We start from the raw sequence: 72,089 nt of genomic DNA, 5'->3' as shown, positions 1-72,089 counted from the left end.
CTGTTGTCCCACCACGAGTCCCTGGGCTCTGAGCCTTCCTCTCTTGGTGGTTCCTCAGCTGGTTCCTCCCACCCACCCCTCTGCGTCCAACCAGTCAGAAACACCTAGCAACCAATATATCTTGCAATAAGGAAAGGGGCCCAAACTGTTATGCTTAGCAGCCCTGAAATTGGAAGGATGATTGTGGGCATACAGAGGCGAGTAACAATCAGCTCTTGCCCAGCTACAGTCCATCTATATTTGTGTAAATGTTCCCATCATTTGTGGTCAGTTTGTTCATAATTAACAATAGCCGTCTATAACTGCGTTATGTCCCCTCCCCAATCTCATAGGCTGCCTGTCCTGCATGTCAAAAGCTGTGTTGTGTCAATCAGTCAGCACGGTTTGTGTTATGCAAATTGCTACTCATTAGGGACCAAGCCAATACCATTAAACAATTACCATTGGTGACCTGACCAGATTCTGCTTCAATTCTCTGGGGATGCAAGGCCAATTAATCCAGATCATCACTATTAGAACATCTGTTGGTTTGGGTGGGTAGTTGGGGGGGGGGGAACAGGAACACGAAAAAAGCAACAAGGCTTATAATGGAGCGATTCAGAGGGAGGTTAAAGGATGAAATAAATTACAGCTTTGTGTAAGTAAATATAGCCTACATATGTCAAGAGGCAGGAGGGTGAAGCGCTCCTACGCAAAACGGCAGAGAGAAGGGAGGAAGTTGGCCGTAAGCGAATGAGGGCCCTGTTTGATTTCATCGACTCTTAGATCACAAACTATCAGCTCCAGAAGGCAACAGCAACTGAGTCAGGATAGATGAAACATCAGCCTGCCCTTTGTCTGCATGTCAGATGAAGGATGCTCAGGGGTGGGATGGCATTGCTATAGTGGTCACATTCCGCACCCCCCCGCCACCAAAAAAAGTGGAATAGCATCACCAAAACAGGGCACAGGTCCGCAAATAATTTCTCAAAGATGTGCCCCCTCAAGCCCACATTCCCAGCATGTTTGCACTCCTGTCTTGGCGACATCTACGCTACCTTGGTCGTGTCCACAGAATGGAAGATGGCAGAATTGCCTACGGAGATGCTCTATGGAGAGCTGGCTTCAGGCAACAGGCCCGCTGGCAGACCAACTCTGCACCACAAAGATGTCTGTAAACGGGGGTGGAAGTTTGGCAAGGCCAATTCCACCATTGCAGACAACCACAGTGCCTGGAGACGGGCAGTCAGGCCATGCATCCATAGCAGTGACCAGAGGAGGAAATAATAATAATAATAATAATAGGAGCGCAGGGAGACGAAATGCAACGGGGCATCTGCCACAGCACAACTAGAGGCCTTCATCTGTCCCAAATGCTCCCGTATGGGTCTCTACAGCTAAAGCAGGAGCTATAACCTTCCAACAATTTGCCTTCACACTCCTCCATTGTCTCCCAAGACAGACGGACTCCAACTCAACTCTATTTTATAGGTGCAAATTTAGAAAGAATTACTACAATTAAAATAGAAATTAATTGAGGTTGAATCCCGACAAGACAGAAGCACTGTTTTTGGGGGAGAGGAGGCGGGCAGGTGTGGAGGACTTCCTGGTTCTGAATGGGGTAACTGTGCCCCTGAAGGACCAGCTGTCCATGGAGGCACAGGTCAATTCTGTGTCCAGGGCAGCTGTCTGCCAGTTCCATCTGGTACACAGGCTGAGACCCTACCTGCCTGCAGACTGTCTTGCCAGAGTGGTGCATGCTCTAGTTATCTCCCGCTTGGACTACTGCAATGCGCTCTACGTGGGGCTACCTTTGAAGGTGACCTGGAAACTACAACTAATCCAGAATGCGGCAGATAGAGTGGTGACTGGGAGCGGCCACCAAGACCACATAACACTGGTCTTGAAAGACCTACATTGGCTCCCAATACGTTTCCAAGCACATTTCAAAGTGTTGGTGCTGACCTTTGAAGCCCTCAACGTCCTCGGTCCAGTATATCTGAAGGAGCATCTCCACCCCCATCGTTCTGCCTGGACACTGAGGTCCAGCGCCGAGGGCCTTCTGGCGGTTCCCTCACTGCGAGAAGCGAAGTTGCAGGGAACCAGGCAGAGGGCCTTCTCAGTAGTGGCGCCCTCCCTGTGGAACGCCCTCCCACCAGATGTCAAAGGAAAAAACAACTACCAGACTTTTAGTAGACTTCTGAAGGCAACCCTGTTTAGGGAAGCTTTTAATATCTGAAGGACTATTAATAATAATAATAATAAAATTTTATTTATATCCCGCCCTCCCCAGCCGAAGCTGGGCTCAGGGCAGCTAACAACAATCAAAATAATCCAACATTCTAAAAACATTCATTATAAAATTAATTAAAATCAAATTGATGGCAACCATTAAGCAAAATTCTGTGCAGATTGCCAGAGGAGGGGGTCAGGCTGCGCCCTGACCAAAGGCCTGGTGGAACAGCTCTGTCTTGCAGACCCTGCGGAAAGATGTCAGGTCCCGCAGGGCCCTAGTCTCTTGTGACAGACCGTTCCACCAGATTGGAGCCGCGGCCGAGAAAGCCCTGGCTCTAGTTGAGGCCAGCCTAACCTCTCTGTGGCCTGGGATCTTCAGGATGTTTTTATTTGCAGACTGTAAATTTCTCTGTGGGACATACCAGGAGAGGCGGTCCCGTAGGTACAAGGGTCCTAGGCCGTATAGGGCTTTAAAGGTTAAAACCAGCACCTTAAACCTGATCCTGTACTCCACTGGGAGCCAGTGCAGCTGGTATAGTACCGGATGAATATGATCTCGCAGCGAAGACCCCATAAGGAGTCTCGCCGCGGCATTCTGCACCCGCTGAGTTTCTGGGTCAGTCTCAAGGGCAGCCCCACATAGAGTGAGTTACAATAATCCAGTCTGGAGGTGACCGTCGCGTGGATCACAGTGGCTAGGTCAGGGCGAGAGAGATAAGGAGCCAACTGCTTAGCTTGGCGGAGATGAAAAAATGCCACCTTTGTTATAGCTGTAATCTGCGCCTCCATAGAGAGGGAGGTATCGAAGATTACACCCAAACTCTTAACGGACGATGCTGGCACTAATTGCACCCCCGCAAGAGATGGGAGTTGCCCCCTCAATCCCATATCGCTCCGTCCCAGCCAGAGGACCTCTGTCTTTGAAGGATTTAACTTCAACCGGCTCCCACGTAACCATCCAGCCACAGCTTCCAGACATCTGGTCAGTGTGTCTGGGGCCGAGTCAGGATGGCCATCCATCAACAGATAGAGTTGGGTGTCATCGGCATACCGATGGCAACCCAGCCCAAAACTCCAGACAAGCTGGGCGAGGGGGCGCATAAAGATGTTAAAAATCATCGGGGAGAGAATCGCACCCTGAGGCACTCCACACACCAAGGAGTGGCGCGATGACAATTCCCCCCCAAGCGCCACCCTCTGTCCCCGACCAGAGAGAAACGAGCGCAGCCATTGGAGGACTGTGCCCTGGATCCCCACGTCGGCAAGGCGGTGGTCTAGGAGTTCGTGATCGACCATGTTGAAGGCTGCTGACAGGTCTAGAAGAATCAGCAGCCCCGACCCGCCTCGATCCAGCTGCCTGCGGAGATCATCTGTTAGGGCGACCAGAGCCGTCTCGGTCCCATGACCAGCGCGGAAGCCGAATTGGAATGGATCGAGAGCCGATGTTTCATCCAAAAACCTACCAAGCTGTTCAGCAACCGCTCTCTCAATCACCTTACCCAGGAATGGAAGATTCGAAACAAGGCGGTAATTGGATAGATCTAAGGGATCTAATGATGTTTTCTTTAAGAGCGGACACACCACTGCCTCCTTCAGTTCCCCTGGGAATATCCCGGTGCCAAGGGACAAATTGATGATATCACCCAGGGGGGCCCGCACCTCGTCTGGACACGCTCTAATCAGCCAAGACGGGCACGGGTCAAGAGGACAGGTGGTGGGCTTTCCAGCTCGGAGGAGTCTGTCCACATCGGCTGGGGATATCCGGTCAAAGTGGTCCAATACTGGACCTGAGGACAGTCGAGGGGCCTCCAGTTCCTTTATTGTATCCAAATTGGCAGGGAGGTCATGGCGGAGCAACAGGACCTTCTCCGCAAAAAAGCTCGCAAATTTTAATATTTTGTTGGAAGCCGCCCAGAGTGGCTGGGGAAACCCAGCCAGATGTGTGGGGTATAAATAATAAATTATTATTATTATTATTATTATTATTATTATTATTATTATTATGCTGCTCAACAGCAGTATAATCCTGAGTACCACTTGCTGGAGGTGGTGACAATGGGAAGGGGCCACCTCCTTCAGGCCCTGCTTGTGGGCTTCCTGGAAGCATCTGATTGGCTGCTCTTAGGAGGCAGGATGATGGACTAAACGCTCCCCTGTTTTGAGCCTGTAGGATGTTAGCCACTTATAGAAGTGAATCATCTGAAAGAGGGATAAAAGAGGAAACAGATTTCTGGGGAAATTACATATGCTCTTTTTTTTTCTCTTTTAATAAACGTATAGGTGCAAATTTAGAAATGATTGCTGAAATACAAATAGAAATAGAGTACAGCTCAGCACAGTGGGGAAGGTCATGAACAGGGGCTGAATTCAGTGTTGAGCTATTACAAATGTTCCACCTATGCAAGCAGATCACAGCTTGCCAGAAGGAACTATCTCCTTCCTCTGCCCCCTATGCTGTTCTCCTGGGCCTTCCGGGGTGGGGAGCAGCCCTTGTGCAGGACTTTCACTGACAGGGTCCATTAGGTGAATATTACCCTATGTGCCCTCTATGTGCCTGCTCAGTCTGGTATGCAGTGTTAGAATTCCTGCTCCATGATTGCAGTCATGGGACTTTTGTCTATCACATGACGGTGTATGTTTTGACTCCACAGAGTGGGAAGTGACGGAGACAGGATGTTTGTGTTCCATGAAGTGGGACTATTCTCCTTTGTTTTTACACCAGTGTGGTGTAGTGGTTAAGAGCGGTAGATTCGTAATCTGGGGAATCGGGTTCGCGTCTCCGCTTCTCCACATGCAGCTGCTGGGTGACCTTGGGCTAGTCACACTTTTCTGAAATCTCTCAGCCCCACTCACCTCACAGAGTGTTTGTTGTGGGGGAGGAAGGGAAAGCAGAATGTTAGCCGCTTTGAGACTCCTTCGGGTAGTGATAAAGCGGGATCTCAAATCCAAACTACTACTACTACTACTACTACTACTCTTCTTCTTCTTCTTCTTCTTCTTCTTCTTCTTCTTCTTCTTCTTCTTCTTCTTCTTCTTCTTCTTCTTTGCTGTCTGATGCTAGAGAGAGATGGAGTCATGTTGCAGTGCTCCGTGTGTGTTTATATGTAAATAAAGTAGATTAGCCAAAATGCTGAGTTGCTGAGGTCCTCAGCGTCTTATACTATTCTCACTTCATGCTGAAAAGTTACTAAGAACTCTAAATAGTAGCATATTTTAAATGTATTTTATAAATATTCATTATAAGGGAGAATAAAATTGGTTAGATACAGTTTGTTTCGATTTTTGGGTATATTAACTCCTAAGAACTGAAATTGTTTTGGACCAATTGGCACTTTTAATTCTTGTTTTATGATATTTTCTATTTTAGGGTGGGATGTTGTAAAACATGGTATTAAATTTACTATAATTAATTAGTAAACCAGCCACTTTGTGATACTTTCCAATTCTTGTTTTAAATGAGGAGCTGCAACTAATGAGTCAGACAGCATAATTACTATATCACCCACAAATAAATTAATTGGAAGTTCTTTCCCTTTTATAATAGGTCCTTTGATATTAATGTTACCTCTTAACACCACCGCCAAAGGTTCCAAAGCAGAGACAAATAGCAAGGTGGAGACAGCACCCCTCTTTGTACCTCTAGAAAGCCTTATAAATTTAGAATCATAACCATTTATCCTAATAAAGGAAGGCTTGTAAATAAGTTAAATGACATGAGTTATTTTTAATCCAAGACTCATATTTGAAATTACTTGCAACAGAAATTATTTTCTGTACAATCAAGGGCTTTAAAGACATTTAAAACTAAGATACTCAATTTAGATTTTCTTTTCTTGCAATAACAAATAACATCCAGGGATCTCTTGATGGGGTCTGCTATGAAACTGCACACCAGAAAACCAGACTAGTCCACATAGAGTTGCCATATCTTGAAGAGCAAAAAAGACGATACATTTGCCGACTTCTACTTTTAACTATGGATTGCTATGACGGCTCTCATTTTACATACCCATGAATAAGACGATGTGTCCTGGAAAAAGAGGACATATGGTAACCCTCCCGGGACTGACTCTCTCTCTCTCTCTCTCTCTCAATATATATATATATATAGAGAGAGAGAGAGAGGTCATGGACTGGCTGGACACAGAGGAGGACTGGGTGGAACCAGCTGGGAAATTTCCAAGAGAAGAAGGTTCAGAGCCTGGGTGGAAGTGGTAGGACAATGATGAGTGGTCAGAGGGAGAAGATTAGAAGGAGGAGCTGTCAGAAGTTGAAGAGGCAACAAGGTTTAGTGAGCAGGAAAAAGCAGAGAGCAGAGAGCAGTTCAGACTCAGAGGCTGGAGAGGAGGGGGCCCAGGAGACGCCTTCTGAAGAGTCCAGGGAGTCTTCCCCTCCTGCTGTCGCCAGTTTCCCACCCCCAGTCTCCCAGCGCAGGCAGAGAAATGAAAAGAGCAAATGAGAGATGGGTTGCCTGCAGACACTTTCTCCATGCCATGTATAATTTCATAAACTTTCATCATTATAAACTCTTACTCATCTTTTCTCTAAACTTAAAAGTCCCAAACAGAGGACTGTAAAGTAGGATATATGGACTTCAGCTCTCAACAGCCCCAGACGATATTGCTAGGATATAGTTCCGTTCCACCTTTAGAACAGGCATGTGCAGCTGTTGTATGTTACATGTCTGTTTACATTCCAGCACAGCTTGCTGGGAACTTCCGTTTGTGTATAGCTTTTGCTTATTGCCTTCCTGCTGTTTGCTTGGACATGAAGGGAAGCAGACATGTTTTTCCTTTGTCCTCCTGCTGAATAAATGCTTGTAATATAATAATAATAATAATAATAATAATAATAATAATAATAATAATTATTATTATTATTATTATTTATACCCCGCCCATCTGGCTGAGTTTCCCCAGCCACTCTGGGCGGCTCCCAGTCAAGTATTAAAAACAATACAGCATTAAATATTAAAAACTTCCCTGAACAGGGCTGCCTTCAGATGTCTTTTAAAGATAGGATAGCTACATATTTCCTTCACATCTGAAGGGAGGGTGTTGCACAGGGTGGGCGCCACTACCGAGAAAGCCCTCTGTCTGGTTCCCTGTAACCTTACTTCTTGCAATGAGGGAACCGCCAGAAGGCCCTCGGCGCTGGATCTCAGTGTCCGGGCTGAATGATGGGGGTGGAGACGCTCCTTCAGGTATACAGGACCGAGGCAGTTTAGGGCTTTAAAGGTCGGCACCAACACTTTGAATTGTGCTCGGAAATGTACTGAGAGCCAATGCAGATCTCAGCTTCTCCGAGATTTGGTGTTTAATATAAAGGACTACCAAAAAAACCGGCAGAGAGGAAATGAGAGAGACTTAAGAGCCTCGGACGTGAGGTCACCAGGCTGACAGCAGATAGACTGATGGACATCTGTTGGAGCTTGAAACCGGGAAAGGCGGGGAGTGGGGTTTTGGGTATCCAAAGGCTGTACAACTATACTTTGTTTTTATATACTTTGTTTTGTTACTTATATTAAAATGGGGAACTCGTGAAAGGGAACTGGGGTCGATCTTAGAAAAAGATATTAAGAATAAGTACTGAAGCATAAAGACTGAGGTTTATGTTAAAATTGGTTAACCAAAAGGATTTAAATATAATAAGGTAAAATTTGGGGATAAGAACTTGCTGAACTAAAAATTGAATTGGAATACAAGAAGGGGAGGTGTGGGGAAGTCAAGGAAATATGTTATTGAAAGAAAGGAATGTAATTATATGTGTTTTTTTATTTTTATTTTTTTGTTTTTTCTTTATATTTTTTGAAAATTTCAATAAATATCTTTTTTTAAAAAAGAGAGCCAATGCAGATCTCTCAGAACTGGTGTTATGTGGTCCCGGCGGCCACACCCAGTCACCAGTCTAGCTGCCGCATTCTGGATTAATTGCAGTTTCTGGGTCACCTTCAAAGGTAGCCCCACGTAGAGCGCGTTGCAGTAGTCCAACTGGGAGATAACCAGAGCATGCACCACTCTGGTGAGACAGTCCACGGGCAGGTAGGGTCTTAGCCTGCATCCAGGTGGAGCTGGTAGACAGCTGCCCTGGACACAGAATTAACCTGCGCCTCCATGGACAGCTGTGAGTCCAAAATGACTCCCAGGCTGCGCACCTGGTCCTTCAGGGGCACAGTTACCCCATTCAGGACCAGGGAATCCCCCACACCCACCCGCCCCCTGTCCCCCAAAAACAGTACTTCTGTCTTGTCAGGATTCAACCTCAATCTTGTAAATATGCTTACATATGCCTCTGTCCTCTACTTCCATTGCAAAGAGTTCTTATCTCTGCTGGCTTGCGTGCTCAGTCTCTAAAGGTCTCTGAGGCTTGAGTCGCAGTTTTTGATGCTGTTCTGAGAATCGGAGTTCACCTGGCTGCCGGCCGGTGGGCTGGAGCCAGCTGGGGGCCTGCCAATTGCCCCCGTCTCCCAGGACGCATCCCAACAGATATGTCCAATGGTCAGGAGTTGGAGTCCAATAATATCAGAAAAGCCATAGATTCCCCAACCCTGCTCAAAGTTGAGGCAAGAACAGAAGCTGAGGACAAATAAAACGGAAATCTGTTCATGCCAGTGCTGTGGTTAGCTTCCAAGTGGTCTCTTGTGGACTTCCAATGCTGGCCTAAATAGACCCCTTTGCTTTATCCCACAGAGCTTTTCCTATCTCCCTAATGGCCAGCTCTTCATCTTACCCCTTTAAAACAGATCTGCTTTGTAATTCCCAGCTGACTTGTGTTGCATTCTAGCTGAGGCTTCCCATCTACCAGTAGAAAATGCTACAAGATGCTGTTTGATACTAGGGCTAGCTGAAAGCAGAACCACAATATTTGCGCCGTGGGATTTATGACTGATGAACCACTGATCTAAAACACATGGAAACAGAAATTAGCCGATGGGAATTAGTTGCCACTAATTATGAGAGCTGGAAATATTTAGCGCTGACATTTCTTGAAAGGAAAAGAGAAGTGCAACACTAGGCCTTACACATTGTAGATAATTTGTCTGTAGCAATCAAGTGCGTTCCTTCAAGGGGATGGGGGCTAATGCAAAACAAATGCAACTCCTCTCAGGATAGTTTGCATGACAGAAATGCTTTGTTCAGGCAGCAAAAACAGCCATTGAAATGCTGGTCTGTGGTTGGGACTGTCATATCTCACCCCCTTGTTTATTTTATTTGGAGACTATGCAGTGTTGGTTCCAAATGACCCCTGGAATTCCTTTCTTTCCCTATTGAAGTGTACTTCAGTCATATTCAGTGGAAAGTGTTGGAACTTAGAAGCATACAATTGCAATAAACTAAGCACATCATGAGATACGCGGGTGGTTCTGTGGGTTAAACCCCAGAGCCTAGGACTTGCCGATCAGAAGGTGGGCGGTTCGAATCCCCGCGACAGGGTGAGCTCCCGTTGCTCGGTCCCAGCTCCTGCCAACCTAGCAGTTCGAAAGCACGTCAAAGTGCAAGTAGATAAATAGGTACCGCTCTGGCGGGAAGGTAAACAGCTTTTCCGTGCGCTGCTCTGGTTCACCAGAAGCGGCTTAGTCATGCTGGCCACATGACCCGGAAGCTGTACGCCGGCTCCCTCGGCCAATAAAGCAAGATGAGCACCATAACCCCAGAGTCGGTCACGACTGGACCTAATGGTCAGGGGTCCCTTTACCTTTTAAGCACATTATCGGGGGTGGGTAAGTACAGTGGTTTTGAAGCTCTGCCAACAGCCCTTTCAATGTTGGATCCCTGCTTGTGGAATGCTCTCCTGGCACCATCCTTATCTATTCTTAAGCTCCAGGGGAAAATTTTCCTTTTTACCTGGCTCTTCATCCTTAATTTGAAAGGTTTCACAGCACTACTTCAAGCAGTGGCTTGGCTACTCTGACCAGGCCTGTCATGGTCCTGGGAACAAGATGTTAGGATATTTCCGTTCCACCTTAAAAGGGAGCAGGATGTTTGTGTCACAGCCTGCGTATTTCCTGTTCACAGGATGCTTCTGTTGTGTCTTTGCTTTTGTTTCTCTCTCTGTGTCTGAGACACTGAAGCAGGCAGTCATGTTTTTTCTTTGTTCTGACCAACGCTGAATAAACTTGTAAATATGCTCTCCTGCGTGCATCTTTCGCTGTGCGAACTCTGCTGATAGAGCGTGCAAGATCTCTGGAATGTGGGAAGGTATTTCTGGGGCTCGTGTCGCTAATTGCTGATACTGCATTTCTACGAGAGATTGATGGGTCGTCCGGAGACGGCGTGAGGGGCATGATGGCTTTTGTCTCCCTGGCAGTATTCCAACACAAGATGCCTCTGGGAACAATTATGATCCCAGAGGTATTCATGGAGGGCATTGGGGTGGTGGTGGAGAGATGGCTGCCCCCATGGTCTGCTCTACTGCTTGCATTATTTACTGAGTCCCAGGAAATGTCAATGTGCTTTCTAACCTGCCTTTTCATACACTGTCCTGTAAGTTTCTATCCTCATAGAAAACATATTTTGTTGGCCTCACTGAGCAGGGAAACGTGATCATTCTCCACTCAATATTTCATTTCTTCATATCCATTCCTCCTCCACCTTCAGATAGTCATTTAAGGTTGGATTGCAGCCTCTCAGTGTCATGACCTCTGAATCCAGCAACAATCCAGACACGGAGTCAAAGGCTGCAAAGGAACCAGCTGAGAAGTCAGATTGAGTTCAGGGCTCTGAGCTGACTGCTTGAGATCTGGAGACCATAACACCTGAGATTGTTGGACAGGAGCCTCACCCAGAAGACCCTTGTGGGCCACCAGGTACTGTAGGGCCAGAGCTCAGACTTTCACAAGCACCTTTCCCTGAGCTTGAAGAACCAGATGCTTCCAAGTGCACGTCGCTGGTCCTGTAGGCACAGACAGCACATCAAGAAGAAGGCTTTGGGATGGAGGAGGAGTGCCTGTCTTCAGGCCAGAGGGTTGTCCCTTTAAGAGACTGAAGTTATTCACAAGAGGGTGGAGCCTGGAGGAGGTAGTCTGGAGAAAGAGGCTTAAAAGGCTTTTGTCTGCTCCCAAACTTTGTTAGTTGCTATCCATGGTCCTGCAACTTCTGACCACTCCAGCCTTTCCACTTTCTCGGAAGGATCTGGCATCAGAGCAGGACACAGCCCCACCTTGATGATGCTGAGCTAGATAGATCAATGGCCCACAGAAAGGTCCCTAAATCAAATTCAACTTGAGAAAAGTCAAATGAGATGAACCAAGCAAGTGCCTTTGCAGTGTGTGCACCAGCAATGTTGGAAGTAGGTGCAAGTTTACTTCTCAGAGAGCACATGACAAGAACTCTGCACACCTCTCTTCATAGCTCCACAAGTAAGAAGGGCTAGAGAATCAGAGTTGTAGAACTGGAAGGAACTCTGTGCTACAAAGATGCCTGCAAATGTGGCATGAAGGCTGGCAATATCAACCCCAGCATGTGAGAATCCCTTGCAGACGACCACAATGCCCAGAGACAGACAGTCAGGTCGTACATCCATAGCAGTGAAGAAGCAAAGATCACCAGTGTTGAAGCAATTATTCTTCGTTGGACTGGTCATGTTGTGCGGATGCCTGATGATCGTCTTCCAAAGCAACCACTCTGTTCCGAACTTAAAAATGGAAAGTGTAATGCTGGTGGTCAACAAAAGAGGTTTAAAGACTATCTCAAGGCAAATCTAAAAAAATGTAGTATAAACACTGACAACTGGGAAACACTGGCCTGTTAGTGCTCCAGTTGGAGAACAGCCTTTACCAAAGGTGTCATGGGCTTTGAAGACACTCAAACTCAGGACACAAGGGAGAAATGTGCTAAGAGGAAGGCACGCTTGGCAAATCCACACCGTGATCAGCTCCTACCTGGAAACCAATGTCCCCACTGTGGAAGGACGCGTGGATCCAGAATTGGCCTCCACAGTCACTTACGGACTCATTGTTAAGACCGTGTTTATGGAAGACAATCTTACTCGGCTACGAGTGATCGCCGAAGAAGAAGAAGAAGAAGGAGGAGGAGGAGGAGGAGGAGTTTGGATTTGATAGCCTGCTTTATCACTACCCGAAGGAGTCTCAAAGCGGCTAACATTCTCCTTTCCCTTCCTCCCCCACAACAAACACTCTGTGAGGTGAGTGGGGCTGAGAGACTTCAAAGAGGTGTGACTAGCCCAAGGTCACCCAGCAGACCATAGCAGTGACCAGAGAAGACTGCTGGGTGTTGTGCAGAGAGAAAAAACACCATCGTGCAGCACAACCGGATACCTTCATCTACTGTCGCTGCAACAAAGCATGTTTCTCCTGTATCGGTCTCTACAGCCACAGTAGGTGATGTAAACTTCCAGTTTGACTTCACCCCCAAAAGCACACTCCTCCATTGTCTCCTGAGAGAGACAGATGCCACCACCACCAACTAACAACAACTAGCATGTCATACTAAATTTCATTCACACCTGTGAGTGTGGTGTGACACAACAACTAATGTTTTTTTATAATATTTATTAAGGTTTTAAGGGGTACAAAAATAAAAAGCAAAAAACATCATTTTAAACAAAAAACAATACAACCCATTACAATAGGTAAAGAAAAAAGGAAAAAATACAAAGGAAAAAAAACCAGAAAAATAAAATCCATTAAACAAAAAAGAAAAAACAAAGAAAAATACAACAAATCTTCCCATTACTTATCTTTCATTAGCTTATTTCCTTGACCTCCTCACACCTCCCTTTTTTGTATTCTAGATCGATTATCTATTTCAGCAAATCCTTTCCATCTTTTCAAATTTTTGTCCTGTAATTTATCTTTGTATAATGTAGCTTTACTTTCCCTTCTTTCACCAATTAACAGTCAGTTTTTCCCAAATCCTTTATATCATTCCTGCTAAAGTCACATAACATCATTCCAACATCCTTCTAACATTCATTAATTTTACAATGTTTCTGTAAATAGTCTTTAAATTTCTTCCAATCTTCCTCCACCGACTCTTCTCCCTGGTCTCGGATTCTGCCAGTCATTTCCGCCAGTTCCATGTAGTCCATCACCTTCATCTGCCATTCTTCCTGGGTGGGTAGATCTTGTGTCTTCCAGTACTTTGCAATAAGTATTCTTGCTGCTGTTGTGGCATACATAAAGAAAGTTCCGTCCTTCTTTGGCACCAATTGGCCGACCATGCCCAGGAGAAAGGCCTCTGGTTTCTTCAGAAAGGTATATTGAAATACCTTTTTCATTTCATTATAGATCATCTCCCAGAAAGTCTTAATCCTTGGGCATGTCCACCAAAGGTGAAAGAATGTACCTTCGGACCATAACGCTGTAAAGATGGAGATGAAGTTAACAACAACCGGTACCTTCAGATGGAGGATGAATGACACCCTATTTAGAGATGAAGAAGTATACAACAAGGCCCAAAAGACTTTAAAAGACTATTTCGAACTAAACTTGCCAACAAATGTGGAAAAAAGAGTAATCTGGGATGCAAGTAAAGCCGTGATGAGAGGGTTTTTGATACAACAGAATGCATTAAAAAAGAGAAGGCAAAATGAGAAAAAAGATAAAATTTTGGAGAAAATTAAAGAAGGTGAGAAAAAATTGAGAGCCAAGCCGAAGTCACAAGCGATTCTGAGAGAAATAAAGATTTATCAAACACAATATATGGAATTGATGAAACAGGAAATAGAATGGAAAATCAAACAAATGAGACAGAAGACATTTGAATCAGCGGACAAATGTGGGAAATTAATGGCTTGGCAACTGAAAAAAAGACAAAAATTAAACATAATTACAAACCTGGAAGTAGAAGGAAAAGATATAAACAATCCAAATGAGATTAGAAACTGTTTCCAGAAGTACTTCAAGCAACTATATGCACAAGGGCCACAGAATGAAAGGGATATTGATGGATTTCTGAAAACAAATGGATTACAAAAAATTTCACAGGAAAGTAAAGTATTGTTGAACTGTAAAATAACAGATCAGGAGATAGAAGGTGCCATTTTAAATATGCAATTGGGCAAATCTCCGGGACCGGATGGACTGACTGCTAGATACTATAGATCCTTAAAGGATTGGATAGTACAACCTTTGAAGGAAGTCTGCAATGAGATTTTGGAAGGGAAAAGGGCACCAGAATCGTGGAAAGAGGCCTACATCACACTTATACCGAAAATAGAGACTGAAAAGACCCAACTTAAAAACTACCGTCCCATATCCTTATTAAATGTGGATTACAAAATTTTTGCTGACATTTTGGCCAAGAGATTGAAAAGAGTATTGACTGAAGAGATACATAAGGACCAAGCGGGCTTTCTACCGGGAAGACACATATCTGATAATTTGAGGAATGTAATTGACATTTTGGAAAAGCTAGATGTGGACATAAATACTAAAGCTGTTTTGATATTTGTGGACGCCGAGAAAGCCTTTGACAACATTTCTTGGAGTTTTATGAAAAAGAATCTACAGGGTATGGGGGTAGGCCAAGGTTTTGAAAATGGTATAGGTGCAATATATTCTGAACAAAAGGCCAAATTAATTGTAAATAATGTGGTTATGGAACAATTTATGATTGAAAAAGGGACACGACAAGGTTGCCCAATTTCCCCTTTACTTTTTATATCGGTCCTGGAGGTTTTGCTGAATATGATCAGAAGGGACCGGTTGGTTAAAGGTATACAGGTCGGAGCCAAACAGTATAAACTGAGAGCATTTGCAGATGACATAGTTTTGACGTTACAGGAGCCAGAATCTAGTACCAAAAGAGTCTTAGAATTAATTCAAGAATTTGGTCAGGTGGCAGGATTTAAATTGAATAAGACCAAAACTAAGGTTTTAGAGAAAAATATGACATTGTTCGAAAAAGAGAAATTTCAGAATGAAACAGGTCTATCTGTGGTGAGGAAGGTGAAATATCTGGGGATTAACATGACATCTAAAAATGGGAACTTATTCAAAAATAATTACGAGAAATGCTGGTTAGAAGTGAAAAAAGATCTCGAAATATGGTCAAATTTGAAGCTTTCCTTGATGGGTCGAATAGCAGCTATAAAGATGAATGTATTGCCTAAAATGTTGTTCTTGTTTCAAACATTACAAATTGTGGACAAGATGGAATGTTTTAAGAAGTGGCAGAAAGATATTTCTAAATTTGTCTGGCAGGGCAAGAAGCCTAGGATAAAATATAAGATTTTAACTGATGCAAAAGAAAGGGGTGGCTTCGCCCTGCCAGACTTCAGACTGTACTATGAGTCAGCAGCATTCTGCTGGTTGAAAGATTGGCTGCTTCTTGAAAACACGGATATTTTGGATTTAGAAGGTTTTAACAACGTTTTTGGATGGCATGCATATTTGTGGTATGACAAGGTTAAAGCTCATAAAGCATTTAAAAATCATATTGTTAGGAGATCTTTGTTTAATGTTTGGATTAGATACAAGGATTTACTGGAAAATAAGATCCCAAGGTGGTTGTCACCAATGGAAGCGAAAGCTCAGAAAAAACTCAATATGGAGGCCAGTTGGCCAAAATATTGGGAAATTTTGGAGCAAGAAGGAGATAGACTGAAACTGCAGAGCTTTGAGAAATTAAAAAACAAAGTCCGAGACTGGCTACATTATTTTCAGATAAGGGAGGCATACAATTTGGACAGGAAAATTGGCTTTCAGGTGGAAAAAATCTAGATTAGAAACAGAAGTGCTAGAACCTAAAACTAAAATCATGTCAAAAATGTATAACTTGCTGCTGAAATGGAATACACAGGATGAAACGGTTAAGTCAGCCATGATTAAGTGGGCACAAGATCTTGGACATAACATTATGTTTGCTGACTGGGAACAGTTATGGACCACAGGTATGAAATTTACGGCATGTAATGCCCTAAGAGAGAATATTACGAAAATGATATACAGGTGGTACATAATCCCAGTCAAGCTCGCAAAAATATATCACTTGCCCGATAATAAATGTTGGAAATGTAAGGATGTTGAAGGTACATTCTTTCACCTTTGGTGGACGTGCCCAAAGATTAAGGCCTTCTGGGAAATGATTTATAATGAAATGAAAAAGGTATTTAAGTATACATTCCTGAAAAAACCAGAGGCTTTTCTCTTGGGCATAGTCGGTCATTTGGTGCCAAAGAAGGACAGAACTTTTTTTATGTATGCTACAACGGCAGCAAGAATACTTATAGCAAAGCACTGGAAGACTCAAGATCTACCCACTCTGGAAGAATGGCAGATGAAGTTGATTGACTGTATGGGACTGGCAGAAATGACCGGCAGAATCCGCGACCAGGGAGAAAAGTCAGCAGAAGAAGATTGGAAGAAATTCAAGGATTATCTACAGAAATATTATAAAATTAATGAACTTTGAAAAGATGTTTGTTTGAACTTTGGTGGTCTCTAGCTGTTATGATAAAGATAATGGGGATTATAATGGTTTATGTTATTAAATTTAAAAAAGTTGAGTGGAAAATAAGGTGTTATTCTAAAAGGAATGTTAAGAGATTAGGATTTGCTGAATTAACAAGTTGAACTAGAGAACAAGAAGGGGAGGTATGAGGAAGTCAAAGAAACATGTGATTGAAAAACTGTTATTGAAACTGAATTGTTTTTAATATTTTTCTTTTTCTTTTTCTTTTTGTGTTTATATAAAATTGGAAAATCTAATAAATATTCATATAAAAAAGAAAGAAAGAATGTACCTTCGGTCTCTTTACATTTCCAACATTTTTTATCGGACAAATGATAGATTTTTGCAAGCTTGACTGGTGTCATGTACCACCTGTATATCATTTTCATTATATTCTCTCTTAAGGCATTGCATGCTGTGAACTTCATACCTGTGGTCCATAACTGTTCCCAGTCAGCCATCATAATATTATGTCCAACATCTTGTGCCCATTTAATCATAGCAGATTTCACCGTTTCATCCTGAGTATTCCATTTCAACAGCAAGTTATACATTCTTGACAAATTCTTAATTTTAGGATCTAGCAGTTCTGTTTCCAATTTTGATTTTTCCACCTGGAAGCCAATTTTTTTATCCAAGTTATATGCCTCCATTATCTGGTAATAATGAAGCCAATCTCGCACTCTATTTTTTAATTTTTCAAAACTCTGCAGTTTTAATCTGTCTCCCTCTTGTTCCAAAATTTCCCAATATTTCGGCCATTTGGCCTCCATATTGAGCTTTTTCTGAGCCTTCGCTTCCATTGGTGACAACCACCTTGGGGTTTTATTTTCAAGCAAGTCCTTATATCTTATCCAAACATTAAACAGTGCTTTTCTGACAATATGGTTTTTAAACGCTTTATGTGCTTTAACCTTATCATACCACAAATATGCATGCCACCCAAAAACATTGTTGAAGCCTTCTAAATCCAGCACGTCAGTGTTCTCAAGAAGCATCCATTCTCTCAGCCAGCAAAAAGCGGCTGATTCATAATAAAGTTTTAAGTCTGGCAGGGCAAATCCACCTCTTTCTTCAGCATCAGTTAATATCTTGAATTTTATTCGAGGCTTTTTGCCCTGCCAGACAAATCTAGAGATATCTCTCTGCCACTTCTTGAAACACTCCATTTTATCCAAAATTTGCAATGTTTGAAACAAAAACAGCATCCTTGGCAATACATTCATTTTTATCGCAGCAATTTGGCCTAGCAATGATAGCTTCAGGTTTGACCATATTTCTAAATCCTTTTTCACTGCTGTAATGGTTATAGGGGTTGCTCGTGCGTAAGTTGCCGCCACTCCTGGCTAGGTTGCCTGGTTAAACCTTTTCTGTCTGGACAGCCCTTCACTTCGTGGCTGTTTCAGTCGCTAGCAGAATCCGTCAGTGGGCGTTTCTTGAACTTCTTCCAGCAAAGAAGTTCTTTGACGCCAAGTCTACGCCTACTTTCCCTGCGCGGAAGTCTTCTGCGCAGGGTGGGTGTGGGTAGCGGAGGACCCGTGCTCTCCCCGCTGGTCTCCAGCGAGGAGTCCTGGAGCCCCCTCGCCGATTCCCCCATCTGCCCCCCTTTATCCCTGGTGTTACATTGATTTCCTTCCCCAGCCGATGAGTTGCCTCTCTCCCTGCTGGGCCCTTCTCCAGCATCGCTTGGGAGCCTTGCCTCCGCCTCTCGCTCCGATGTCAGTTCCCTGACAACTTCCATCCAACATTTTCCATAGTTATCCTTAAATAAATTCACATTCTTAACAGTCATGTTAACCCCTAGGTATTTCACTTTCTTAACCAGTGTTAATCCTGTCTCCTTCTGAAACCTTTCTCTCTCCGTCACTGTTAGATTTTTCTCTAAAACCTTAGTTTTCATCTTATTCAACTTAAATCCCGCTACTTGTCCAAATTCTTGGATCAGTTCCAGTACTCTTTTGGTACTAGATTCTGGCTCCTGTAATGTCAATACCAAATCATCAGCAAATGCTTTCAGTTTGTACTGTTTAGCTCCAACTTGTATACCTTTAACTGTTTGGTCCCTTCTAATCATGTTTAAAAGAACCTCCAGGACCGATATAAAAAGCAGTGGAGAGATTGGGCAACCTTGTCGTGTTCCTTTCTCTATCTTAAATTCTTCCGTCACTACATTGTTCACAATTAATTTAGCCTTTTGTTCTGAATAAATTGCACCTATACCGTTTTCAAAACCTTGACCAACCCCCATCCCCTGTAAATTTTTCTTCATAAAACTCCAAGAAATATTGTCAAAGGCTTTCTCCGCGTCCACAAATATCAAAACTGCCTTAGTGTTAATATTCACTTGTAACTTTTCTAAAATGTTAATTATGTTCCTCGTGTTGTCAGACAAGTGTCTGACAGCTTGGTCCTTATGAATTTCTTCTACTAATACCTTTTTTAATCTTTTAGCCAAAATGTCTGCAAAAATTTTGTAGTCCACATTAAGCAAAGATATGGGGCGGTAATTCTTAAGCTGTGTCTTCTCAGACTCTATTTTCGGTATAAGTGTAATATAAGCTTCCTTCCACGACTCTGGTGCCCTTTTCCCTTCCAATATTCCATTACAAACTTCCTTAAATGGCTGTATTATCCATTCTTTCAGGGATCTATAGTATCTTAAAGTCAAACCATCCAGTCCTGGAGATTTACCCAATTGCATATTCTGGATGGCCCCTTCTATCTCTTGCTCCGTTATTTTATAATTCAACATTAGCTTATTTTCTTGAGAGATTTTTTGTAATCCATTTGTTTTCAAGAAACGATCAATGTCCATTTGTTTCTGGGCTTCCTGTGTATATAGTTGTTTAAAATACCTCTGAAAACACTTTCTAATCTCCACTGGATTCTGTATATTTTTTCCTTCTACTTCCAAATTTGTGATAGTGTTAAGTTTTTGTCTTTTTTTCATTTGCCAAGCCAGCAGTTTTCCACATTTATTTGCCGATTCAAATGTCTTTTGTCTCGTCTGTTTAATTTTCCACTCTATTTCCTGGTTCATCATTTTCATATATTGTACTTGGTGTAGCTTTATCTCTTTCAGAATCTCCTGCGACTTTGGTTTCACTCTCAGTTTCTTCTCTCCTTCCTTTATTTTCTCCAAAATCTTATCTTTTTTCTCATTTTGGACTCTCTTTTGAATCGCATTCTGTTGTATCAAAAATCCTCTCATAACCGCTTTGTTTGCGTCCCAAATTACTCTTTTTTCTACAGTGGTGTTCATATTTATCTCAAAATAGTCTCTCAGAGTTTTTTGGGCCTTCTTAGTCACTTCTTCATTCCTAAACAATGTGTCATTCATCCTCCTCTGAAGGAACCAGTTGGTGTTAGTTTCAATTCCATCTTTACAGCATTATGGTCAGAGCAGGTTTTAGGGCATATTTCCACCTTTCTAGTCTTTGGAGCCAGCCCTCTAGTTACCCAAATTTGGTCAATTCTTGTCCATGTCATTTTGGCCTCAGAGAAGAAGGTTCCCTCTCTTCCCAGAGGGTTTTTTATTCTCCAAATGTCAACTAAATCCATATTGTCAGTCATATCAAAGAAAGTCTTTGGTAGTCTACCATCCTTAGTGACTACCTGTCTCTGTGCCTTGTCCATATTTGTAGACATCACTCCATTCATATCCCCCATCAAAATCATATTATAGTCCATATAGTCCATCAGAGTCTCATGTAACTTCTTGAAAAATTCCGATTTTCCCTCATTTGGCACGTAAATGCCTAATATCAAAAATTTCTCTCCTTGTGATTGGATTTCAATTGCCACAAATCTTCCTTGGTCATCTTTAAAAAGAAATTTCGGTGATAGGCTCTCCTTTGCGTAAAGTACTACTCCTCTTTTTTAAACTTTGTCTGATGAAATGAATTCATGTCCCAATCTTTTATTTGTCAATATTTTCCTATGTAGCCTTATCACATGTGTTTCTTGTAAACAAATCAAGTCCAATGGTTCTTTTTTTAATACATGAAAGACTCTTCGTCTTTTTTCAGGGGAGTTCATCCCATTAACATTCCAGCTTAATATTTGCAGTGCCATGATATAGTTACTTTAAATCTCCTCCAACTGCGCCCAGTGCTTGCTCTTGTTCTGTCGGTGGTGTTGGTATCCCTTTCGCTGGGCAGTCCAGTCCAAAAGATAGCTTTGCTATGTCCAGTATAGGTGATCTTCTGTCCAATACTCTTTGCTCTAGTCCTCTATCTGGTGATCTTCTGTCCGATGCTTCTGGTTCTTTTCCAAGTCCCTTCTGTAGATCCTCTTCGGGATTGCTCAGAAATTTTTCTTTGTCCTCAACAGATCTTATTTTTATTTTCCTTCCTTTAAAGCTAAAGGATAGGCCTTGGGGAAATTCCCACCTGAAAATGATTCTGTTCCTTCTCAGCAGAGCAACCAAATCTCCGTAATTGGACCTAAGGTCCAAAAGGTATTTCGGGATATCTTTAAATATTTCCACTCTTGTCTGCAGTATTTCCAAAGTCTTCTGAAAGTGCCAACCCAAAATTTTGTCTCTCTCTTCTTTAGATTGGAGGGTAATCAAACAGTCTCTTACTCTATTCTTCTTCCCTCCTCTTCCAAGCCTAAAAGCACTCACGATTTTCACTCCTTCTTGTTCCAAATCTAGATTCCAAAACTCTGCAAATTCCTGCGTAAGAAATTCTACCAAACTATCCTTCTCCAATTCAGGTACAGCTCTGATCCTCAAGTTCGTCTGTTTTTCCTTGAGCTCAATCATAGAAAGAATCAACTTATGGTCCTCAACTTGTCTCTGTATATCTGGGACTCTCTTTGTTTCCAATTGAGTTACCTTGGCTTCCACAGCAGCAACTTTTTCCTTAGTTTCCTCTGCAATCTGACGGGTTGAAGCAGATTCCTGTATCAATTTCTGTATGGCTTCTATGTTGGTATTCACCTTTTGTCCCAAACTATTTATACTTTCTGTATTTATATCAATTTTGGTATTTGCAGCGTCCACCTTCGCATTTGACGCATTCATTTTTACATTTGTCTTATCTACCTTCCTGCTAAGTTTTTCCAAAGATTCATTTATCTTACCTAATGCAATCGCTAAAGCTTCTTCTGATGACATTCCTCTTAGTTTAGGTTGTGTTGGTACAGCTGCAGGTAAGGCAGAAGGACCAGATGCTGACGCTCTTCGCTGCCAAGACTTCCCAGATCTTGTTGTTTTTTCTGGGAGTGATGAATCTACTTTTTCTCTCCCATCTGCCATAACACTCAGAAAGTCCAAGGTCAATCCCACAGTCGGGCAGTTTTATCTTTCTAGTGGAAAATTCCCCTGATCCAGCTCTTATAACAGTTTCCAAAACTTCCTCTAGGGGGAAACAGTTACAATCCGTACTTGTATTGATCCAAAATAACTCCTTTTAAAACATAAGTCAAGCAGGAAATTTAGTTTCAATTTTCAGTTACTTTTTTCTCCCTTTTAAAGTCAGAGTGGGACAGTTAAAAACAGTTAAAAACAATGTATCTCTCTTTGACAGCTAGCAGTCAGAGCGCGTTTCAGATACGGCAGCCTTATTGTCCTATTTGCAGCCCGTTCCCAGGTTCTGAGCAATGGAATTTTAGCTTCCTTCCCTCTCTCTCGCAGGTATATATAGTCCAAAACTCTCCCCCCCTCTTCTCCTGCTTCCCCGGGGGGGGGGGGGATTTACTATTTTTTGAGGTTGAAATTAATCCTTTCCAATCGGCTTTCCAAGACTCTAGCTTGCAGCCTCTTTGCTTTGTTCTATTTACAAAAGCGGAAGGCGGACTTCCTGTTTATGCCTCCCGCTACAATTCCGAATTGAATCTTTCTTCTTTTGTAAGTTTCCAATTTGTTCTACTCACGGGTAGTATCTTTCAGAGTCCAATTGTTCACAGGAAAAGGTCAGCGCTCTCCGGCAACGGCTGTGCGGCTTCACTCCGTGGAAAAAGCAGTCGATTCACAGCACCGCGCTGCTCACCCCACTTCGCTCCGGAGCCCCGAAAACGGGTTTCCCCGCGAGTAGGGGAGGCGCAAAGGGTGCCCGCCGAATCCCACATTCACAGGCTTCACCCGCCTGTGATTTCTGAAGGGTCTCCGCCTTCGCCGTGATGGCTAGACCCGATTTTCACGGAGTAAATTCCTCTTAGTCAGAGGAATTCCTCCATTACCGATGGCGCTAACCCGGAAGTCCGACACAACAACTAATGTTGCCCAGGAGGACTTCCCTGCTGAGTGCCTGAGGGCCCCAGTCCTGCCACTCTCCACCTGGCCCAGGGCGGGGCCTGACAGGCCTTATAAGAACTTTTGCTGTGGCTGCTGCCCAGCAAGGACTAGGGTACTTTGGGGAAAGTTTTGTTGGGAGTTGTTGCTGATATTAACTTTTTATATCTTTATTTTTATGCGGAAATTTTTCAGTCTGGTTATGTACTTTTTAATGTGTTTTATTTATTTTTATGACTATTTTGCTATATTTGTAATTATGTAAATCTTTTCATATTGTAAGCTTCCTTGGGCATTGCTTTAACTGTGGAAAGGTGGCACACAAACAAAAAATGATGATGTTGATGATGTTATTGGACAGTGTTGCTGCTCTCCCACCCTTTCTGCACTTCCATGCTTCTGTTCCTCCAAAGAAACATCAGGAAAGAACTGCATGCTACTATAATGCCCCAAAGCTCATCATTTTACTCCTGAAATGTTTACTCCTGAAATGTTGTGGTTTAAGGGAGATGCGAATGGATTTTATCTGGAATCAAATAACAAGCGCTAGACATGCACTATGTTCCACTAGTTTTCTGGAAGTGGCTATTATGTCATGTGTAAGCTCAAATATAGTGTGGAAATTAGAGAAATGTTGGGGAAATGGAATAAACTGCTGTGGGAATCTAGCCTAGATGGTAAGATCTGTTTAATACAGTGGAGCTCACATCTGATTAAGCATGCATAGGCTTTGTTCTGTAAATAAGTTTCTGCATATGTTGTTTATTGATATTCTCCCTGTTCTGCAACGATTCCTCGTTCTCTTAGGTCTTATCACCACAACATTTCTGGCTCCAGGCTCCTCTCTCAGAGCTTAGTAAAGGGAGATTAATATAGGACTTGGCATTTGTTTAGCAAAGAATTAAAAAATCGAACTGTGTGAGCTTCATTTGGTTCAATTTCCATTTGCTCCCTGAATGACTGCCATCAGTAATGAGTGGGTCCGACTGGGGTTCATTCCCACAACCCCATTCAAATGCATTTGCAGTGGTGGCTGGTACCCACTGGAGCTGGTATGGTGGAAGGTAGGGAGCTCAACAGTAGGTGGCGCCAGAGCCAGCGACAGGTGGAGCAAACTAGTTCTAATTTTGTCCCCAACCTCCTTTTCCTCCTTGCTGAGTTCTATATGAGCAATACTGAGCCTAAGGAAGAGGAAGCTGAGAGGCAATGTGGTCGTAAGTAAGGGAGTAAGCAAGTGACAGGAGCGAGCCAGCAGTAAATTACACAGAGCAAGTTGGAGATAATTCTTTATTAGCAAAAACAGGAGTGTCAGGCATAATGAGCACAGCAACTCATTTCCAGCAGGTCCCAGCAGTTGCTGAGACAGAAGGTCTCCGCCTTCTCGCAGTTGCCTAAGTCTCCTCTTCTCCAGGGTTTCCCCCCAAGTAATCTGAGACTTTGCCTATGTGAAGCTAACCTCTCCTCCGCTCTTGGCATGCCTCTCCTGGTTCTGGGAGACCAGGAGGGGAGCTGGCCATGGTAGGAGCAGGAAACAGTCTGGCTTCTTCACCAGCCTGACTAATCTCTGCCTCTTGGCCTCTCTCCTCTCCTGCTTCCGCTTCCGCTTCTGCCTCTGATTCTGGACTTCTCTCTGCCACAGACTCTCCCAGCTCACTAAGCCCTGTTACCTCTTCAGCTTTTGACATCTCTGCTTCCCAGCCTTCTCCCTCTGACCGCTCATTGCCCTTCCACCACCACTCCCTGGGGTCTGAGCCTTCTTCCCTTGGGGGTTCCCCAGCTGGTTCCTTCCACCATTCTTCTGCATCTAACCAGTCTATGATGGGAACTGGCTGAGGGCAGGCTCAGCTTCCCCATTTGCCCTACCAGACCAGCTTCCACTGCCCATTTGCCCCTCATTTGGTTCTGATGGGGTTTACCACATCTGGTAGCAGCAAAGGTTCTTTCAAAGGCTGCCTCTTTGTGGCTGTTGCTTTGTTTTCCCACATGTCCTGGACATTGCATTGTTCTGGGACATTCTGGGGGTGGAGGTGGGCAAGAAATGGTGGCCACTACAAAAAATGGCTGCACAGCCACCAGCAGGCACAGTGTCCTGGATGTCTGGGGAACCGAAATCTGTGCTGGCACAGACGCCAGCCCAAGAAAATGTTACAAGAGGGAAAACATCAAAAAGTAGATATGGAAATATATATGAGTAGCGAAATGAGTGTGACTTTAATGAATGCATAATGAATGGAATGTGATTTAAACAAATGGGTAAGAAGCTAATGAGGTTCTTTAACAACAAAAACAAAGGCAATTAGGAAAGAACGACACCCTTCCTCCCTTAGATTCATGTGGAGGCAAAGAATGTGTGAAGATTTTGCTAGGCTAATCCAGCTCCTCACAGCCATGCACTGCAGTTGACAGGCACAAGGGAGAGGGCCTTTTCCATGGTGGCCCCCCAGCTCTGAAATCCCTTGCTAGCCACCCTCCAGAAAAGCTACCAAACTGCAGTTCTTAAAAAGGAGAAGAAGAAGCTTAATGTCGGAAGATTCATGGCAGGTCAAACAAAAATACTTCTTCACACAACACATAGCTAGGACTGGCCCAAAATATTTCAGCACCAGAAAATGGCACCTTCCTCACCCTCCCCCCAACCAGGGAAGAAGGGGTGAATGAATCTCTGTATCAGGAACAAAGGGGGGGGAATCAACATTGGGATCTGCTGTCCCTATGGATCCCACTGCATGAGGAAGTGGCCTCATCTTGCCTCATGCGTGGTCTGGCTCTGGTGATGACCACCAACTTGGATGGTTTTAAAAGAGAATTAAGACAAATTCATGAAGGATAAGGCTATAGAAGAACATCAAAAAAGTGGCAGGCTCATTCAACTTCAGCACTTCATTCCTGATACTACAGGAACTAGGGCAGTGTATTGTGGAGCAGTATACAAAACCTGTGACGTTTCAGTAAACTACAAGGGTCGGAGTCAGTTCAGGATGCCATAGGCAACAGTTTGAGGTGACATGAGACGAGTGCCCTGGAGCCTGCTCTCATATACCTTGGCTCAGAGGCGTGCCCAGGACTTCTGAGGAGCTCATTGGTTGCACTGGTGGGTACAAGGAAGCCCATCATGAACCATCACCACCATGATGGGGCCTGCACTTATTGGTCGAAGTATTCACACCCTATTTTCCTATTGGTGGGGGACAGACCATGCCAGGGGCATGGAAATAACTAAGCACCCTGCAGACTTTAAAAAGTGAGCCTTGATGCATTGCAAATATGTTCTGATGTGCCCTGGAAACAATTGTTTGTTGTCTATAGGTTGGAATACTTTGTTCTTTTAATTTAGAGAAAAAGGTGTTTCGGATAATGAGCGAATTGAGGGGAGGAAAACTGCAGGCAACTGGAAGCAAGTTTTCCTTGCGTTTTAAAAGCCTTTGTGTGCTTAGTTTTTCTGGCAACAGAAGTGTAGGCATAGACAATACATGAATTCAAAAACATACGTCATGTGGTGTGGCTTAATTTCTAAATAAGGGGGGTAGAGTCAATGCTGTCTGAAAACTGTAACATGGAAGCTGTTCACAGAGAATAACTGAGAATTAATTTTTTATAGAGAGGATGAGACAATGGCTTCCAGAACCTACGAAATGGCACACTTTCCTAAATAAGTGCTGTACAAGACCTATTGAGGTGAGAGCAGCAAGGCTGAAAACTGCAGCCCTACAAAGTCAAAATGTTACCAGTCACTATGGATCACAAGCAGGTCCTATTCTAACCTTGGAAATTGGACGCACATCCACCAAAACACCAAGATTCAGTGTACACATGAAACATTGTCTGAAAATGACTTCAGATTGGCACCCAAGGCTGCTAACAAAACTAGACTTGAAAACAAAAATATTCAATACATCAAACAATGAGGATAATCTCACTGCATGTTTTCCCAAAAGTCTTTACTGGCCTATATATGCTTACTTGGGAGTAGGCACCTTGAATGCAGTAGGAGTTTCTTCTGGACAACTATATGCAGGCTATTCAACAATGACAACACTGCTTCTTTCCCAACCCAAATATAACTTCTTTGTCGTTGCTAAATGAGCATCTGTGCAGAGGAAAATGCCAAATCCTGGAGGCCACACTAAGTAGACCCTGTGTCTGACAGCCAACTATTTATGATAGCTTCCAAGGCAAGGCCTTTGATCAGGTGGGGAAATCTGTGGCTCTTCAGATGCTGCTGAACTCCAAGTTCTATTGACCTCAGCTAGCCGAAGAATTGATGCTTTTGAATTCTGGTGCAGGAGGAGACTCTGGAGAGTCCCATGGACTGTAATAAGATCAAACCTGTCCATTCTGAAGGAAATCAGCCCTGAGTGCTCACTGGAAGGACAGATCCTGAAGCTGAGGCTCCAATACTTTGGCCACCTCATGAGAAGAGAAGACTCCCTGGAAAAGACCCTGATGTTGGGAAAGATGGAGGGCACAAGGAGAAGAGGATGACAGAGGACGAGATGGTTGGACAGTGTTCTCGAAGCTACCAGCATGAGTTTGAGCAAACTGCGGGAGGCAGTGGAAGACAGGAGTGCCTGGCGTGCTCTAGTCCATGGGGTCACGAAGAGTCGGACACGACTAAACGACTAAACAACAACAACAAATCTAGCAGTGAAGTAGGGTGGAAACTGCTCAGCAATATCTGGAGGGCTTCAGGTTCCCCACCTCTGTCTTAGATGATGGCCTCAGGATGTTGAAAGGCTGGGGTGGGAGGTGGTGACCCACCTGCAGCTCCTAACCCACCTTTGCTGTGATGTCCCAAGAAGACTCTCCCATCAACTTTTCAGCACATTCTTCCTGTCACCGGCTGACATCTTAGCTGATGTGTTTGTAATTACAGGCCTGCTGTTTGTGTTTCCCTGGCACCAGGAGGTCTTATCTTCTCCTAGGAGCATACACTCCATCCGCACGGAAAACAGGACATCATGTTTCTAACCACCACCTTTAATTTCCTGAACCAAATGAGAGAGTTGTTATTGCCTATCACTCCGCGGCATATAAACTGCTCCCCCCATCACTCCTTCAGGAATAACCATCGGAGCCCTTTCTGCTGCAGACATCTAATGGAGCTATTTCACCAGATAATAAATGATATGCAATTTAGAACACACACAGAGAGTCTGCCCAGCCATGAGGCAGGTGAGACCGCTGCTTCAGGGGGCAGAAGTACCCTGGCGGCACACCCATGGGCCATTGACAGAGAAGCACCGCTGCCATTGGTGCCGATTTGGGGCAAGATTGAGGCCATTTTGGGCAAGATCTCACCTCAAATCAGGGCAATCTTGCACTGATGGAGGGGCCGCTTCTCTGCCAGTGGTGGATGGGGGCATGTGGCAGGAACAAGTAGGTGGGGGCAGGGCAAAGCAGCACTTCCTGTTTCACTGCCCCTGCACACACGAATATATGGTATCCTCTCCTTACAAAACATTCACTCAACACTTTTGCGTTTGGGGGGGATTTGCAAGCTAAAACAGGAGCACAAGGCTTTTCTTCTCCTCTGCCAGATCCTGAGCTGCTCTAGCAGGATCTGGCATTGGGCCTGATCTCTATGCCAGCCTGATGCCAGGGCAGGGATCAGGTCCAATATGCCTGCCCCTCCACCTTCTGCCACTGGTGCCATGAGAAACTGGGCTGCGGATTTGACAGGAGTCCTGGAAGTGCAGATGTAGCAGGATAAACAATGCCTGCTGAATCCACATTGCCTATTGGGCCATTTGTTATTAATTCTAAAGCAATAAAACATTGCTAATAACTCATCAGATTAGACATTCTGCCACCAAAACCTAGCAGAAGGCCTAGGGGTGAGGGAGTGGAGATATACTCAAAGAAGACTGAGCTATAAATTGAATTAATACAGTTTCACACACACACACAACACACACACACACACAATATATATATATATATATATATATATATATATATATATATATGACTATCTTTCCATATAAATTACTTCAGAAATGTCGAAGAAGCACAAATTGGGGCCTAAACGCAAAGATCTTACACATGGTAATGGAATCATGTCACACATGGTAGTCAGGAAGGTGATCAAAGTGTTAATACAAACCGCAAGGTCACCTTGACTCGAAGACTGTTTTGTGCATTAAAGGCTTCTCCCAGACATCCTACATTATCCTTAACTGCTGGGAATGACAGCTGATGTGGAGGGAGGGGGAAAAAAAGTCTACCCAAGCAGTTAATGTTTCTTTGGGGCTGCAGGATTTTCAGCTCAAGTCTTTTTGCCTGTTCATAGTGCTTACTTTACACTACCTAATGTGGACACGCTCAGGATGAATTCAGCCGTGCAAATGGGGTCAAGTGCGCTATTAGCGTGCCATGATAGAACATTTCAGGCGCATGGAAGGGGAGGGAGATGCGTGTGCTGTGGCTGCCCCACAGCTCTGGAACACCCTTCCCCAGGGAGATTTAATCAAAGCCCACACTAGTTTTTGAGAGAACGGGCTGTGAAGGCTTGCTTTTAGGAGGCTTGAACAAAAAAAGCTAGCACGGCTTTCTAGCAAACGATAGCGCGTGCTTTGCATTTTGTATGCATTCTTTCCCTAAAGGAACTAGTGTGGTGCAGTGGTTAGAGTGTTGGACTAAGACCTGGGAGAGCAGGGTTTACTCATCCATGATGCTCACTGGGCAACCTTGGGCCAGTTACAATCTCTTAGCCTAACCTATCTCACAGGGTTGTGATGAGAATAAAATGGGGAGGGGGAGAACTATGCACACCATAATTCTAGATTGAGGAAGGTAGCCGTGTTGGTCTAACGCAGTCGAAATAAATAAATAAAATGTCCAGTATCACCTTAGAGACCAACTAAGTTCGTTCTTAGTTGGTCTCTAAGGTGCTACTGAACATTATTTTTTTTTACCAACTAAGTTCATTCTCAGCATCTTAAAAAGCAGAAGACACCACCTTGCCAAAGGTCCATATAGTTAAAACTATGGTTTTCCCACTAGTGATGTATGGAAGTGAGAGCTGGACCATAAAGAAGGCTGATCACCGAAGAATTGATGCTTTTGAATTATGGTGCTGGAGGAGACTCTTGAGAGTCCCATGGACTGCAAGAAGAACAAACCTATCCATTCTGAAGGAAATCAGCCCTGAGTGCTCACTGGAAGGACAGATCCTGAAGCTGAGGCTCCAATCCTTTGGCCACCTCATGAGAAGACTCCCTGGAAAAGACCCCGATGCTGGGGAAGATGGAGGGCACAAGGAGAAGAGACGACAGAGGACGAGATGGTTGGACAGTGTTCTTGAAGCTTCTAATATGAATTTGACCAAACTGCGGGAGGCAGTGGAAGACAGGAGTGCCTGGCGTGCTCTGGTCCATGGGGTCACGAAGAGTCGGACATGACTAAATGACTAAACAACAACAAAGTTCGTTCTGGGTATAAGCTTTCGTGTGCATGCATCTGGCATCTGAATAAGTGTGCATGCACACAAAAGCTTATACCCAGAATGAACTTACGGTAGTTGGTCTCTAAGGTGCTACTGGACAATTTTTATTTATTTATTTGTACACCATAGCTTCTTGGAGGAAAGATGGGCTATAAATGTAACAATAAAGAATTTTTTTTAACCTGAATTTTTGAGTACTTTCAGTGCATCTCCCCCTAAACTATTCATTTCCCCATAAATGCACATTAAAAATATAGCAGTTGTCCAAAAGATCTGGAGAATACCTGGTCAAGGGAGGCAGATTTAGTCTCTTAATCATCAGTTTTCCTGCTTCAGGTGCACTGTGACTCAAGCACACTTTTTTGCAACTTACAGTTGATTTTGTGTGCCTGGGCGGATGTGAAAGAACAGTGAAAGAGCAGCTCGTGGCTGCCACGCAGTTGTGAAATCTTTCTTGCTACAGATCTGACCCAACTGATGTGAGATAAATTGGCCTTTGAAAAGCGCACACACCCTGCAGGGCACATGGCCTATGGAGCAAAAAAGTTAGTGTCAGGAGCTGGGAGTCATGAGCAGGTCAGCAAGAAAACACCCAGTGTCAGTGAAGTTAACCCTTTATTCAGAGAAACAAAACAGCTCCGTCCTAGTGGTCGCAACAACCCTTTTCAATAGGTCTGGCCCCAATGAAGCAGCTGCAAGGATGAAAGGTCCCTGCCTTCCTTCTGCTCTCTAAGGCTCCTCCCCAGGTTCCTTCCCCAGCAGCCTAAGACTTTGCTGAATCGAGAGAAGAGAGTTATTAGTTATGATATTTAAATGTAATAGTGAAAGTAAGAAATGTAAATTAAGTGAAAAGATAAAAAAAATTTCAGATGTGATTGACGGAAGTCAAAAAATTTGTATAAGATAAAGAAGTATGTTTAATAATTGTTGAAAATGATATGTTTAAAAAACTATCTATCATCTATATCTATCTATCTATCATCTATCTCTATCATCTATCTATATCTATCTATCTATCTATCTCTCTATCATCTATCTATCTCTCTATCATCTATCTATCTATCTATCTATCTATCTATATCTATCTATCTATCTATCTATCTATATCTATCTATCTATCTATCTATCTATATCTATCTATCTATCTATCTATCTATCTATCTATCTATCTATCTATCATCTATCATCTATCTATCTATCTATCTATCATCATCTATCTATCTATCTATCTATCTATCATCTATCTATCTATCTATCATCTATCTATCTATCTATCTATCTATCTATCTATCTATCTATCTATCTATCATCTATCTATCATCTATATCTATCAAGACTTTGCTGTCTTGCCTCTTGTTGCTCTGCCGTTTTCATTCCTCTTTTCGTTCTGGGAGACCCAGGGTGAGGGGAGCTGATTGCTGCAGGAGGGGAAGACTCCCTAGATTAGACCACATAACACCGGTCCTAAGAGATCTGTATTGGCTCCCAGTACGTTTCCGAGCACAATTCAAAGTGTTGGTGCTGACCTTTAAAGCCCTAAACAGCCTCAGCCCAGTATACCTGAAGGGTATTATTATTATTTCATGCACAATAAGTGTTATTTTAGTAAGTAAAGTGTGCGTTTGGTGATGGGTGTCTCTGGGCAGGGAATGAGACAGGCAATGTAAAGAAAACTTACTGGATTACAGCTGTGACTAAGTGGTCACTGCGTGGGAATAGACGGAGCTTGTTTCCTTCGTATGTTTTCCTGCATGCGCTGATACACTTGGAACAGTGGGAAAGATTTTTGCTGTTTCTGTCTGTGAACATACCGTTTACTGTGTTTTCTGTTCACATGCATGTATGGATGGCTGAGAAATTCGCTTTGGTTCTCATTTCAGAAATTCTGAGAAAATCACACTTCTATTAATTTCGCAGCGCAGCCAACAATGTGTACATTAGGGGGAAATGGGGATAATTAGGGGAAAGCGTGGATAAAATACGTGCATTAGCAAACATAGCATTTAAAAAGTCAGTTATAATTATCGTAATTATTAGCGTAAAAGGAAAAAAAATGCACACACAAAAAGTATATTGAAATAAATTTGCCCCCAAATGCTGAAAAAATTTCCATGAGGGCTGTTTTGAAACAACAACAACTGCTGTAAAAAATTCAAACCAATATGGAAATGCTGCAAATTTAGCTTAAGCCTGGAAAAATAAGAAATTGAGAGAAACAGACCCACTGCTCCTTACGTGCATCTCCTCCTTGATGAAGACCAGTCTCTTGTGAATACCAGGCCTTCAATGTCCCCTTAGATCCACAACACCATTAACATACATTCTGCCATTTCAGTCTATCAATCAATGTCACATCCAATACTTTTCAGTGTCTTTTAGGTACGTCCAGCTGTCATTAATCATCCAGAACTCTTTTCTAAAATTTTCTGGAGTAATTGTGCTGGGCAGACCATCCGATGAAAGTCACAAGGCAGGGTGGGGCATCTGCAGGGGAGGAATTATCGCTGTGGGTTAAACCACAGAGCCTAGGACTTGCCGATCAGAAGGTCGGCGGTTCGAATCCCTGCAATGGGGTGAGCTCCCGTTGCTCGGTCCCAGCTCCTGCCAACCTAGCAGTTCAAAAGCACGTCAAAGTGCAAGTAGATAAATAAGTACCCCTCCGGCAGGAAGGAGCGTCTCCACCCTCATCGTTCTACCTGGACACTGAGGTCCAGTGCCAAGGGCCTTCTGGCGGTTCCCTCACTGCGAGAAGCCAAGTTACAGGGAACCAGGCAGAGGGCCTGTCTAGGTTAGTCTGATGCACAGTGGGGTATAAATGGACAAATAAATACAATTTAAGCTCATAATGCTAGGAGAAGCTGTGCCAGAGCAGTGAGAACTTTGACTGGAGAGGATAGAGAGGAGCCGATGTCTGCAGAGGACAGAGCCCCAGGCCTAAGTGTTCCTATTGTGGGCTTGTCTCTGGTTGATCTTAGCATACTGCTATTTTTATTTGCAGGGCAAATAAAATAATAAAGAGAGGTTTTGCACCTGCATCGCAAGTGAGCTTTTCCTCTCACAGTTTCACAACCTCCTTCATGGATGCACTGGGATCAGTTAATAGAACGTCGCTGAAACGATGCCCTGAAGGGTCTGTGGGAAACATAAACCCAATAATGAATCCAGGTTTTGTTCCCCTCCCCCTCCAGTATGAAATGTCTTTGCTTCAGGGGAGGGGAAAAAATTGGCAACATCTGAAAAGTCACTGCTGTGTCCGGGTCACACAAGGGTTGCTTTCGGCCGTCCGAGAATGAAAGAATAACAATCAAACTTGGCTGGCATTATCTGGAGATTAACTAGCGTCTTGGAACATTTGCCCGGGGTAATAATTCCAGTTCCCCATTAGTTCCCCAAAGAGATATCCTGGTTGGGAAGCTATTTATAGACTGGCACAAGCATTTTTGTCGGATTAATGACTGGCTGGGAGAAGCTGATGGCCCAATGCACAGACGAAGAGGCCATTAACCCCAAACTGGTTATTAATCCTCCGGAAATGCATTGGGTGGCGGCTCTTATTGCTGCCGTAAGATAAAGATGAAAGAGGTACATGGAATTTCTATTATTATTATTAACCTGGCCTTCCTCTGGTACATTTCTGGAGAAGTAGTACTTTTTCCGCTTGCCAGCACAGGTATAATGAGTTGATTGGTGATCCTCATGCCATTGAGGAAGTGGCCAACGTAATGGGAAAATAACTATTATTATAAAGGAATGGCAGCCAGAAGTGCTTTGGAAGGAATTCCTAGTGCAGGATAGCTGCTCAACCTTCTCTGCGAAGCAGCTGGTGATAGAAAACAAGCTGGCCTCCAATGATGGCCTGGCGTTCCCTCTATTGAGGGGAAGTGTGTGGTGTTGGCTATTTGAAGTTTAGTAGCGCTGCAGAGAGCTTGCTGGGGAGACCATGCATTAAAAAGGGACTCAAAAATAACTTAAACAAGGTTTTAATAACAAAAACAAAAACTCCTTATACACTAAATACATCAACAACAAACCAGACCCAACCACCAACCCATCCCCCAGGGTAATGGGAGAGCTAGGTGCTGCTCCTTATATACTACACCCAATTGCTGACACAGCTTGATTAACAACTCAGCAGCACCTGCTATGTTTCACAGCTGTAAGACTGGGTCTCGTTATTTGCCCTGGCGCTGGCCCTTAAAGACATACACAACTTGTGAAATAATAATGAACCTTCACATTTTAAAGTGACCATTCAACATGTGGAACAGGTCTCGGTGTTTCGATTTCTGGGATTGGAGTTGAGAGATGACCTAACCTGGGGAGACCTGATGAAGAGAGCACAGCAGAGGTTATATTTTCTGAGAATCCTGCGGAAAAATGATCTCTCAAAGGACCTGTTGATGGTATTTTACCATTGTACTGTTGGGAGTGTATTAACTTATGGTCTGTGTGTGTGGTTTGGGAGCTGCACGGTCAGGGGAAAAACAATGATGTCCAGGGTTGTAAAGACTGTGGAGAGAATAATTGGGTGCACTCTCCCTACCTTGGATCAAATCTATGCTTCCAGGTGCCATAAGAAAGCTGCAGAGATAGTGCAGGATAGTGCGCACCCCAGAAATGATTTCTTTCAGCTTCTGCCTTCTGGAAGAAGGTACAGGGTTATAAAGACTAGGACTAGGACTAACCGTGCTCTGGTCCATGGGGTCACGAAGAGTTGGACATGACTAAACGACTATACAACAAAAGCCGCCTGAGAAACAGTTTCTATTCAAATGCAATTTTGGTTTTAAACGCAGTGTAAGGTAGTCTCTGGAGGGACGTGGGTGGCGCTGTGGGTTAAACCACAGAACCTAGGACTTGCCGTTCAGAAGGTCGGCGGTTCAAAACCCCTCGCGACGGGGTGAGCTCCCATTGATCGGTCCCTGCTCCTGCCAACCTAGCAGTTCGAAAGCATGTCAAAGTGCAAGTAGATAAATAGGTACCGCTCCAGCGGGAAGGTAAACGGTGTTTCCGTGTGCTGCTCTGGTTCGCCAGAAGCAGCTTAGTCATGCTGGCCACATGACCCGGAAGCTGTATGCCGGCTCCCTTGGCCAATAAAGTGAGATGAGCGCCGCAACCCCAGAGTCGGTCACGACTGGACCTAATGGTCAGGGGTCCCTTTACCTTTTTAAGGTAGTCTCTATGGGAGTATATTGTATTTAATTATGGGGTATCAGGGTTTTTAGGGGGCTAACCAGGCTGGGATAGCAGGGTTAGCAGGCTTGTTCATTTCTGAATGTCTGATGTAGATTTTCAATTTCGTTGTTCTGTATGGGACAATGACAATAAAGATTATCGTATAGAGGCCCTTTGGTGGAGCAATTGCCCTATTGCCTCTCTGGGTCTGGACCATAAATGCAGGGTTGGCTAGGTCAAAAATTGTTGACATATGGAAGAATGAGGAAATCCCAGTGAAAGAACAATGACAAGAAAAACTGATGAGCTATGTGGAGTTGGCAAAGTTAACATATAAATTACGTGAGAAGGACAACCGTGACTTGAAGGAAGAATGGGAACTTTTTATAAACTATCTAAAAAGACAACAAAAGGATTTGGACTCCTTGGCAGGTTTTGAATAAAAATCCATGAATTTATTAGTAGAATATATGATAGATAATGCAATGATATGTACAATTTCACAATATGCAGAGAATAACATGTATAAACAAATCAGAGAGGGAAGCTGAGGGAAGTCTCTAGAGGGTAGGAGAGGGAGGGAGGGGGGAAAAGCGGGGAAAATGTAATTTGTTATATTGATTTACAATTTGATTTGTTGAATTTGTACAAAAATAAATTTTAAAAAATTATTGACCTAAATGATCAAGGGACTAGAGTGAATCCCTTTGGGGAAAGGCTGCAGCATTTGGGAGTTCTTAATTTAAAGAAAAGGGGAAGAGGAGGTGACATGAAAGAAGTTCACCCAATTATGCATGGCAAGGAGAAAGTGAACAGAGAAAAATCCCCCTGAATGTTGGAAGATTCAGGACAAGCTAAGTCAAGCCAAGCTGGTGGCCGTCATTGTATCTTGAAATAGCAAATTCCCCGTTTAGCCATGCACTGTCTGAAGCCCTTCATTTAGTCCAGCGGTTCCCCAGATGTGGGTCCCCAGATGTTGTTGAACTACAACTCTCATCATCCCTGAGCTCTGGCCTTGCTAGCTAGGGGTGATGGGAGTTGTAGTCCAACAACATCTGGGGACCCACAGGTTGAGAACTGCTGATTTAGTCTGTCCTGGATCTTCTGCCATCCATTTAAGCCCCATTGAATGAACACTGGAGAAACTTTTCTCCATCCTCCTTCGCACACCCCTGTTATGCTTCCTTACTCAGCCCTTTTCTAATCTGGAAACACCCAAATGTTGTAACCTTTCCTTAGAAGGGGGAGGTCACCCCCTCTCCTCCACACACTCAAAAGCCCACTGTGAATGATGGGCATTCCCCAATTTCCCAGGTAATATGGTCTGCTTGATTCCTTAGAAAGTTAGTCACATACTTCCCCTGCTCCCCAGCCCAAGGAAGGTTGAGTTGGTTCAGTTCTTTGGAATGCATCTGCTTGTCTCTTAAAGTTACTTTTTGTGTATATGGTCTCCAGCCTAGGAACAGCGTGACCTGCACTGCAGCTCCTAGTAAAAGAAGCTTGCTTTAACATGTTTGTTCTGGTGGATTCCACAATTTGCATACTGCCACGAGAAGCACGACATCCCCATCGCTTCTCTTCCTTCCTCTGATTCATGCCAGGCTTCAGCAATAATATGGTTGAACTATTATCCATTGCTTTGCCAATAAATTTATTTGTTTTCCCCCCAGCTTTACTGGAAAACCCCGTGATTCATGGTTCCAGAACACCAGCTGCATCTGATCCCTTTTGAGTTTTGCTTTACACAACACAGTATAGTATATATTGGGTCACAGAGAAATGTTTCCTGGGTGTCGCCCTTCCTCAAATACCCCATGGGCTTGGCTGCTGTGCTTTCAAACCTTTTGCCTTCATTCTGGACAGAGAGATACAGTTCCCTGGGGAGACGGGTCGATTGTTATGCCACTCTCGGAATTGTAGATCTGGGGGTGGAGTGGAATAGGGGTCTCTGAACATCTCTCTGCTGCCTGAACAAACTATTTCTTTATTTATTAGATTTATATAAGATCTCACCTCAGAGCGGTTCACAAGATAAAAATACAAGATAAAAGCACAAATAAGTTAATAGAGGGTAGTTAACAGAAACAACAAAGCAATAACCTCGCCTCCCACATTTAAAAGGCTGCAGAATATTAATCAGCCTAGTTAAAGAGAACTATAGTTCCCATAATTCTTTAGGGGCAGCCATTGCTGTTTAAAGTACAGTGGTATCTCGGGTTACATACGCTTCAGGTTACAGACTCCGCTAACCCAGAAATAGTGTTATGTACTGAAGTTCTCACCCTGAGCCAGCAGGAGGATACAGTAGATAGTTATGCAAATAAGGGATCGAAAGTGATGTTCAGTGATTGGATAGTTTTAGAAAATTGTTACAGTTACATTGTACTGGATATCCCGCCTTTCACTCCCTTTAAGGAGTCTCAAAGCGGCTAACATTCTCCTTTCCCTTTCTCCCCCACAACAAACACTCTGTGAGGTGAGTGGGGCTGAGAGACTTCAAAGAAGTGTGACTAGCCCAAGGTCAACAGATTAAATACTTAACCCGAGGTACCACTGTAGTCTCATAACGCTTGAAATGCATGCTGTGGCCATGATCTGACATGACAACGGCAGCTTCGTGTGTTCATGGGACAGCTAATGATTTGAAACGTGAGAAAGTCTCTTTAAGTGCCGCTTGCTAATGAGAGAGCTTTACATGAAGAGAAATATTCTGATTCTGGTCATTTTAGGATGCATCACTTGCGATGCACATACCTGGGCTTTTAAAGCCTTTGCAACCTTTGTGGCGCCATAATTCTTTGCTTGCTTAGGAGTAGGGCCAGAGTTTATGCAGCGTAGCAGTTCTGTGGACTGGGAAGTGTCTGGTTTGAGTTTCGCCTCTTCCAGGAATACACTGACCCGAGGCTGCCTCGGTTTCTCTCTGCACCATTCCTCTATCTGCAAAACAGCACATAGCATAATAGTGAATCACATGGCATAATAGTGAATCAGCACATAGCATAATAGTGAATCACATGACAGTCCTGTTGTAAGGATTAACTCTGGTGCTAACCTTTAAAGCTTCGAAGCAGGGAGATGGGGAACCTCAGGCTCAGCTGTCAAATGCACGCCTCCAGACCTCTCTAACCCACAGAATTCCCCCCAGGCCCATCCTCTTCTCTGTAGACCATGCCTCTCACTAACCCAGCTCCCCCCACCCAGCTGTAACGTGTTCTTGAGCTTTGAAGCCATCTTGTCTGGATGGAGGCTAGAGAGGGCTGCATGAGCAGGTGTCAAATCTTCTTCTTTCTTCTTTCGCTATCACTCGTAGCCAAGTAAGATTGTCTTCCATAAACACAGTTTTAACAATGAGTCCGTAAGTGACTGTGGAGGCCAATTCTGGATCCACACGTCCTTCCACAGTGGGGCCGTTGGTTTCCAGGTGGGAGTTGATCACGGTGTGGATTTGCCAAGCATGCCTTCCTCTTAGCACATTTCTCCCTTGCGTCCTGAGTTCAAGTGTCTTCAAAGTCCATGACACCTTTGGTAAAGGCTGTTCTCCAACTGGAGCGCTCGCAGGCCAGTGTTTCCCAGTTGTTGGTGTTTATACTACATTTTGTTAGATTTGCCTTGAGACAGACTTTAAACCTCTTTGGTTGACCACCTGCATTTCCATTTTTAAGTTCGGAATAGAGTAGTTGCTTTGGAAGACGATAATCAGGCATCCGCACAACATGACCAGTTCAACAAAGTTGATGTTGAAGAATCATTGCTTCAACACTGGTGATCTTTGCTTATTCCATTACACTGGTATTAGTTTGCCTGTTTTCCCAAGTGATGTGTAAATTTTTTATACAGCCTATGGCACAAAGGTGACATTTGCATTTGTCACTCCGCCCACTTTTGCCTCTGGCTCTGCCCACCACCGCCATGTGGCACTTGGGGTGGAAAAGGCCCACCCCACCCCTGCCGTTGATCAAGGGGTGCTACCAGTGTACAGTACGTTTGTTGTTTTCATGACTGGCTTTTATGAACCATTTTATGGCAGTGCCTGTATTTTTATTCATTCCTTTGTAAGCCTGTCTTGAATTTTTGGTTTCCCTCCCCCCCCCCTTTTTGGGACGTGGGTGGCGCTGTGGATTAAACCACTGAGCCTAGGATTTGCCGATCAGAAGGTTGGCGGTTCGAATTCCCGCGACGGGGTGAGCTCCCGTTGCTCGGTCCCTGATCCTGCCCACCTAGCAGTTCGAAAGCACGTCAAAGTGCAAGTAGATAAATAGGTACCACTCCGGTGGGAAGGTAAACGGCGTTTCCGTGCGCTGCTCTGGTTCGCCAGAAGCGGCTTAGTCATGCTGGCCACATGACCTGGAAGCTGTATGCCGGCTCCCCCGGCCAGTAAAGCGAGATGAGCGCTGCAACCCCAGAGTCGGCCATGACTGGACCTTCAGGGGTCCCTTTAGCTTTTAGGGTGCCTTTTAAGTGAATAGCTAATGCACATGAGGTGCTCTGAGCACCTGTATGCACTATACCCCCCCCAAAAAAGCAAGTTTAGCATTTGAACTAAGAGTTGACTCTCAGCACCAGAAGATGAACTGTGAAGGAAGGAAGGAAAGTGAGAAAGAGACTGATAGGTTTTCCTGGAAAGAGAGATCCGAGTGTGCTCTCCCCCCCCCCTTATTTTCTGGGCATTTAGTTAGCATGAAATAAAAGCAGTCCCTGCTGCTCTTCTCTTGCTGTTGGAAATCCTGAGAGACATTAGCAGAGAGAGAGAGGGGGGATGGAGGGAGAAAAACAACACCCTCTATTCCCAAGAGCCCCACTGGTGTGAGATGAGTTCCAATTCTTGCACAGAATTGAGCCTAGAAGTAGCTAATCCATTTGTAACACCCGTCCAGGGCCAGTTAGCAAGCTTTCTGCTGCTCTTCAAAGAGGCATCGTGTGGGAGTCCAGTGCCTGGAGCGAAAACACAGCCTTGCCAGGCACACCGAGTTCGGAAAAGTATGTGTGTGTCTGTGAGCAATGAGAGAGGAGGGAGGGAGAGAGATGCCGTTCCCCTGTACCTCTGCTTCCTGTCACATTTTTCTTGCACGCGGCTGTGTTGCGTGTAACAAAGACATCTGCTTGTGGGGTAGGGAGCTGTGAAAAACTGGTGGCTGCCATCTGTAGCCATTAAGATCAATGTTTTGAAAGGACTGGCAACACACACAAACACAGAGAGGGCCCTTAGGTGTCACTCTCTTTCTGACACTTCCAATTTTGAACTCAGGCACAGAATCGGCGCAAAGTACACCTCGGCTCTTGTTTCTGCAGGTGGTGGGTTTCTTTTTTGCCTTGTTACCTCTGATGGCGGTCCTTTCTCCAAACTTTCCAAACCAAGGGAGGCAAAGAAAATGAGAAGGGACTCCCAATTGGGGATGGGGAAGAGTTGATTCATTAAAGCTGGGATAGCTCTGTTGGCAGAGCCATGTGACTCATAATCACAGGGTTAATAATAATAATAATAATAATAATAATAATAATAAGTAATAATAATAAATGTTATTTATACCCTGCCCTCCCCACCCAGAGCCAGGCTCAGGGCAGCTAACACCAGTAAAATTACAATAAAAACATACAGTGGTATCTCGGGTTACAGACTCCACTAACCCAGAAATAGTACCTTGGGTTAAGAACTTTCTTCAGGATGAGAACAGAAATCGTGCTCCGGCGGCGCAGCAGCAGCAGCAAGAGACCCCATTAGCTAAAGTGGTGCTTCAGGTTAAGAACAGTTTCAGGTTAAGTACAGGCCTCTGGAACGAATTAAGTGCTTAACCGAGGTACCACTGTAATAGGGAAAAAAAGCAACCAATTTAAAATACAGGTATAATGCAATTCAAATGCAGCCTCATTTTAAAAGTAGCCCATAGATCAAAACCATTCCATAGAAAAAATGTGCACATTGGGAAAACTTCGCACTAAAATGCTGGTGTGTTTTCAAAAGGACTTAAAAAAATAAATAAACCACAAACAGAGGTGGATACAGAGAGAATTTGAACGTTAGGTAAAAAAAAATGAAAAACAGAGAGAAACCAGAATTGGCAGATTTGCCTATTCCGGCTCCCAATGTGTTGGAATTGTTTGAAATATTCATAATGCCATTTGGTTGGCTTAGTGTGTGTGAGAGAGAGGGAGAGAGAGAGCTCTGGCAGAGAGACCTGGCCTAAATGAAGAAAATGGGCTGGGAAAATGTTCCCACCAAGGGAGGCATTTCATTCCATTATATAGGATTAGTTTTCCAGAAGTTGCTCAGAGAAGCCAAGCGGCTGTTCTCTCAGCTACCCTCCAAGTTACAGAATGTAGCTTATAATGTAAGTAGCTTATAAATGACTGTTCGAAGCTCAAAAGTGTTCCCGTAAAACTACCCGCATCTTAACACGAGAAAAAACAAAAGGAGACATTGTAGGAAACATACCACGTCTAGCAAATAAATCATATGGCGCACTTGTTAGCACGGCGGAGTTGATATCCCATTCCCCCCAAACTTGCTGAGTTCACTGGGATGGAAGGTGGAGGAAGGCCGAGACCTGGGATCCTCTGTGCAATCCCATTTGACTTGTCTTCATTTCTTGGAAAGTGTTCAGAAATGCAGCCAAGCTATCTCTTCCCAGAAAGGACCATAGCTGGCACACCAGCTGGAACCAATACCAATGCACATCTGTGCACTGGTAAAAGACTCTTCAAAAGGAATCCGTATGCCAGAAAGGCAACCTGATCTTTCGTCACTGGTGCCTTACTGAGCAGCTGCCTGTAGATTTGCTTCTTGGCAGGGGCGGAGGAAGGGGGTTGCAGTGGGTGTGGGCTGTTACAATACTCCGTTCCACCGTAACAGATATGTGGAGTTGTTGTATGTCACATGTCTGTTTACATTCCAGCACAGCTTGCTGGGAACTTCCGTTGTGTGTATAGCTTTTGCTTATGCATTTTTCATATCTTTGTATTTTTCATCTTTGTTGGAAGCCGCCCAGAGTGGCTGGGGAAACCCAGCCAGATGGGCGGGGTACAAATAATAAATTATTATTATTATTATTATTATTATTATTATTATTATTATTATGCTTGCTTGGACACAAAGGGGAGAAGACATGTTTTCCCCTTTGTTCTGATGCTGAATAAAATGCCGGTAAATGCCTGCATACGCTTTATGCAGCCTCTATCTGCCCTTCTGTTGCGAAGAGTTCTTATCTCTGCTGGCTTGCTCAGCTTCTGAAACTTGAGTTGCAATTACATGCTAATCCAAGGATCGGAGATCGCCCGGCTGCCGGCCGGTGGGCTGGAGCCAGCTGGGGGCCTGCCAATTGCCCCCATTTCCTTGGGCGCATCCTTATTGAGCAGCTGCCTGTAGATTTGCTTCTCGGCAGGGGCAGAGGAAAGGGGGTGCGGTGGGTGCGGGCCGCCCCGGGTGTCACCACTGAGGGGGTGACAAAATGCTGGGGGCCTTCAGTGCACCCGAGCCATGCGTCTCTCCTGGGAGAGATGCGGTGGCTTGGGCGCGCACAGGCTCCATGCTGCCCCAACAGTTCACCCGCTGCCTTCTCTCTAGCTGTAGGGTGGCTGAGTGGGAGGAGGCAGGCAGACTCTGGAGGCCCCACGGTGCACCCCGGACCATGGGTGCCTCACCCTGCCTCTGCCGCCCCCCCATGGGCGGCTTTCTCAGGCTTTACTTCCTTCCTGCTTCTTCTCCTGATTAGCTTTAGACCTTCCATTTGTTCACTTCCTGGTGAACCCGTGAAGCTGCTACTCAGAATGACTTTGTTTGCCAGGACTAATAAACTTTAAGTTTCTTTATTCTGTCATCTAGCAATCTTACCAGACTATTTATTTTTAAAAATATTTTTTATTGCTCAATTTCCACATAACAAATTATCAAACCATATAATCACCGACATAATTTCCCCCCTTATTTCTCTCCCACCTTCCCCCCGAGACTTCCCTCGGCTCCTCTCCCTGATTTTGCTGCACATATTTTCTCGGCATATTATAAAATTGTATATATCCTTACATATCTGTCCATCATGTTATCAACAATAAATTTGAGTATGTTTATTCAAAACCTCCCAAGGAGTCCAGTTCATTTTGTTGTATTTTTAAATAATTTGTGAAAAGTTCCCATTCCTCCTTGAAGTCACAGTTGTCCTTGTCTCGCAATTTGCATGTCAATTTATCCAGTTCTGCATAGTTCATCAATTTCTCTTGCCACTGTTCTTTTGTCAGGGTTTCCGCATTCTTCCATCCTTGTGCTATCAAGACCCTTGCTGTTGCTGTAGCATACATAAATAGGTTTCTTATTTTCCTTGGCAGGTCTTGTCCTACAATCCCTAACAAAAATGCTTCTGGTTTTTTTTGCAAATGTCATTTTAAACATTTTCTTCAATTCATTATATATCATTTCCCAAATTTTTTTAACTTCTCTACATTCCTACCACATATGAGAAAAAAAAATTATTTCTGCATCCCAATGCTGGCATTTGTCCACAGACAGCTTTCCGGGTCATGTGCCCAGAATGACTAAACTGCTTCTGGCACAATGGAACACCGTGATGGAAGCCAGAATGCATGGAAATGCTGTTTACCTTCCCGTCACAGTGGTACCTATTTATCTACTTGCACTGGTGTGCTTTTGAACTGCTAGGTTGGCAGGAGCTGGGACAGAGCAACGGGAGCTTACCCTGACCTTCTGTGAATCCACTGACCTTCTGACTGGCAAGCCCAAGAGGCTCAGTGGTTTAGACCACAGTGCCACCAGCGTCCCAGAATCTATATATATACCAGACTACAGCACACCAAAGGGAACATAGGTGCAGCAGCTGCCAGGGGTGTAGGAAGGGGGAGGTCCACCCCAATGTCATCCTTGAGGGTGGTGACGAAATGGCCCACTGCAGGGGTCGACACTTACCGCAGGGCCTGGCCTGCAGTTCTCCTGAGCCACATGTCTCTCTTGGGAGTGACATGGTGGCTCGGGGCCCCTGTGCTGCCCGAAATGGCAGATTGGGTCTTGTGTCCACCAGGCGGACACCGTGGGCAGCTCACTGCACCGCCCCTGGGGCAGATAGCTGCGGTGCCCCTGTGGGTGGCTCGCCCTGCCCCCATGGGTGGATTGCCCTCCCCTATGGGCAGCTGCTCCGCCCCTGCTGCCCTGGGTGCCCGAGCAGCTAGCTACGCCCCAGCAGCTGCCTTAATTTCATTGTTCTCTATGGGACAATGACAATAAAGATTATCGTATAGTATCTTTTTAAAAAAAATAATATTTATTAAGAGTTTAAAGATTACAGAAAGAAAAAAAAGAGTTAAACAAAACAGAACAATACAATACAATGCAAGAAAAACAAAAACACTACTTATCTTAACAAAACAAAAACAAAAACAGAAACAATTAAAAACACATCCAATATTTCCATATCTTATCTTTCATTTACTTGTTTCAGCGACCTCCTCGCACCTCCCTTTTTTGTATTCCAATTCAGTTAGCTATTTCAGCAAATCCTTTCCATCTTCCTCAGTTTTTGTCCTATAATTTATCTTAACACAATCGAACCTTATTTTTCCCTTTAGTCCATTAACAATCTATTTTTACTTAATTCTTTATAACATTTCTGCTAAAGCCATATAACTTCATTCCAGCATCCTTCTAACATTCATTAATTTTACAGTGTTTCTGTAAATAGTCTTTAAATTTTTTCCAATCTTCTTCCACCGACTCTTCTCCCTGGTTTCGGATTCTGCCAGTCATTTCCGCCAGTTCCATGTGGTCCATCAACTTCATCTGCCATTTAGTATCATAGCTACCTGGATCTCAGCATTTCTTTCTCTGGACTTTAATCTCCGAATATCCTCCAGAAATCGTGAGCCATCAAACACATGTCAACCCACATCTTTTGTCCACTCCATTAAGGTATTATTGATGGCCAGCACCTACCCTTTATAAAAGAAGTTTAGAAAATTCATCTCAACCTCAAACTCTATTGACAGGATTTGCTTTTGTTTTGCAAAGGCCTGTGTGCTGGTCCCGAGGGTCAACCGTGTGGTGAGGTCTGAGTCCAGTCCGAGGTCGAGGGTCTGGTATGGATACAGTCCATCAAAGGTGAGGCGAGGTCAGGAACTCTGGCAGAAGAGCAGCACAGGGTGCAGGCAGGAACAGGCTAGCAACAACATTGCTCCCGCAACCTGGGACTGGGGCTGGCTGGCTTTTATCTGCCCCGAGGCATAGGGTGGCCCCAGTCCACAGGTGACTCGCCTCTCCTGGCCTGGAGGCGAGCACTCCTCCTGCGGGAACTTAGTTCCCTCCACCTCTCTGCCCTGAGCCTCTGCAGCTCAGGAGAGGCTGGAGGGTTCCCAGACCCAGAGGCAGCCTCAGCTTCCCCTGATGGGGCTGAGAGTGGAGCACCTGCAGGCAGTGGGTCCTCCATCAGCTCAGGAGCCAGAGCAGGCTCAGCTGGTGCCTGCACCTGAGGATCCAGCACAGGTGAGGACCCTTCAGGCTCATGCCCCAGCCCCGGCTCAGCTGGTTCTGGAGGCGGGGACTCTTGTGCAGGCTGGGATTCTTTAGGCTCAGCCTCTGAGTCCAAATCCCAGGCCATCACAGTCTGCTTATTGCATTTTCAGTGAGTCATTTCAAAGGGTTTATTTTCTGTATTCACACTTGCTTCTTGGTTTGCTTGGTGCAAAAAACAAGAAAACAAAAAAAGAGGACACATTCCGCAAATCATTTTCTCCAGGGATTTCGTAGAGAAGATTGCATTAAGAAGTTTTGCATCCCATTATCTTTGTAGGCTGGCTGGGGTTTGCGATGCAGAATCAGTATTGCTATTGATCGATTTGCTAACGAATCAAGTTGGTATTGTTTTTCAAACTTACATGAACTGGCTTCCAACAATGGGGAGTGGAGGAAAGAGATTTTACCCCCCCCCCCCAATCTTTAAAAATGGATGGATATTAGATAAAGCTCTTCTTGGTAGGGGTCCACTGAAATTACAAACTCCTTCCAATTCAGGGATGGGACCTGTGATCCCATCAGGGATATTCAGGGATATTGGACCTGTAGCACTGCCATTGGACTTTAACTCCCATCGCCAGTATGTTGATGATGCTCAGTTCTATTTTATTTTACTACATTGGGAAAGAAGGAGGTTTGTCATGCAGAGGTATGTAAAATCTTCACGTACTGAAATTCCTCCCCCCCCAACATTGGGGGGGGGGGACTTAACATCCTCTGCACCTTTACTATTGCTGTGCCATGCCTCCCACCCGACCTCTGGTAATTCTGCTATCCTTTCATACGTCAGCCTTTTCTTCTTCCCTGACCTAGAATCTTAAAATCCCTTTTGTCGAGTCTTCCTCTTCAATGCATGAAAGGTCTACAGCAATATTCAGGTTTCGTGATGAGGAACAGCCCTACTGGGAGAACATCAGTAAACCTCTGAGCTAAAACTGGCGTGCTTTGAGGGGTTCGCTGGCTGGTGCTGGCAACACACAGGAACAGTTCCCTGCAGGTCTAATTATTTTTACTAGATGAGGTCCCATTGCAACGAATAAGAAGCTTATTCTACATCGGGGCTTCCCCCCCCCTCTCCTTTTCATGAGTCTAAGACCCAGGAAAAATGCACAAAATGGTGCAAAAAGATATAGCACAGGAACAATAGCAAAGTCGCAGAGGGGTCTTAAAAAGGAGGATTTTGCTGTGCTGGTACTCAGTTCAGGCTGTGTGTGTGTGTGTGTGTGTGTGTGTATATATATATATATATATATATATATATATATATATATATATATAACATTTGCATTTGCCTTGTCTCTTGACCCTTATGCTATTAGGCTTTGGCTGCGGAAAATAAACCAGCATCAAGATTAGGTATGCAAAAGAGAATTACCATTTATCCCTGAGAGCCACTCGAATTTCCTTTCTCTCATCTTGGTTGTAAACAAAGGTTGCCTCCATGCAGCCTACACTGTTGCCTAAGGAGACCTGCTATTTAAGATTTTGTTCCATATTAGGAAAATAAAGCAGGACGTCCAAAAATGTACTATATTTTGGAAAGTGGTTTGTCTATCTGTCCTCCTGCCAGTTCTCTAAAGGTTTGTCCTCCTCTGGAGATATTGTCACCAAACTATACACAAGGGTTTCTGAAGTGGGGATGGCAGTCATTGTCAACCTTTTAGACACCAGGCACCATCTTTAATCAAGATGGCAAACCAAAATATGGCATTGGTGTGACTTCACCTGATTTTTGCTTTGATGAGGCCAAACTCATAAATTACACTGTACATTTTAAAAACCATAATATTTTTTGGTTTCTGCAAATTCCCAGGCAGCACCAGTCACTCCCTACCAGCATAGAATGGTTTCATGGTGATATGAAGCCTTTGCATGTCTATTAAGAAGCAAGTGTCAACTGAGCTCAATTGAACTGGCTCCCTGGTAGGTATATATGCGGTGAAGGTGCTGTGTGAGTGTCTAGAGGCAGTTGGAGGATGGATGGTGGCTAACAGATTGAGGTTGAATCCTGACAAGACAGAAGTACTGTTTTTGGGGAGGCAGGTGGGTGTGGAGTACTCCCTGGTCCTTAATGGGGACCAGGTGCGCAGCCTGGGAGTCATTTTGGACTTGCAGCTGTACATGGAGGCGCAAGTCAGTTCTGTGTCCAGGGCAGCTGTCTACCAGCTCCACTTGGTACGCAAGCTGAGACCCTATCTACCCACGGACTGCCTCACCAGAGTGGTGCACGCTCTGGTTATCTCTCGCTTGGACTACTGCAATGAGCTCTATGGGGCTACCTTTGAAGGTGACCCAGAAAGTACAACTAATCCAGAATGCGGCAGCTAGACTGGTGACTGGGAGCAACTGCCGAGACCACATAACACCAGTCTTGAAAGATCTACATTGGCTCCCAGAACGTTTCCGACCACAATTCAAAGTGTTGGTGCTGACCTTTAAAGCCCTAAACGGCCTCGTTCCAGTATACCTGAAGGAGCATCTCCACCCCCATCGTTCAGCCTGGACACTGAGGTCCAGCGCTGAGGGCCTTCTGGCAGTTCCCTCACTGTGAGAAGCCAAGTTACAGGGAACCAGGCAGAGGGCCTTCTCGGTAGTGGCGCCCGCCCTGTGGAATGCCCTCCCACCAGATGTCAAAGAGAAGAACAACTACCAGACTTTTAGAAGGCTGTCCTGTTTAGGGAAGCTTTCAATGTTTGATGCATTACTGTATTTTAATATTTTGTTGGAAGCCGCCCATATGCTCCGTTAGATATCTCTTTGCCAGTCACATCTGTACAGGATATATAGGGAGGTTCTTTCTTCTACCCATTGTGTTATTGCACGGGGGCTCAACCTGGTGTCCGCCGGCTGCTTTGGACTACAACTTCAATCATCCACAGTCAGCATGGGCAATGGCCGTGGACGATGGGTTTTGTAGTCTGCAGCAACTGAAGAGGACCACACGGGCTACCTCTATGGTCTTGAAAGGCTGATGTTTCATCCTTTCAACATTGTAATAAAAGTCTTTCGGCGACCAGAACCGATTATGGGCTCCATCGTGAGGTTCCCACAGCATGGAGAGACATAACCCAGCCATGGGTTTCTGTTGCTGTGTGAAATGTCCTCCAGGCTGGCCAGAGGCAGCAAACAGCTGAAACAAAAACTATCAGCCCAACGTGTCAAGGGAGTGTTTGGAAGGTATGTGGAGATGTCGATTGGCATCGTTTCCATGGGCACCCTATGGTCTCTGTTGCAAAGCACTGCACTCCCGGTGCTTCTCCGCACAATAATTAATTCATTGATTTACAAATAGGCTGTGTAACCCACCAGGGTGCATTTGAGAAACTGGGAAACCATTACAGTCTAATGGCTTTCCACCCCTCCAAACCTGTTAAGTGTGCAAGCGCTGGAGGCAGCGCCACTTGAGTCTGTCAATCAATAATTCAAAGAAGGCAAAGAAACTGGCCCTGGGAAGAGGGGGAAGAGAAGAAGGAGCTAAATCAGTGAAAGTGCAGAGAAGGGAGTTTCTGTTATCTATGGGAACCTCTTAGTCTTCGCTGGGATCCTGGATCGTGAGAAAATATCTGCAGGCAGACCCCGGTCGATACCAAAAGGGAGGCAAATTGATTTCTGGGATACCTAAGGGCTTCTCCAGATGCAATTAGACACCTTATCAAAGTTCTCAAGTAAAACCAGAGATTACCTTGAGCAGGAAAACAAAGCTTGCGGCGAATTTCAATCCAGACGGCCCTGTTTTAGGAGCTCACCAATCCGCTGTTGGGTTGCAGTTTCTTTCTCTTCGGTTTGTGGGTCGTGGGGTGCTGTAAACTTCCAGTGATACTCTGTGAACGAAAGTGGTTGTTTGCTAGCAAGAGGCCTTAATAAGAGGAAAAACTCTCTTCTTCCTGCCCTTTCTCCAACCCCCACTCTTCTCTTTCATAGAATTGTAGAGCTGGAAGCGACTCTGAAGGTCATCTAGTCCTTCCATCCAGTGGCGGTGGTAGGGATGAGCAAGTCAATCAATTTCTGTGTCTTTCCATTTTTCCATTTTTCTTTCTCTCTTGTTTTTGAAATCTTACCTCACTTTTAAATCAGAACCAGTGAAGGCCGTGAAGGTCCTGTGTGAGTGCCTGGAGGCAGTTGGAGGATGGATGGCGGCTAACAGATTGAGGTTGAATCCTGACAAAACAGAAGTGCTGTTTTGGGTGGACAGGAGGCGGGCGAGTGTAGGGGACTCCCTGGTCCTGAATGGGGTAACTGTGCCCCTGAAGGACCAGATGTGCAGCCTGGGAGTCATTTTGGACTCACAGCTGTCTATGGAGGCGCAGGTCAATTCTGTGTCCAGGGCAGCTGTTTACCAGCTCCATCTGGTACGCAGGCTGAGACTCTACCTGCCCGCGGACTGTCTCGCCAAAGTGGTCCATGCTCTAGTTATCTCCCGCTTGGACTACTGCAATGCACTCTATGTGGGGCTACCTTTGAAGGTGACTCGGAAACTGCAATTAATTCAGAACACCGCAGCTAGACTGGTGACTGGGAGTGGCCGCCGAGACCACATAACACCTGTCCTGAGAGATCTGCATTGGATCCCAGTACATTTCCGAGCACAATTCAAAGTGTTGGTGCTGACCTTTAAAGCCCTAAACGGCCTCGGACCTGTATACCTGAAGGAGCGTCTCCACTCCCATAGTTCAGCCCGGACACTGAGATCCAGCACCGAGGGCCTTCTGGCGGTTCCCTCATTGCGAGAAGTGAGGTTACAGGGAACCAGGCAGAGGGCCTTCTCGGTAGTGGTGCCCGCCCTTCAGATGTGAAGGGTTATAAGCAGCTATCTTATCTTTAAAAGACATCTGAAGGCAGGCCTGTTTAGGGAAGTTTTTAATATTTAATGCTGTATTATTTTTAACACTCAATTGGAAACCACCCAGAGTGGCTGGGGAAACTCAGCCAGATGGGCGGGGTATAAATAAATTATCATTATCATTATTATTATTATTATTAATAGTAGTAGTAGTAGTAGTAGTATTCCTCATGAAAATTCCTGAATTGCAGGGGGTTGGACTAGAAGACCTTTAGGGTCCCTTCCAACACTAAGATTCGGTTGTTGTTTAGTCGTTAAGTCATGTCCGACACTTTGTGACCCGACTTCCCTTCCAACTTTATGATTCTATGATTCTATAAATTCATAAGTGGATTTTTCCTAATATACAAGTGTTCTTATGCAATCTTGCCTAAGATAGTTTCTCTCTCTCTCTCTCTCTCTCCTCTCCCTCTCCCTCTCCCTCTCCCTCTCTCTCTCTCTCTGCAAATCTGTTTTCCCTAATTAAGTGCATCACACAGGGCACCACTGAAAAATGAGAGCCAAAATGCCACCACTGTTATTGGACTTCAGTTCCCATCAGCTGTAGCCAGCACGGGCCATGGGATATGTAGTCCATCAGTATCTCGAAGGCAGCATGTTGGCTATTCCTGAGACAGACTCTGCTCCAGTCTGGGGGTGAGGACTGCAGCGAAGGCTCTTGAAATTGGCCCATCGCCCATATTTACGCTTTATGCACTTCCTGCATCACAAAGGATTGGAGTGGACGAGCCCCTGCAATTCTAAGACTCTATGTATCGTGTAGAGGTTCCTTAAGAAATACACGGAGAAGGGGATATATCTACAACAGCACATTACTAAACAATGACCTTGTTAGCACCCCATGCACTCTTAAAAAATGCACGGCTAAATGAAATGATTTAGTTTTTGTAGCACGAGCTGTCCTTGACAACGGTAGCTTCGGGTAATTGGGGCAAAAATTCTTATCTCTGCAAAGCATTCAATCCCATTTAAGATGGCAAAATAAGGACTGGAGGAAAAATAATAATGGGGGCCCAGGGAGCAAAGTGGGGAATATTACACAAGGAATCAGGGCAACAGAAAATGGATGTCTGCTCCATCTTAATGCTACCTCGAAATTAAGTTCAAGTTACATGCTCAATTAATCTGCTAATCCTCCTTAATGCCCCTTCTCCATGTCCCAGTGCAGGATACATCTGGGACCTGTTGGACTTCCCCATGGAACATTTTATATCCTTCATTATGCTGGTGTCTAAATCAGAGATATGGCTTTGCTAATGCTGTTCCTCATACTGGCTTTGCATCATTGTTTGCCTCAAATTCGTGTCCTCCTTGCTTATGCATTCACAACAGGGACCGCAGCCTGCTTTGCAAAGCATCCCCTCCTCCTTTCACGTTCATCATGCGAAATCTCACTTTGCAATTCAACGGCATCTGTTTGGTCTATTATTGATATCCAGCACAGCCGCATGCAAGTATAGTTATAGTTCTGAGCCCTCCTTCAATAATAACTTGGTGTCAGGGTAACTTAAACTCAAGGCACGGTCAGTGGTGCTATTTGACTCAAAAGCTATGCTTGTCCTACAGGAAATTTCAGAGGATTTTTGAACTGTAGAGCTGGAAAGGACCCCAAGGGTCATCTAGTCCAACCCACTGCAATGCAGGAATCACAGCTAAATAATCCCTGACAGATGACCACCCAACCTCTGCTTTAAAACCTCCAACAAAGGAGGTCCCGACACTTCCAGGAATTTGTCTAATCAAGGATTGTGGCGTTTGCCCTCCTAGGTGTGTGACATCATACTGGGTTCATAGGGAAAGGGTTAACTAATTGTAAAATGACTAACCAATGGGAACCCAGGGGGAGGAGTTAGAGTTAGGGTGGGGAAGACAGTGGAGTTAGAAGAGACAGATAAGATAAGATAGGGTAAGTCTGTGGGTTGGGCCAGTCCGGTGTGAGAGAGTGAGAGAATTTGTTAAGAGGAGTCAGTCAAACAGTTGAGATAATCAGTCAGAAGGTATTAGGAAGGTTGTTGTTGTTGTTGTTTAGTTGTTTAGTCATGTCCGACTCTATGTGACCCTATGGACTAGAGCACGCCAGGCACTCCTGTTGTTATGTACTGAGTTAAATAGGATCCAAAATGCAGCAGTCTGATTGGTCCTAGAACAATAGGATCCAAAATGCAGCAGTCTGATTGGTCCTAGAACAATAGGATTCAGAAAGCAGCAGTCTGATTCATCCTAGAACAATGCAGCAGTATGATTGGTCTGCAGGAGCCACCCAATCCAGCTCCAGATGGAAGTGAATCCACAACCTGATTGGCCTTCAGGAGAATCCTGGAATTAGCCAATCACATGCAGCCCATTGTGTAAATGTATATAAAGCAGATATTTTGGGGGAACTTCCATTCCTCCTCACCACTATGAGGTGAATAAAGAGCATGAAATCCACTCTCGACTCCGAGTATATTTCACCTGTCTTGCACTTCCTCCCGCAGTTTGGTCAAACTCATGCCTGTAACTTCGCGAACACTGTCCAACCATCTCGTCCTCTGTCGTCCCCTTCTCCTTGTGCCCTCCATCTTTCCCAACATCAGGGTCTTTCCAGGGAGTCTTCTCTTCTCATGAGGTGGCCAAAGTATTGGAGCCTCCGCTTCAGGATCTGTCCTTCCAGTGAGCACTCAGGGCTGATACTAAAGTTAAGATACTGACAGGAATATTATCGGAGAAACCATAAACTTGTTAATATCTGTAAAATAAACTTGTTTTTGTTTTGGTTCACTTTTAACAACTGTCTGGACTCAGTGTTTTACCAGAGAGTAACTGGTTGGTGGCAGCGGGGAAGCGAGCACAGTCGTGGCACAGGGATCAATAGACCGTTAAACGTCCAGGGACCCTGTGTGATCGCCACAAGGATGGACTTCGGTCCTTCAAATTTCAGTGGCACCTTATGCAAGGCCAAAATTTAGCGCCCCCCACCTATCTCTCACCTTCCATTCTGCTCAATTCATCACACCATAGTTGTGACACCCTGCGGCCCCTAGACTGTCGCCCCCTAGACTGTCACCCAGCGCAGCAGACATGGTCATGTTGGCCTCAATCTGTCTCTGGTCTAATCCTCTTTTAAAGGTTGGGGGCCATCACTACCCCTTGTGGGGAGCCGATTCCATAGTTCAACTATGCTATGCATGAACAAGTACTTTCTTTTGTGTGTCCTGAATCCATGTCCTCGTTTCTGTCCTATGTCCACATTTCTTTTCCACACTTGGCAGGGGAACACAGACGACTGACTTCCCAGAGAAAGCTGCCTTCTTCTGAGTCAAACTCTTGGTCCATCCAGCTCAGTATGGCCAACACTGATTGGCAGGGGCACTCCAGGGCTTCAGACATGGGCCTCTCCTATCTCCACCTGGAGGATGTCATGGACTGAACCCTCTACATGCCAAGTGCTTGTTCTGCCACAAAGCTATGGAAACCTGCTTGGTATGTGTTCACCTGCATCCGTTTTCATCTCTGTGAAACGCAGGCATCACAAGGCATTCTGTCAGGTTCCAAAGATGCAGGCAACTTAATTGGTGTATAATTTTGAGACTGCAATGTTTGTGTGAGTGAATTATTCTGTCTTGTGCCTTTTGCCTGCTTTGCATTTACCAAAGGCAAATAGCGTCTGCTATCCGAGAACGGTGCAGAGACCGGTGGCCTGCGTCTGCCCGGCTTGTTTTCCGCGGAGCTACGCTTGGTTGTTTATAGAATTTTATTACAAGGCGATCATTACGTTTGCTGCTAATCGAGATCGGTTTCCTTTAATAAGGAGGCACTGTGTGCCAAAGTCGGTTCTTTCAGACAAAGCCTGATTAGCTTATTACCTCAGGATGAATTTCCCACATGGAATAGCTCATAATTAGCCTCGGATATAACCCCGGTGAGGCTGGTGGGAATAAGGGCTCGATTTACATATAAAAGTTGCGCTGCTCTGAGAAGCTAATTCTAGAAACACAATTCTTGTTGAGTAGAGGTCAGGCAGTCAGCGTGGCCTAGAAAGGCGATCATAAGCTGCCCTGAACTGCTCAGACCCCGCTGCAGGATGGGGAGAGGACATGCCCTCCAAGTGTCCCTATTTTCCAGGGATGTTTTTGTTTACCTTCTGGTATAATAATAATAATATATTATTTGTACCCCGCCCATCCGGCTGAGTCTCCCCAGCCACTCTGGGCAGCTTCCAACAAAGATAAAAAATACATCAAAATGTCACACATTAAAAACTTCCCTGAACAGGCCTGCCTTCAGATGTTTTCTAAATGTTTGACATCTGATGGGAGGGTGTTCCACAGGGTGGGCACCACTACTGAGAAGGCCCTCTGCCTCGTTCCTTGTAGCTTTGCTTCTCGCAGTGAGGGAACCACCAGAAGGCCCTCGGCACTGCACCTCAGTGTCCGGGCAGAATGATGGGGGTGGAGATGCTCCTTCAGGTATACTGGGCTGAGGCTGTTTAGGGCTTTAAAGGGCAACACCAACACTTTGAATTGTGCTTGGAAACGTACTGGGAGCCAATGTACGTCTTTCAAGATGGTATTATGTGGTCTCGGCAGCCGCTCCCAGTCCCCAGTCTAGCTGCTGCATTCTGGATTAGTTGTAGTTTCCGGGTCACCTTCAAAGGTAGCCCCACGTAGAGCGCCTTTGGTATTGCTTGAAAGAAATGAGACTACCTGTCCAATGCGACCTTCTTCTTCTCTATATACACACCTAATGTTGATTATTAGATGTTTAATGTTGACAAGCTAGCAAAGGAGCAAAAACACTCCCAAACAGATCTTCACGTACAAAAACAGGTATATTCTAAGTGCAGGTTTGTATTTATTTCTGCCTCCATCAGACTTCCTATTTGGTGATCTCAGGAATTCTCTCTTTCTCACCACTCAGTCTCTTCTAAGCAGTTTGCAGTGTGATGAGGGGAAACATAAAAAACAAAACAACCCCCCCCCCCACATTTTCATTTTGTACCAAGCTTTTGTCAAAGTGAAGCCCGGCTTAACTGTCTTACACAACGCAGCTTCCACACATCAGCACTCTTAACAGTGCTCATTTAGATGGGCAGGAAAAGCTAATTTTAGCTTGAAATTGGAGGCAATTACAGGTTCAGGAAAGGAATGGGGGAGTGTGCACCATCACTGATTGATTTCTTTGGGATAAAGGCTTGGAATGAAGAGTAAAGTACAGGCAACAAGCGGTTTGCACAGGGGTTATATTCCTGACTCCTTTGCACATCGGTGGAGTGTGCATAAGCCCGCTCTGCCCCATTCTGCCCCCACCCCGTTCTGATCCACATTTCTCCCCCTTTTCTGGCCACTTCCGGGTCACCACAATGCACTGTGGACGATCGAACCCCAAACGGATGCGCAAAAATTGGTCATTGCCTGTAGTAAATACTGGAAAGGAAGAGGGCTCTGCACAGCACTGAATCAGTATGAATATTAGCACGGCTCTGCATTTTTCAAATGATATCTAGAGAGCTGCTTCCAGTCAGTGTGAACAATGCTAAGCTAGAAGGAGCAGTGGGCTGAGCCGGTAAAAGGCAACTTCTCATGAAATCTGTTCGGTTGCACTGGATGTGCTCAGGCCAGAGATTTGTTCCCTGCACACGATGGTTCTTTTCCAGCGTTGAAACTTCCCAGGAGGAGAGGGCAAGGCAAGCCGAAGGGTTGTAGCTTAGTGGCAGAACATCTACTTTGCATGCAGACAATTCCAGGTTCAGTCCTGGGCATCTCCAGGCAGCGCAGGAAATGTCTCCTGCCTGGAACCCCAAAAGCTGCTGCCAGTCCGTGTAGACAACACTGAAGTAGAATCAGGGTCTGATTCAGTATAAAGCAGCTTTTTATGTTCCTGTGAGGGGGCGCCAGTGGTTCTTCTCCTTCACTACTTGTGTCATTAAACATTAAAATATTTCCCTATACAGAGCTGTATATGGAAGTGAGAGCTGGAGCACAAAGAAGGCTGATCGCCGAAGAATTGATGCTTTTGAATTATGGTGCTGGAGGAGACTCTGGAGAGTCCCATGGACTGGAAGAAGATCAAACCTCTCCATTCTGAAGGAAATCAGACCTGAGTGCTCACTGGAAGATCCTGAAGCTGAGGCTCCAATACTTTGGCCACCTCATGAGAAGAAAAGACTCCCTGGAAAAGACCCTGATGCTGGGAAAGATGGAGGGCACAAGGAGAAGGGGACAACAGAGGATGAGATGGTTGGACAGTGTTCTCGAAGCTACCAGCATGAGTTTGACCAAGCTGCAGGAGGCAGTGGAAGACAGACGTGCCTGGCGTGCTCTGGTCCATGGGGTCACGAAGAGTCAGACACGACTAAACGACCAAACAACAACAACATACAGAGCTGCCTTCAGATGTCTTCTAAAGGTTGTATAGTTACTTATCCCCTTGGCTTGGGGCTTGCATAAGTGCACATCCTCCAACATTTCTCCAATTAAAATAGGGATGATTTAAGGAAAAGTGGGACATTCCGGGATCAAATCAGAAAACGGCATGCCTTCTGTAAATCCAGGACTGTCCCTGGAAAATAGGGAAACCTGGAGGGTGACTGGGTCCCATTTTTTCATATGTGGTGGACTTGTAAAAGTCCCCAAAACAGGCTTTTGGGAAATGATACATAATGAATTGAAGAAGGTGTTTAAAGTAGTCATCCCCTAAAAGCCTGAAACATTTCTTTTGGGAATAATAGGGAATAATATCTTCCACTGCCTCCCCTGACCAAACTGCGGGAGGCAGTGGAAGACAGGAGTGCCTGGCGTGCTCTGGTCCATGGGGTCACGAAGAGTCGGACACGACTAAACGACTAAACAACAACAACAGGGACAGAGGTTTCCAAAAAGTTGGTTAAATTGTTTACGTATGCCACCACTGCAGCCAGAATTCTGTAGACACAGAAATGGAATCAAAGTGGAGATGGCAAAACTGATGGCAAAAATAAGAGACCAAACAGAAGAAACGCTTGCAGAAGAATGCAGAGCCTTTTTGGATTATTTGATAAAATATTACAGTCAAATGAAATAGCAGGCAGGACTTAATAAAGGAATGCGATATGAGAAAAATGCTTTTGAGAAATATTAACTTATATGGCAGCAGGTGAAAGATTTGAAGAGAAACATCATGGAAGTAAGGATGGGAAGTCAAAATCTTAAGGGAATGTTGTACTGAAATTGAATTGAATTTCTTAAATTGTTTGAAAACTAATAACAAATTGGGGGGGGGAAATAAGTGACTGTTTCCCCTGTCAGGTTGTGGGCACTATCCCACAATGCCCTGCAATGCTGACCTCTGACCCTGCCCTGGGCTCTGATGTGGACACAGGGGAGGCGCCAAGTGCATTGCAGAGAATGGAGAAGCTTTTGCTTAATTCGTGCCATGAGCACCGGCCCTCCATGCTCACAGGAGCCCCTGGGTGCCTTGCAAAGAAATGGCCATCCGCTTCGCTCCTCCATTTCCCTTCGAAAAGAAAAGGCTTCCTGTGATCAGTCCTCTTTGCTGCTGGATTATGAATACCAAACAAATGCACATTAAAGCCCAGGTGGGTGTTTATATCCCCCATGAAGCACTGCTAATGGCTGCTGAGCCGACCTTTATGGCGTTGGATTGTTTCCATAAGTAAAACAGGAGACGGCTGCTGTTTGCTTGGAACCGGTTTGTATCAGCAGGAGGGTGCGCAACACATGGGATGTAATGCACGGTTTTTTGCGACGTGAACGCCAGTCCCACTGGGTCTACAGGGTGCTGCGACCGAGCGAGAGAAGCAGAACAGATTTAATATTCCGTTTGGGCTTCCTGTAGCCTAGAAGCTCAGCAGGTAGCAATGAATTGTTGCTAGCCGGGTGATTATTTACCGAGCTTGACGTCTGTTATGGCCGCGTGCCACGGTCTCTGCCTTCACACTCACACACTGCAAGCGTCCGTTTGCTACATTAAAACATTATGGACCTCACCCCATCTTGCAGCCATTTAGCTGTGATTTACAACCCCAATCTTTGGGAAGGATTCCCATGGAGGCATCAAGAGAGGCTGTTAGGTTGGGCCTGATGAACCGTGCGGGCTTTGCTGGGTCGCTGCCATTTATTTATTTATTTGCATAATTGAGCATCCTGTTTCCCCCATCCAAACAGATACATCAAAGCGGCGAACACTTGACACTTGTTGTCAAGCTCTGCGGAAGGTCCGTAGCTCAGTAGGAGAGCATCTGCTTTGTAAGCAGAAGGTCCTGGGTTCAAACCCCGGCATCTCCAGGCCCCCTGCCTGATGGCCATCTGTCATGGGTGCTTTAGCTTGTGGGAAGCAGTCAAGTACAACATTCCTTATTTTCCTAGAGTGGAAATGCAGGGGAAACTTCCTGTTTCCTCCTGGCTGGAACATCCTTCCTTTTGCATGGGACTGAATGTAGGCGTGACCTTACCTGTCCAGGTAACAAAAGGACGAGGCACACAGCACACTCCCTCTTTTTCACTTCCTTCTTCGTTGGAGCAGCTTTTTAGCTAGGAATGCTCTGCCAGCTTCTCAGCTAGCAGAGGACACTGGGGTTATTCCCATATGGGGTAGATCCACATGTACATATTTTTTAACTAAGTGCCTTCAGGAATCCATCTGTGAGCTGATGTGAGTAAAGTATCTTTTATTTACTTTAAATAAGATTGTGGAGTGTTTGTTCTTTTAAGAAGGATATAAGGGAACTTACCAGGAACCTAATAGTGAGAGGCTTACATGAGCCTGCAACCAGCTATCTGCTGTGAATTTAAAAGGCGGATGAAAAACTCTGCTAAGTAAAGGAACTTGCTAGTGCAAGTTAGGAAGGATATTAATAGACAATATATCCTCTCCTGCCACCCTAAACATTCCCACATAGCTGAGATTCCTGCATTGCAGGGGGCTGGACTAGATGACCCCTGGGGGTCCCTTCTAACTCTACAATTCTATGATTCTATGAAAACCTGGGGAGTTACTGCTGGTCAGTGTGAAGACTGGGGTGGGAAAGCTGACCCAGGGGAGGGGCAGTGTGGCCCTCCAGGCCTCTCTTATCTGGCCCTTGGTAACCCCTGAGCGAATGCATGCAGGAACTAGCCTACAAAAGGTAAAATTGACATCATAGAATCATAGAGTTGGAAGAGACCACAAGGGCCATCGAGTCCAACCCCCTGCCAAGCAGGAAACACCATCAGAGCACTCCTGAAATATGGTTGTCAAGCCTCTGCTTAAAGACCTCCAAAGAAGGAGACTCCACCACACTCCTTGGCAGCAAATTCCACTGTCGAACAGCTCTTACTGTCAGGAAGTTCTTCCTAATGTTTAGGTGGAATCTTCTTTCTTGTAGTTTGGATCCATTGCTCCGTGTCCGCTTCTCTGGAGCAGCAGAAAACAAGCTTTCTCCCTCCTCTATGTGACATCCTTTTATATATTTGAACATGGCTATCATATCACCCCTTAACCTCCTCTTCTCCAGGCTAAACATGCCCAGCTCCCTTAGCTGTTCCTCATAAGGCATCGTTTCCAGGCCTTTGACCATTTTGGTTGCCCTCCTCTGGACACGTTCCAGTTTGTCAGTGTCCTTCTTGAACTGTGGTGCCCAGAACTGGACACAGTACTCCAGGTGAGGTCTGACCAGAGCAGAATACAGTGGCACTATTACTTCCCTTGATCTAGATGCTATACTCCTATTGATGCAGCCCAGAATTGCATTGGCTTTTTTAGCTGCCGCGTCACACTGTTGGCTCATGTCAAGTTTGTGGTCAACCAAGACTCCTAGATCCTTTTCACATGTACTGCTCTCAAGCCAGGTGTCACCCATCTTGTATTTGTGCCTCTCATTTTTTTTGCCTAAGTGCAATACTTTACATTTCTCCCTGTTAAAATTCATCTTGTTTGTTTTGGCCCAGTTCTCTAACCTGTCAAGGTCGTTTTGAAGTGTGATCCTGTCCTCTGGGGTGTTAGCCACCCCTCCCAGTTTGGTGACATCTGCAAATTTGATCAGGATGCCCTTGAGTCCATCATCCAAGTCGTTGATAAAGATGTTGAATAAGACTGGGCCCAAGACAGAACCCTGTGGCACCCCACTAGTCACTCTTCTCCAGGATGAAGAGGAACCATTGATGAGCACCCTTTGGGTTTGGTCAGTCAGCCAGTTACAAATCCACTGAGTGGTAGCATAGTCAAGACCGCATTTTACCAGCTTCTTTACAAGAATATCATGGGGCACCTTGTCAAATGCCTTGCTGAAATCAAGGTAGGCTACATCCACTGCGTTCCCTTCATCTACCAGGCTTGTAATTCTGTCAAAAAATGAGATCAGGTTAGTCTGACATGACTTATTTTTCAGAAATCCATGCTGACTATTGGTGATCACAGCATTCCTTTCTAGGTGCTCACAGACTGTTTGCTTAATGATCTGCTCCAGAATATTCCCTGGTATGGATGTCAGACTGACTGGGCGGTAATTATTTGGGTCCTCTCTTTTCCCCTTTTTGAAAATAGGGACAACATTTGCCCTCCTCCAGTCTGCCGGGACTTCGCCTGTTCTCCAGGAATTCTCAAAGATGACTGCCAGTGGTTCTGAGATCACATCTGCCAGTTCTTTTAATACTCTTGAATGCAGTTCATCTGGCCCTGGAGACTTGAATACATCTAAACTAGCCAAGTATTCTTGTACTATCTCCTTAGTTATTCTGGGCTGTGTTTCCTCTGCTGAATAATTTGCTCCAAATTCTTCAGGTCGGGCATTGTTTTCTTTATTGGAGAAGACTGAGGCAAAGAAGGCATTGAGGAGTTCAGCCCTTTCTGTGTCCCCTGTTTGCATTTCACCATCTTCTCCTCTCAGTGACCCCACGGTTTCTTTGTTCTTCCTTTTGCTACGAACATACCCATAAAAGCCTTTTTTGTTGCTTTTAACCTCTCTAGCAAGCCTGAGTTCATTCTGTGCTTTAGCTTTTCTGACTTTGTGTCTACATGTGCTGGCTATTTGTTTGAATTCCTCTTTGGTGGTTTCCCCCCTTTTCCATTTTTTGTACACATCCTTTTTTAATCTTAACTCAGTTAAAAGTTCTTTAGATAGCCACCCTGGCTTCTTTAGGCACCTTCCATGTTTCTGTCTCATTGGTATTGCCTGAAGTTGTGCTTTTACTATCTCCCTCTTAACAAACTCCCAGCCATCATGAACTCCTTTTCCTTTTAGTATTACTGTCCATGGGATCTCACCCAGCACTTCCCTAAGTTTTATGAAGTCGGCTTTCTTAAAGTCAAGAAATTGAGTCCTAGTATGCTTGGCTGCTCCTTTCCGCTGTATAGTAAAGTTCAGAAGAGCATGATCACTCACGCCTAATGATCCTTCCACTTCTACCCCACTAACCAGGTCATCAACATTGGTTAGGACCAGATCTAAAATGGCTGTTCCTCTTGTTGCTTCTCCCACTTTCTGGATAATGAAGTTGTCTGCAAGGCCAGTGAGGAATCTGTTTGACCTTATGCTCTTGGCTGAGTTTGACATCCAACAAATATCCGGGTAATTGAAGTCCCCCATTACTACTATCTCCCTTCCTTTTGCATGCTTGGCCATCTGTTCCAGGAAGGCATCATCTATGTCCTCCGTTTGGCTTGGGGATCTATAGTAAACTCCCACAATGAGGTCACTGTTATTCTTCTCTCCCTTAATTTTGACCCAAATGCTCTCACTTTGGCTTTGAGGTTCTAAATCTTGGATCTCTTCACAGGTATACACATCCCTGACATATAACGCCACTCCTCCTCCTTTCTTGTCTGGTCTGTTTCTCTGAAATAGATTGTATCCCTCCATTATTACATTCCAGTTGTGGGACTTATCCCACCAGGTTTCAGTGATGCCTATTATGTCATATTTAGTTTGCTGTACCAAGAGCTCAAGCTCATCTTGTTTATTTCCCATGCTTTGCGCATTAGTGTACAGACATTGAAGTCCATTAATCATTCCCCCGTGTCTCTTATTTGAGGATTTTTTCCTCCCACCACTAGGTCTGCGTGCTGTTTGCTCCATTTGGTCTATGATATTTGGATGATCATCTTCATCAATTGATAGACTCCTACCTTCAGGAGCACTGTCTCCCTCCCCCACATTAGTCAGTTTAAAGCCCTCCTGATGAGGTTTCTGAGATTTTTGGCAAAAACATTCCTCCCAACCGTTGTGAGGTGCACTCCATTTACTTTTGCCTCCAGCGCCAACCATTGTTGGTTTGTGGCCCCCACAAGCCTCACTAAAGGGAAATGTGGCCCTCAGGCTGAAAACGTCCCTACTCTCCAGCTCTGAGCTAGATGGACCATGCTTTGGCTCGGTTTAGAGCAGCATCTTATTTGCCTCTGATCTCATGCACCCTTTTTTTTATCCCTCTTCCACAGACTGCAGAAAGCAACGTCTTTCTCCTTTTCGAGAACTAGCCCCCCTTGTCCTTCGTCTCCCTCCCCGTCTCCTCCTTGCTTTCTCATCTCGCCAGATGGCACAGATTCCTGCACAGGCTGGCATATGTGCAGCCCAAAGCCCGTCCTTCCAGGATTACCCTTCCAAAGCAAACGCTCCCCCAAGGGAACAGCTGTCACTGCTCTCCCTCGCTGGGTGTCTGAAGGAGGAGGACAGAAGGCGGGCAGCAAATCTGGAGGCACTGTCTGACCTGGCTGAAGGGGGGGAAGGAGAGAGCTGCCGCCAGGCGGGAATGAATCTTCAGCATAAGCAGACCATCTGCTCCCTGAAAACTCTGCAATCTCCTGGCAGGTTCGCAGCAAACCCACAGGCTGTTGCCATAGGCTGATGTGGACTGCCCCTCATTCCGAGGGTAACATCCCAAAGGATTTTCCATGTTAGTCACTTGCAGTGAAAATGGTGAAAAGTCCCATGGACCATTTCTGGTGGCACCATGCTCAGTTGCAGAGGTGGGTCTTCAGATGCTGTTGGATTCCAGCTCTCATCAGCCCCAGTTAGCAAGGTCAGGAACAACAACAACTTACTTATACCCAGCCCATCCAACTTGGGACTCAGCTGCAAACAAAATGTTTAAAGTGTGTTGTAAAGTGCAATACACAAATGTGACATTAGATGGTGACAGTGAGCTATGGCAGACTCAATATATTTTTCAAAACGTTTTTTAAGAAAGCATTTTCACGGTGTTTTTTTATATGTGTGTAGATTCCACTTAGGTTGCCTCAGTCACTCTGGGCAATTTCCAACATATGAAAAAACATTGAGACATCAACTATTAAAAACCTCCTGATACATGACTTCCTTCAGATGTATTTGGAAACTTCTGTAGTTTGAAATCTGTTTGACATCTGACTGGAGGGCGTTCCACAGGGCCGGTGCCACTACCGTGAAGGCCCTCTGCCTGGTTCCCTGTAGCTTCACATCTTGCAGTGGGGGAACCGCCAGAAGGCCCTCGGAGCTAGACTTTGAATTGTGCCCAGAAACATATTGGGAGCCAATGCAGATCTTTCAGGACTGGTGTTAAATGGAATGGTGGGAGGAGAAATTCAGCAATATCTGGAAGGCCACACGTTCTCTGTCTCTGCTTGTTTCTATTGCTTGTTGAGCTCTTGTGATGGCCTGGGATTCAGACTCGGAGGCTGAACCTGAGGAATCCCAGCCTGCACAGGAGTCCCCGCCTCCAGAACCAGCTGAGCCAGGGCTGGGGCTTGAGCCTGAAGGGTCCTCACCTGTGCTGGATCCTCAGGTGCAGGCACCAGCTGGGTCTGCTCTGGCTCCTGAGGGAGTGGAGGACCCATTGCCTGCAGGTGCTCCACTCTCAGCCCCATCAGGGGAAGCTGAAGCTGCCTCTGGGTCCGGTAACCCTCCAGCCTCTCCTGAGCTGCAGAGGCTCAGGGCAGAGAGGCGGAGGGAACTAAGTTCCCGCAGGAGGAGTGCTCGCTTCCAGGCCAGGAGAGGCGAGTCATTTGAGGATCGGGGCCGCCCTGTGCCTCAGGGCAGATAAAAGCCAGCCAGCCTCAGTCCCAGGTTGCGGGAGCAACATTATTGGTAGCCTGTTCCTGCCTGCACCCTGTCCTGCTCTACTGCCAGAGTTCCTGACCTCACCTGACTCCCTACCTTGGACCCAGCTTCAGCTTTGACAGACAGCCTCCATACCAGTCCCTTGACCTTGGATTGGACTCGGACCTCCCCGCACGGTCAACCCTCGGGGCCAGCACAGCTCTATTAACTAACAGAGAAATAAGCACATGAGAGGACCCTGCTGGGTCAGGCCATCTAGTCCAGCATCCTGTTCTCACAGTGGCCAACCAGATGCCTGTGAGAAACCCACAATCAGGACCCGACCACAAGAGCCCTCTCCCCTCCTGTGGGTGTTCAGAAGCATTGCTGCCTCTGAGCATGGAGGCAGAACATAGTCATCATGACAATCTTAAACCTAAGCCTTATTGAGTTCAGTAGTATTTACTTCTTGGTTTGGGATTGCACCTAAGTCTCAATATCTTCAACAGGTTGGCTCCTATACAAGGCATTTTCAGACTTTCTGTAGGCTTTTGTGGGCTAGAAGCCATTCCCTTAGTTGACAGGGAAGCTTTTGAGTGAATGGATGAATACCTACCAATAGGTAAAGGCCGGCATTTGCATGTGAATGGTCTCCAGTCAGATACATTTTGTGAATGGAGAAGATGCACCAGTGAATGTTGACAGTCACCTCAACACGATCCTCCATGTTCACAGTGTGTGTTCGACAAGGAGGCTGGGGAACAATAAACCAGTGAAGGCTGACATGCACAACGTTTGTCGGGAATTGGCAACGTCCTCCAAGATTCAGACATTTATTGAAACCTGTAAAAGAGGCAGAAGGGGGGGGGACTGCTCACATGTTGGAAATGAATGACAATCACATACAGAAGCACCTCTGCCTGATCCCATGGAGGGTTACTGACAGGGAGAACAGATCAGGGATGGGAATGAAACTGTCAGGAGTTGGCATCCAAAAACATGTGGAGGTTGGGCATAAGACTGTGCCTCTGACCTTGGGTCAGTCATAGTCTATCAGGGTAATATAGCTCACAGGTTTGTTGTGAGGATAAAATGTGGTGTGGGGTAGAGAGAACCATGTACATTGGTACCTCGGGTTACAGATGCTTCAGGTTACAGATGCTTCAGGTTACAGACTCCGCTAACCCAGAAATAGTAATAATAATAATAAATTTTATTTATATCCCGCCCTCCCCAGCCGAAGCTGGGCTCAGGGCGGCTAACAACAATCAAAATAATCCAACATTCTAAAAACATTCATTATAAAATTAATTAAAATCAAATTAAAATCAAATTGATGGCAACCATTAAGCAAAATTCTGTGCAGATTGCCAGAGGAGGGGGTCAGGCTGCGCCCTGACCAAAGGCCTGGTGGAACAGCTCTGTCTTGCAGGCCCTGCGGAAAGATGTCAGGTCCCTAGTCTCTTGTGACAGAGCGTTCCACCAGATTGGAGCTGCAGCCGAGAAAGCCCTGGCTCTAGTTGAGTCCAGCCTAACCTCTCTGAGGCCTGGGATCTTCAGAATGTTTTTATTTGCAGACCGTAAATTTCTCTGTGGGACATACCAGGAGAGGCGGTCCCATAGGTACGAGGGTCCTAGGCCGTATAGGGCTTTAAAGGTTAAAACCAGCACCTTAAACCTGATCCTGTACTCCACCAGGAGCCAGTGCAGCTGGTATAGTACCGGATGAATATGATCTCGCAGCGAAGACCCCATAAGGAGTCTCGCCGCGGCATTCTGCACCCGCTGGAGTTTCTGGGTCAGTCTCAAGGGCAGCCCCACGTAGAGTGAGTTACAATAATCCAGTCTGGAGGTGACCGTCGCGTGGATCACAGTGGCTAGGTCAGGGCGAGAGAGATAAGGAGCCAACTGCTTAGCTTGGCGGAGATGAAAACCTCAGGTTAAGAACTTTATTTCAGGATGAGAACAGAAATCGTGTGGCAGCGGTGCAGTGGCAGCTGGAGGCCCCATTAGCTAAAGTAGTACCTCAGGTTAAGAACAGTTTCAGGTTAAGAACGGACCTCCAGAACGAATTAAGTTCTTAACCCGAGGTACCACTGTTATACCAGTGTCAAAGCAATGATTCTTCAGCATCAACTTTGTGGACTGGTTATGTTGTTCAGATGCCTGATTATTGTCTTCCAAAGCAACTACATTGGTACCTCGGGTTACATACGCTTCAGGTTACATACGCTTCAGGTTACAGACTCTGCTAACCCAGAAGTATTACCTCAGGTTAAGAACTTTGCTTCAAGATAAGAACAGAAATTGTGCTCCGGCGGTGCGGCGGCAGCAGGAGGCCCCATTAGCTAAAGTGGTGCTTCAGGTTAAGAACAGTTTCAGGTTAAGAACGGACCTCTGGAATGAATTAAGTACTTAACCTGAGGTACCACTGTACTCTATTCTGAACTTAAAAATAGAAAGTGTAATGCTGGTGGTCAACAAAAGAAGCTGGAAAACTCACTCAAGGCAAATCTTTAAAAATGTAGTATAAACACTGACAATTTGGAACCACTGACCTGCGAGCGCTCCAATTGGAGAACAGTCTTTACCAAAGGTGTCATGGACTTTGAAGACGCACAAACTTAGGACGAAAGGGAGAAACGAGCTAAGAGGGAGGTGCATTTGGCAAATCGTCACCATGATCAATTCCCACCTGGAAACCTATGTCCCCACTGTGGAAGGACGTGTGGATCCAGAATTGGCCTCCACAGTCACTTATGGACTCAGTGTTAAGACTGTGTTCATGGAAGACAATCTTACTCGGCTATGAGTGTTAGCTAAAGAAGAAGAAGGAGAAGAATATTATCTTGAGCGCCTTGGAGAAAGAGTGGGATATAAATATAAACAATATAAATATTGCTATGAGTTGGGGGGGCAGATCCCCCTAAATTTTTAAATTAGTAAATGTTATAATTTAGCTAATGTTTGGCGTATTAATGAAAGACACTAGGCTCAGTGTGAAAATACAGGCTGTGTTGTTTTTCCTGTTCTAGAGATTGGCCGACAACAGAGGTGCCATTGAGACACAAAGAGAGTGATACACCAGACCATTAAGGGTGGTTGACAAGGCACATGCTTGTTGGACAGAGATAGAAGGAAGGAGAGGGAGGTAGCCAGGTTTACAGGGGGTGTGATGTCGCCACAGGTTGCCAGGGCGACAGGGTGTGATAACGTAAATGGAAGGTGGAGTTGTGTTTGGCAAAGTGTTCTGGGAAGAAGAATTCTCCGTGGGTTAACTGGCAGTGGCTTTCCCCTGAGACAGGGAACCATGGCTAGCTTCTGCTCGGGACCCCTGCTTGCTGAAGACGCACCTCATCCATTGAAGGCTTCTGATTGTAAATATGTGTGAATAAACCACATTTCATTAAAAAAAACCCATTAATTTTATAATGAATGATTTTAGAGTGTTGTACTGTTTTATTGTTGTTAGCTGCCCTGAGCCCGGCTTCGGCTGGGGAGGGCAGGATAAAAATAAAATTTATTATTATTATTACAGTGGTACCTCGGGTTAAGTACTTAATTCGTTCCAGAGGTCCGTACTTAACCTGAAACTGTTCTTAACCTGAAGCACCACTTTAGCTAATGGGGCCTCCTGCTGCTGCCGCGCAGCCAGAGCACAATTTCTGTTCTCACCCTGAAGCAAAGTTCTTAACCTGAAGCACTATTTCTGGGTTAGCGGAGTCTGTAACCTGAAGCGTATGTAACCTGAAGCATATGTAACCCAAGGTACCACTGTATAGCCGCCATTGTGCTTTAATTGTGCACTGCAGAGATTGGAGTGGCCAATAACAATGTAATGATGATGATGATGATGATGATAATTCCCTGTTTAGGGAAGCTTTTAATGTTTGATGTATTACGGTATTTTAATATTTTGTTGGAAGCCGCCCAGAGTGGCTGGGGAAGCCCAGGCAGATGGGCGGGGTATAAATAATAATAATAATAATAATAATAATAATAATAATAATAATAATAATTTGGACTGTTCCTTGCATTGCCCCTCTCTAAACCTCTACTCCTTCTTCTGCAGTCCATAGGTCTGTCCACCATTTTCTACCCCTCCCGCCCCATCATCTGGCTGCACCACCTACATCCCAACTTGGTCTCTGTGATTCTTCACCCCCTCCCTCACCACACTGGTGTCGGGTCACAAGTCTTCTCCCTTCCCCAAAGATCAAGCGAAAGTGGCCGCTCACGTTTCCCCCGAGAAGGCAAGAGGGGATAAGCTCAGAGTTAACTCTCACAGCCAACTTTCCAGGAGGTCTTGCTGCCCTTCATGTTTAATGAAAGGCTTTTTATTTAGCTTGGCAACTGCTGTCCCCCTTTTCATGTCCACCCTTCTCCACTCCTTCCTTTGATGTGCAAAATATCCAGGGAGAATGTTATGATATGATTGAAAACCCCCAATCAAAGAGACTCTGCTCTCCTTCCTCTTCTCCCCCACCCTCAATAACTTTTTCAATCCTTTACAGACACGTCTTAGCTGCTGCCGTTTTGACCTACTAATTATTAGGATGTAACATAATATATACTGCCAACAATTCCATGGCAGAGGATGGTATGCCAGTCACAGTTGGTCAGTGAAGCAGCCAGCTCTACATGGACTATATTTCTGCAATCCCACGTCACAGGCTAGAGCAGAGGCCGGGAATCTTTTTCAAGCCAGGGGCCACATTGCCTAGAATGCAACTTTCGGGGGGGGGGCACATTCCAGTGATGCAACAATGAATGTGACTCTTAACTTTGTGCAACAGGCTACACTTCAGCCCCGGAGCCCCAGAATAGCCTGAAGTTTTTACATGTACATATCTCTGGCAAAGCAAAATGATGCCTCGAGCAAAACGCATCTATTATTATTATTATTATTATTATTATTATTATTATTATTATTATTTCAATTTATACACCGCCCTATACCCGGAGGTCTCAGGGCGGTTCACAAACAAGACCACAACATATAAAATCAAACTAAAAACAATAACTCAATTAAAAAAAAACCCAAAGGAGCCGCATTCTAAAAGGGTGTTGGATGACAATAAGGTCAACCAAAGGCCTGGTTAAAAAGGAACGTTAAAGGTGTATAAGGAAGGCGCCAGGCGAACTTCCCTGGGGAGAGCATGCCATAGATGAGGAGCCACTGCAGAGAAGGCCCTGTTCTCGTGTTGCCACCCTCCAGACCTCATAAGATGTTGATCTTAGGGTCAAGGTAGGTTCATATGTGGAGAGGTGGTCTCTTTATTAGAGATCAAGGTCACATTTTAGACAGGGAAAAAAACAAAAAGCCTAGAAGAGGGTATAGAATAGGGCCAGTGATGAGTGTGGCTGAAGAATGAGGCATTTCTGAGTCCCAAGGGCCAGAAAAGGAACACATTTGGCGCTTGGGTCGGAGGTTCCCCATCCCTTTTTTTGGAATTGCCTGCAGTTGTGCCTTCAATATTTCACCTTTGAGAAACTTCCATCCATCTTGGACTCCCTTCTTTTTGAGTATTTTTGACCCATAGAATCTTACCCGGTACAGTGGTACCTCGGGTTACATACGCTTCAGGTTACATACACTTCAGGTTACAGACTCAGCTAACCCAGAAATAGTACCTCGGTTTAAGAACTGTTCCTCAAAGAGCTAGGTTTCCAGACCCTTCATCATCTTAGTTGCCCTCCTCTGCACAGGTTCCAGCATGTCAACATCCTTTTGAAAATTGTGGTGCCCAGAACTGGACATGGTATTCCAGGAGTGGACTGACCAAGGCAGAATAGGGTGGTGCTATTACTTCCCTTGATCTGGCCACTATACAGTGGTACCTCGGGTTACATACGCTTCAGGTTGACTTCGCTAACCCAGAAATAGTACCTTGGGCTAAGAACTTTGCTTCAGGATGAGAACAGAAATTGTGCAGCAGCGGCACGGCAGCAGCAGGAGGCCCCATTAGCTAAAGTGGTGCTTCAGGTTAAGAACAGTTTCAGGTTAAGAACGGACCTCCAGAACGAATTAAGTACGTAACCAGAGGTACCACTGTAGTTCCTTAAGCTTTTCGTTTAAGTCCACAGTGCATGTCCAACTACATGCTTTCCTTTGCCTCTGTCTCATGAAACCCAAGGGGACATTATCCCTTCCTCCCAAGGTTTCCAGTAATCCATTAACCTCTTCCTCTCTGGCTCCTTCAAGAAAATAATGTTTTATGTAAAATATGCATACAAAAAAACCACATTTTGCGGGTGAAGGCATTAAAAACACACCAAAAAAATGCATGTTTTACATTAAAATGTGTATTTTACATTTAAGGTGCATACAGGCAAATACCATTTAACTGTGTTCAAGCGTTCTTTCAAAAAATCCACACAAAATGGGATGGGACAAGCCTATGATTTAGTGCTGGAGAGACAGAAATAGGACAGAATTAGGCTGCTTGGTCTATCCCTACTCCTGGCACAGACCTCACCACTCCCATGCTGTGGGGGTCCAATAGCTGCAGAATAAGACAATGCCTCTTTATAGGCACAAGCACTCCTCAGGCTAGCCTGGCCAGGCTTAAGAAGGCCCTCGCAACCTTGCTGAAGCACCAGCCCTTTTCCATCCTGTGCTCTGTCCAGGGTCCTGAAAGCCTTTTGCTTGCCTGAATGCGATCACCACATTGGTTGCTACACCACCCTACTATAGCTTGCTTTCCTAGCAGCTCAAAGCCCAGCTGGTGTGGGGCAGATAGACAATGTCCTGTAGATCCCCATTGCTTCATTGTCCTGTAATGACAGGGCACATTGCTGTTGTTTAGTCGTTTAGTCGTGTCCGACTCTTCGTGACCCCATGGACCAGAGCACGCCAGGCACTCCTGTCTTCCACTGTCTCCCGCAGTTTGGTCAACTCATGCTGGTAGCTTCGAGAACACTGTCCAACCATCTCGTCCTCTGTTGTCCCCTTCTCCTTGTGCCCTCCATCTTTCCCAACATCAGGGTCTTTTCCAGGGAGTCTTCTCTTCTCATGAGGTGGCCAAAGTATTGGAGTCTCAGCTTCACGATCTGTCCTTCCAGTGAGCACTCAGGGCTGATTCCTTAAGAATGGATAGGTTTGATCTTCTTGCAGTCCATGGGACTCTCAAGAGTCTCCTCCAGCACCATAATTCAAAACATAACACATGGGACTGCCTTATGCCAGGAGCCCATCTGATCCAACGATTCAGCACCGACTACTCTGATTGGCCGTGGCTTTTCAAGTGCTATGGACCATGCCCTGCCGCCTGAGATTCTATAACTGGAA

This window comes from Podarcis filfolensis (assembly GCF_964270895.1).
Source record: "Podarcis filfolensis genome assembly, chromosome: 1".
NCBI lineage: Eukaryota > Metazoa > Chordata > Lepidosauria > Squamata > Lacertidae > Podarcis > Podarcis filfolensis.
This window is presented reverse-complemented; position numbering follows the sequence as displayed.